We start from the raw sequence: 60,948 nt of genomic DNA on the forward strand, positions 1-60,948 counted from the left end.
TTGCGCAGAAACCGCAGAGACGGGAATCGATTTTCCAGGATTCCCTGTGGGCCAGCTCGCTGACGCTGGTTAGTGTGCTAAAAATAATTTATTTCGCTACAAATGCGAAGCGGTCAGAGAGGAAGCATATCGCAGGTAAAAAAAATATATATATATATATATATATTGTTGCTTTGTTAATGCCGCGGAGCGGAACACAGCAATTTCTAACTTAACGCACTCGCTTTTTTTTTTTTTTTTTTTTAATGCGGTAACAGCGGCACTCAGGCCGACAACCCCCGCCACCGTCTCCGCCGCCGTCCCAGATCCTCTGGTTCTTCGTTCGTCCGTGAGAGGGCGAGCGACGGGCTAAATTTGCGATTGAAGTCCCGTCCCGTCCCCCCCCCCCCCCCCCCCCCCCCCAATAGTTACTTTCACAAGTGACGACAACCAACAGGCGTGACGAAGCACACTCGGCGGGTCAAAACTATCGCCTTTCAGTTTATCCCGCGACTTTCAGCCGCAATTCGCTTCCAAAAATCCGCACCGTCACGCCAGTCGGCGTTTCAAAAAGAATGACGCCACTCGTATAAGACCAGCGAAGTGTGCCTTTTATCTAGTGGGTCATTATAGCCGCCAATGAATTGTCGAGCACTTCGCAGTTTCCCCGGCGTGACTGGAACGGCAATGCGCCAGCCAGCCGGCCTCTGGTATGAATCAGGAGTTCGGCCAACACGTAATCCATCGACCGACAAATCGCGAAGAAACAAAAAACCGGATTCCGTCCCCCGCTCAACAAGGTCGATCCGTATCCTTCCTCCTACGGCGGGCCGTTGACGCCGCCGGCGCCTTTGAGATTCCGCCGCCCGGTTCGCCTGCACCGGTCCAGGGGTCAGGGGCTCTCCTCCTAAACCGGGCCAGTGCACGCTCCGCTCCTGTGCCCCCTCAAATGGGTTCTGTTGGGTGTCGAAATGGCTTGATCGAAACAGAAAAGGCGGTCGAACTGATCTTCGGGCCTTGATAATTCTTATCATCCACCGGCGACGGAGGGACGCTCCGGTGGCTCCTAAACAAAGGCACCTTCCTCCGGACCGCCAGGTGGCGGGTTCGTATTCCGGCCGATGGATTCGAACCTGATTTCTCGATAAGGTCAGCGAAGTAAAACGGTTTGATAAGTAGAGCTCACTAAAAGAAGATTGGAGGAATGGCGGATAAAATCGAGGGATGGATAGAGGTTCACTCTGATTAAATTGACTCGAACAGTATTTGATCTCGTCCTAAAAATACTATTTGACTAGGCGGCTAGGGGCCCCGAAAGGTCAGAGATATAAGTAGAGATTATGAAATTTCTAATTTAATGCCCTACTAACACAATGTTCAATGACAAAGGGTCATCTGTATTCGTTATTATCCAGGTTCAATTTGACCATTTATTTGTACCGGTGAGACAGCAGTGACCTGCCCCAAAACATGTCGGTGGCTGGCTTCACACGATTGTTGACTACAAGGGACAAGTATGTGAATATCATATTTTAATCACCTTTGTCGGCACGCCTCTCCTTGGGCATGTTATAAACTTACTCAAGATCTGCAATGATGGCGCTGACCTTTGATATCTGCATATCCAAGAAACCGCACTCCAAGCGGTCAAAGTGCCTAGACCAGATCAATAAGTCATTCGCAGAGCTCATTGACTTCCGATAAAACGGCGAGAAAGCACATTACAAATAATTTTATTATAGCTTCTCTGTGCTTTTTACGCGGAACGAGAAACAGCCAAGGCTACCAGTCACCTGGTTTACTAAAGGGTGCACTCGAAAACGCCGCTGGCAGCGGTAAACAAAGAAAGATGGCTCGAGTGAGTGCAGCTGCTCATACCGAGTCCGTCTTCATATCAATCGCCTAATCTTCTCACAATCCTATTTTCAGATCTCCATCCATGCTACATGTTTTACTGAGAAATACTCAGCCAAACTCCAAGCCCCGTTGAACCGGGAGTTTCAGATCCTGAGAGGCTATGCCAACAAAAGATAAAAATCCCCTCGTTCCGTTTCACCGAGGTCTTCCAAACTGCAGCGACTACGTTTTACGTTGCCCGAGAAAATTACGAGGGTTGCGCGTTTTCATTGTCATATTATGTAGTGCATCAGTGCACCCGAATGAGTTTCATCCTTTGTTAGCATATTGAATGGCACTATCGGAATAAGCCTCTATAGTCTGGAGCCAAAAAAAAACTCTAGCAATCGGCCCTTTATAAGAATAGAAACCATATAGAGGCAGTCAAACGAGCTCGGAAATTTATGCTTTAATGGTGCCGACAGGAGAACAATACCGTCCATACTGTACTATGGCGATGTTGTAGGACCCTTCCGAGTCCATACCTGGGAATCATTTTTCCGCTTGTGCTCTATGCTCTTCATGTCGCATTATTCTACTAATATAGAGAAACTGTGGGATGCCGTCATTACAGTGCCGGCTTTGGTACTGGACAACTTCAAAATATGCATTGTTTTGTGCGAAACAAACTTCGCAGGTAAACCTTGTATCTTCTGATTATCTGATTGATGTCTCACCCTTCCAAAAGTGACCGCATCGTGTTTGTAATGCATAAACGTCTGCTGGGAACAAGGTCATGAAACGAGTTCTTTACGTATGAAAAAATGGTGATTAGAATGAATTATCGAACAATGTAACCAGGGTTTTGGATTTAGGAGTTTATTTTTCGTCCCATTCAAAGAGTGTTTTTTGTGAGTTTATCTTTGTCGAAAATTCTGAGTTAATTTTCTCAAATTACTAATTTTCCCAAATTTCGTGTTTAATGTTGCAGTGTTTTCTATCTTAAAGAATATAGCGCTCGTAAAAAAAAATAATAATAACTTTTTGGCAGCACTCTAAGAAATGCCTGTGCGTCCACTTACCCGCAAAACACTTAAAAAGCCAATCTCTGCGATCTACAGAATCACCTCACCGAATGATGAGGCGGAACATCCGTTTAGACATCAAAATTAAGTCATGCGCTGTGGCATTAGGCAATGAAAAAATGACGCTTTGCATTGTGTAATGCCACAGCGCAGACTTCATTTTTAGGCCTAAACGGATGCTCCGCCTCATCATTCGCTGAGCTGATTTCCTAGATCGCAGATATTGGCTCTTTGAGTGTTTTGCGGGTAAGTAGACCCGCAGGCATTTGTTAGAGTGTGGATTTCACGTTGGCACCATTGCCCTTGGCTATACTCACCTGTCCACAACACAACTTGCAAACAAGTGCTGCTTTGGTAAACGTCGAAAGCATTAAATCAGCTAACTCCTGGAGGTAATTGATGAGAAGCTCGGTTTCATCCCAGCTTATGTGGAGAGCAAGTCGTCTGCTTCTTGCGGAGGAGTTGCGGTGACGTCAGAACGACGCCGAGCTCTGATTGGCTCTGATCGAAGGATAGTGGGTAGACCTCAAAGCAAGGTGCCTAGTGGCCTACCCACTATATTTTCGAATCAGCCAGTAACAGCTCGGCGTTGTAACATCATCGCCACATTTGGGCAAGAAGCAGACGAACTTGCGATCCGCACTCTATTAACCTATACCCCGTGGATTGGAGGGGGCAGAGGTAAAGGCTGCAGGCGCTCAACTGTCGCCCTTTTTCTCACTTTATGAAACCTTTGTGGTTCATAGCTTTCAGTGTTACGAAAATGCGCAATCCCTCTTCAGTCTAAAAAAAGCCCGTGCGTCTGCTTTCCTGCAAGACACTCGAAGAGCCAATCAGCGCAACTTACGGAGGCAGCTCAGCGAATGGCGATTCCGAAACATATGTTTAGACCAAAAAGCGCAGTCTGAGTTGTGACATTAGGCAAAGCAAGCGTGACGTTTTGCATTGCTTAATGTCACAACTCAGACTGCGTTTCTTGGTCTAAACATATGTTTCGGCATCGCCATTCGCTGAGCTGCCTCCGTAAGTTGCGGTGATTAGCTCGCCAAGTGTTCTGCGTGAAAGTAGACGCAAAAAACCATTTTTAGAGTGCAGGCAAAGATGGTGGGCAAACGAGCAGCATTCAGTCTCTCAACCCGCAGCCCCAATGACGGCCGACGTGACAGCTGGGGCCCTAGTCTAGGCGGCGGGACAAAGCGGGGCCGCGGGACTGGGACATCGCCGACTGCTGCGATTGACCAGTGGTGCGGAGATGGCCGATCGCAGAAGCGGAAATATCCCGGTCCCTTGGCCCCGCCGTGTAGATTAGGGCCACTGGTGCCAATTATAGGCCGTAAATTACTTCCGATTTTTTTACGTAAATTACGTAAAAATACGCCGTAATTACTTCCGATTTGAAAAAGGGCCGTTTGTACCGTTCATTTGTAGATTAGAATCACCGGGTTCCAAACCACTCCCCTTCTCGATTCTTATAAAACACAACCTGCTTATCTTACGAGCCACAAAAAGCTCATGCTCTTTTGTCCCAACTTAACTTTGATATCATCTGGTTTAGGGTAATTTATGGGCAACAGAGTGTACAGGTACTTTGAACCGGATTTAAATTTCTTAAAGACAGATTGTCTGGCTGGACGGTTAATAAAAACACCGATGCTGCATTAGCCGTCAAACTTCCGCACTTTCCTGTCCCAGTTTAAAACGCAATAAACTACCTTGTAAACTTTCCGAAAAAAGAATCTGACCTCCTTTTGTAGAGCTCGGTAACAATTATTTTATTCTTAGATCTTTGTATGATTTGGAAGCTGACACGGAGATAAGCGAGCATTTTCTGCTCGAAATAGGCTGACAAAATACTCCTAAACACACACCGAGGAGGGAAAGTTTGAAAAAAAAAAGTAGTAATTGGTTAAAAGTTATATTGCTCACAAAGGTAATCAAATTAAGCTTACGATTACTACCTAATAATAGTAATCAATTAAATTATTTAAAAATTACTCCAAAAAGCAATCGATTACAAGCACTACTGGTAATGAATACCGCACATGATACTTGCAGGGTGCTCATTTCATGTAATCAAAATTCGTCAATGGCCCATATAGTAGAGATAGCGTGTTAAGGTACTTTCGGTACAGTCTCTCAAGAGCTCTTTAAAAATGTATATTGCAAATGCATAGGATTTACAGGGACAGCACTTCCCGTTTTCGTGTCCGTGGCATGTAGCCCCGATGATGACGTCACACCGATGGCGCAACGGTGCTCATGCGACGTCATCCGCAGGACTGTTGTCATGTTACACTTTTATTTGACACCAGTTCGTAACAGTGGCGTATCTATAACTACTGCGCATTTAGAGCGCCTTAGACTATATCAGACTGTTTTTTTTACCAGTTGACGAGTGAGAAGAATGACCGATTTACCGATTGTTAACAATTCAGCTAGAGCTTAGAATAGATCGAGGAAAATACAATCGTACAAAAACAGGAACGTTCTAGAACAACTGCACCCTATACCGTAAAAAAAATATTAAAAAAAACAAACAACGCGGGTAACAGGAGGGAATGCGCTCCTTGTAAATCGCAATACCCTCTCGAGTGAAACCCTTATCCGCGATTTCCGCAAAACGAATTTAGTACGGCTCCTTTCTTTCGCGCAAGTCTCAGCTTTCTTTACTTTCGTCATTGAAGTATACCCACGTAGAGGTCGGCCTACGTATCGAAATATGTCTTTTTTTCTCTCTTCAATTTGTACAGGTCGGCTTGCAACGCGCCCATGCTTCTCACAGGTGCGCATGACCCCGTTATTTCGTCCCTAGAAACGGTACGGTTAATACGGCCACAGAGCGGACATCCAACGCCGTGCTGGCTAATGTGGAGTAGGCTACAACACACCACGCCGTGACGGCTGATCGATCGCCGAACTTGGTTCACCCTAGAGCTGGCAGTCCGGTGGAAGCTACATGCTCGTTAGGCCAATCATACGTCCACCTTTCTTCACGTGATCACGCTCCCGCCCATTCCCACGGGCAGAGAGCGGCGTCGGGTGGTGAGAGGGTGGCGATTGATTTGTCCGGCAAGTGCGTAGCTCCCGGCGCACTGTCAGCTTAGAGTGGACGGAGTACACGAGTACGGGGCGAGCGTGGCGAGGGCAGTACAGCTGCTTCCATCAACCGAGGGCGTCTTGCCTTCGCTTCTGGGCCGATCCGTCAGGCCTCGGACGGCCGTCAGTGTGCTGTCGGCTCGAGTAAAGAATCGGTGCCGACTGTGTCAAGGAACCTGCTCGCGCGAGGGGGAGGACACCTGCCAAAGTCCGTACTGATTGCAGCCTACACCCGCTTCCTCATTGCCACTGCTCGCGCAGCGTGACGATTTCGTTTTTGATTCGCAAAGTTGCGGGGCAGGCTTTTAATAGAACGCGCCACCACCTGTTGCATTTGTTTGTGTGCCACACCGGCACGTGGGTTCGATTCGCGCGATAGACTGACTGGTTGTGTGATGCAGTTTTTAAGATAGCGCCATAGTGGTAACAACATTCTGCCGCCATAAATGGCGCGACTAATGCAAAGGAACGAAGCACTTTTACTAGATGCACTTTGGGGTCTTTTTTTTAATTGTTTGCCTTGCTACCATTTCTTTTGTGGGGGGGGGGGGGGGGGGGGGGAGGGGGGGACATTACGAAAGATGTGGCACAAATCGAACTATATTTAACAGGCTTAAGGTATTCAAAATGCTCTGACAAACTTGCTCAGCGCAACAATAATACAGAGGCCAGGACTAATTATGATTAAACGAACTATACCAAATTGACTTAGCAAAAATAATACTTTAATTAGACGTCTCGTTTCCCATGCAGGACAAGAAGCGGCGGAGAAAAGATCACCGGCGAGAAACTCACCGCTAATCCGTTGGAAGCGGAGAAAAGCTCAGCCACAAATCTGCGAGAGCTCATTCAACCCAGAACGTTATATAAACTGATGTATAAGGAATATTGGAATGCCACATCAGCTATGATTATCTGATAAGTTTTTTGAGTACATATCTGATGCACACATAGTAATAATGGTACGAAGAAAATAAAACAAATTATACACAATTAAATAAAGCATGGTCGCGAAAATATAACCATTGTAATAGGCTGCGGGTTGAGAGGCTGACTTTTTATGTACAGAATGCCCTTACATGAGTAGCCGGCATTGCGCAAGCTATGCACGACCTCAACGTTTGATCACTTCACCAGAAGGTAGTCTTTTCAATCCAAGTTCTTCCGATCGGCTTATTAGGGAAAGTTGATATTTCTTCTATCCCAGCTGCGTCAAAGTTAAATATTGTTACAGTGGCGCAAAAACGAACGACATGAACGCGGAAGGTGCGATGCAGCAGAGAGCGCTTGTTTGAGATGTGTAGGGCATGCTTGGGAGGCTCGTGTAGGTTTGGTTGCACTTGTGCTCCAGAATTATAACGAACACATTGCATGAACATTGAAATCGATGCGAACTTTTCTCTGTGTTTTTAAAAAGACGCGTGAGCTTTTCTCCGGAAAGCGTTTCTCCAGGATTCCAGGACAGGAGACATCATTAGTGCTGCCAAGGTGGCAGGAAGGGGAGGGGGACCGTGGTTGGCGTTTCAGGCCGATGAGTAACTGCGGATGCACAGCGACTCTATGTACTTATCTTCATGGGCCCCACCTTCGTTCACGTGCCAAGGTCGAAGCATATTCTCCAAGTCCAAACTGTGACTCATCGTTGAACAACCGTCAACAAGTTTATTTTTTGACCTTGTGGCAATGTGGCTTTCGCCACATCTCACTTGTGCTTGTTAAAAGAGGCACCGTGTTTTCGGTCGGTTTGCCCGACGTCATTTACAATGCGTCGCAGCTCAGAGAATTCGATTTGTACACAACCCCGCACAGGAACTTTGAGGACTTTCATCTGTTGGTTCAGAAACCAGGTCTCGTATTTTGAAAAGAACCTTTAAAAATTATTTTAATATCCAAACGTACCGGGATCATGCGAATAAACTTAGAAACATAATCAATGTATGAAATTGTTACGACCCATGATCAAAAGCGTTGTTTTTTATTTTGATGGACTGCTTGTCGCATTTGTTTGCTTGTGTTTTTAATAAATCGCCTTGAATAGTTTTGTTTTATGAGAAATTTAATAAAAACCACATCATCGTGCGCGCGCAACTCCGGATGCAAAGGAATTTAGAGTCGCTTTGTAGCAGCCGTGCAAGAGCGCCGCCATAAACGACCTTCTATTTTTGTTCCCCCTTATTAAGTTTACTTCACTTCATCATGATCACAGCAGGGCAGGTTATCGCCATTTTAGATTCTATTGTGTCCTTCTCTCCAGCCTTCGCCTTCGTGGAAGCTCGTCAATGCCCGCTTCACTGGCTCGGCATATGGGTAAGGCAAGGGAAGGTCAGAAATGGCGCCGTAATCTGGCGTGTGTGAAAAGCAACTGTATCTTAGAACTTAAAACCAAAGCAGCTGTTTTTTTTTTCTTATCCTTTACGACTGCGATTTAATGCTTACATGGAAGGGTAATAATTAAATCATTGGATTGAAAGGGACCATCTAGATCATTTTAAACTTATTTAGAAATAGATGTTTTCCGACTGGGACATGGCAATATGCTCAAACTTTTTAAACACTTCTATGGAGCTTATTATTTTTCACTCTATAAATAAACGAAACTGAAACTCACGTTCGCTTTCCCCGACATAAAATCTCTCTTAAAACGGAGATGACGTCAAAAGGGAATCTTGGGTTTTGGTAGACTTTAGTGGTCATAAGCATAGAGGTCGTGGTGAGCTGAAGCAGCGCTTTGTGGTTTGAGAGCGTTGTACCAAAGTGCGACTGCGAGTAAGCACGTCATTGGTGCTTCGTGTGCCGCTTGCCAAGCTACTCCCTGAATAGTTCGATCTCACCAGCCAGTTTGACTACACCACCTCTGCCGCAATGCATTAAGGGAACATTACAGTCTTTCTGCGCGTGCAACAACCCCACTGGAGCTCTGCGCCTGTAAAGCACGCGACGGCACAAGTCCCCCAATGCACGGCCGCCTGCCTCCTGTTCTTTTGTGAACTAAAGTTATGACGGCGTCATGCATGCGCCGAAGGCTTAGTGAGATCGGTCTATCGCGTGCCAGGCTTCACAAGAAGCACGGATGACTTAGTGACTCACGGCCGTTTGCCAACGCAACGCAGTCAAACGCATTCAAACGCAACTGTGTATGGACATTATTTTTATTCGACATCGTTTATAGGCAATCGTGTGGCGAGTGGCGCTGTGAAATTACGGAAAACGATAATTGTTGTGTGTCACTGTGATGTACCAGGTGAGACAGAACACTATGACGGAATTAACACCATCAACTTTAGTCGATGAGGCTCGGAGTAAGAGCGACAAAGGGCTCACCCAGGGGCGTTTAGCGATGACCTCATTTCCGTATATTCGCGCACAACACTTCAGTACACCACAGTCGAAGAAAGGTCTCGTTGGATGAAAGGCTGGATGGATGAACACGAAAGATCTCGGAGTGCTAGACGAGGTCTGACAGAAGCTTTGACATGGGTCCGGAGGAGTGCCGAAAACCGCAGCGCGTCAGCCTGGAAGAGCTCCTGCAGCTCCCTTCACGCGTGGAACCAAGAACCGCGCTACAAAACGGACAAAACACAATGATGCGCCATTTTTGTTTTTCTCACAAGAAAAAAAAAAGTTATGATGTCACGGTACACGCTTTTCGAGTCAGTCCCCGCCCAATATTCACGACTAAAAAGCGCTCGGCTCTTTGAGTCCACGCATCAGCGAACTGAAAATGTTTTTCTTATGTTTAATTTCTATTGAAATAAACCTTTCCCACAAAACTATATGAACTTCGTAATTGTTGCATTAAAAATACCTAATTTTTTTTAACAACTCACGATTGCAAACAAAAACGAGCGGACTCCACTCACTTCGAACAATCGCCTGACCAGCCTCAATTTATACCACAGTTCACGTGGCTCAAATCTGCATTTTTTTTTCGCATTCTCGGGCGTCGCTGTTAGCGGTATAGAATCGATTCGCCCAACCAGGGGGCGCTTCGAAATTGCGGTGGTAGCGCCACCGCAGTACAACACATGATCGTGTAGCGTCGGTCGTGTTCGTAGCGTTGCATTGTCGTCGCAGGTGTTTCGAGCGTACAGTGAAGATTTAGAGAGGGATAGAAAGCGTGCGAGAATTATTTCTCATGGTGAGTCAAGAAACGATAGAGAAGCTTCAATAACACGAATCTTCCACCGAGAAAGCGGTTGATTTCCCCGTCAACGAGTCGGGTCCGCCTCGCAAGTACGGCCGTGCCGGCCGTGCGGCGTCTACGAGATAACTTTACAGGTGAGCGTCCCTTCTTTAAATTTTGCGCTGTAATAACATTGTGCCTTTAAGATTACTAATCACAATGAACCACTGTTCTCGTGAGTCCTGTTAGACGACGTCGGGATACTATTTTTCGGTCGCTGAACCACCGGCAGACTACGTTCTCGCACTAGAGGCTACGAGTGGGATAGCTTTTCGGGCTCACCCACGTCGAAGAAATATTAACGTGTCGGGGATCGTGCGGGCATAGGGTGATAATTCCGGGAAGAGATAAGTCCCCTGCCTACAGTTGAGACTAGGTCCTCGCTGGGCTGGAGTCGCGGACCGGTGCGAGCATTGTGCCGACGCTCGTAATTTTATTAGTATTGTAGAACATTCTTCCTGCATCAGCCTGCCTCAGCAGTAGGGAACTAAAACGCCAGGGCACGACCTGAACAAAGGCCTCGTAGATTTATTACCAGGTATTTTTGTCCCACTTCACTGAGGCAGTAGGTTGCAGTTACTGGGACCTGCTCCTGCTGATTAATGGTACTTTTTCTGCGAGTTTGAGCTATAATGTGCCGCGAGATTCTGTCAGAAAGAGGGGCAAAACAGTTGAAAACGAAAGGGGCTAGCCTAGACTAAATCTCCAGCATAAATATCTGCTATGCATGTGACTGCACATAATTTTAGTCGAATTTTCATGACAATGTTCAGTTGGATGGATTTATAAAAAAACTTAATTTCTCTTTCAGGTGCAAGTTGTCCAGTCCACATGCAAGATTTTCAAATGTTGGGTGGGGGCTTGATTCATACTTTACTGTGTGGGACATTTTAGGAGGAAAATGTTGTGTAGCAAAGAAAACACCAGTGACACATGATAGGTTGTCATTAGTACAACAATTTTTATTTTTTGGAAAAATAATCCATGCCTGTCAGTGTTTAATTGCTGCTTCACTGAATAAAGTTTCTTTCGTGGCACGTTGGCATGTTTTCGAGCGTTTCCAGGCATGTACCGTATTGTCCGGGCAATACTTTTAAAAGCTAAAATTTTAGGCTGTGCGGAATATGCGAATTTTTTGTTTTTCAATATCGTTGATTATGACGAGACGAGACGGATTTTGTGAGAAAGATGTCTCCCAGTTCGTGAGAAAGCAGTGGTCACCTAAGCTTATCCATCTTTAGCCAAGCTATATTGAATCTTGGGGTACAGACTAAACCAAAACGTGCAACTCGAAGACGAAAGAGACTACAGAGGTTGCCAATCAACTAACGATACTTTTAACAGGCTAAGAACCAGGCACATATAGAGAATGCAAAACAGATGAGCAAAGGTCACCTGTATCTTCGAGCGAGGGAGTGAAAATTAATTTAAATTAACTAAGAATCTTTCACGAGCAATTACAGGGTTGGTAGGTTCCCTGCATTTAGTCTTTATTAAACTCCTCAGCTGGCATCTCGTCTAGTAACTTGTTGCAGGATGAGCCTCAGCATTGTCCTTGCAGGTGTTCACGAAGTGCACGCTGCAGATCCTCGCCGACGTTGGCGGAATCAAAACTGAACCGCCCCCACTGAAAAATAAATCAATAATATAAGATCTCTGGTGTGATCAGCGGAAAATCGACACGAAATAATAGAAACTATAATTGTCTCTAGCAAGTAAAAACGTAATCAGACTTTCTTTTTATTTAAAAAAAAGGGGGGGGGGTGGCTGGCTGTTTGAGGCGGTTTGGAAGTGCATTGCTTGTGTGTCTTGTTTGGGGGGGGGGGGGGGGGGGGATGCATGTCTATATATTATAGCGTCGTACATGATGGCTATAAACAGCTAGAAAAACGGGAACAGCGATTAAGAAACACACGGCAGAAGAAAGCTGCACTCGCAACCCCCAAAAGCCCCTCCCCTAGCTAGAAGTATGCTGACAAAGTCAAAAAGGCATGCAGGGCGTCTCTTGTGAACGGCCGAGCTCCAGCACGTCTTCGTTGCCCTTCGCTGCGATGTGGCTGCACGTGAACGCTCGACGGTCGCGAGATAGAAACCCTGTCGAAGGTTAGAAGCTAGTGCACTGAAGCTTCCCCCTGCCGTTCTCACCCTGCCAGTGATTATAGTTGAAATATTCGTGCCAAAGGGATCCAACATCGCGACCGAAGCCTCGTCAAACCCCTTGAGGGAAGCGACAGACGCGCACAAAAATCAAATATTCCGTCACGCGGGCACTGCCAACTGACTTTCCCGCGTTCGGTAGTCATTCTGTTTCTATTCTGACACCAATTCCATTTAGTTTTTCCCGCGTATTTAGCAAAACTGATCTTCCAACGAACGAGAAACTTACTTTTGTCGGAGCACCGACGTGGTCCAGGCTTGGCGCCGTTCGAGTCTCGCACGGCTTTTCAGGGGAGCGGTAGAATTTTAAGGATTGACTGCAACGATATCGGAGGTTGTTGCTGCGATCAACAACGAAATATTTGTGCTAGCCGGGCTTTTATATCGTCTCTATCGCAATGAATGTTATATCCGACTGCCTACGACGGAGAAGCGAGGCGAAAAACAACGAGCCACTCGGATTCGGGCGTACCGCCAGGGGCAGGAATGGCGCTGTAGTCAGCGGCGAAACTTGAGCGCTTCGGTCCTATTGGCGCGATTATTGATGCATCTGTTAAATCAATGTGTGCGGAGCTCAAGCGCAACATCAGTTTAGAACTTCGCCAATATTACCTGAAAGACACCTGGCATCCATATATTTCAATCGTTAAGCTGAAGTTGCACATTGTGTTCATGGTTCTTTTAAAGACGGGTAGTGTTCATTGCTCCAGATTTTTAAAAATCGGTGGAGTTACTTTCTCGTCGTTTAGTGTAGTCCTGACGCTGCCGCGTCCTATGTTGGTACCAGTAGTGTTTTGTAGGTGACATTTCAATAATAACATTTTTTTGTTTTTTTTTTTGCTTTTTTGTGGGAAATGCGTAAGGTCAGTGAACTCCAGCACTTTTGACCGAAGATTTACATGATTATTGGACGGCAGTTTTGACGACAGGTTGTAGACCGCGGTTGCCGGTGTGGCTGGAAAAATTTGGAATTAGTTGTGACAGTTCCTTGTCCACGAATCTCCGTGCACTTTGTCGTTTCCGTATCTTCCGCTTGTTTCTGTCCGCTGAAAACGCAGTGGATGTCGTCTGGTTGCAAGGACCGCTGTAGAAATATTTTAGCTAGAATAAGACGGTTCTCACAGTCCTACATGTTCTACAGTATATACGTGCATTCAGGTTGCTTCGCTTGAAACTCCCAAACCAGTTTTCTGCCGTAAAGAGTTTCTACGCGGGGATGACATTGAAGTTTACGTGGAGTCAGTTTGTGGCTCAGGCACTCACGGTTGAAGTGTTGATGGCATTCGAGGCAGACGATTCTCTTTACCTGATCCTCGTGGAATCTCATGTTGCCCAAGGGACCGGTGCCATACAGGCCATAAATGAATGCAAAAATGTTCGAGAGCCGGGTTACTCCCATGATGAAACAAGCTACACCGACTTGACTCGACAAAAATAACGTTAAATAGCACCCTAAATAAAACCACGGTTTGTCCTGTCATCTCTTTCCGTACACATTCACATCACTGATGATGACACGTATGGGTGACGAAACGTCCCATTAAATTGTTATTCGTCTAACTCAAGTATGTGTACACTGTTTTGAAAAGCTTCCCTGTAAAAACCTTTCGTTTTGTTTACATAAAAATAAAACCTTGCCATGCGTTCTTGTCGTCGCTTGAGAAAAGTTTTTGTAGGCAGAGTACGTTACAGGGACGTCACGTGACCCCGTTGATGACGTCACTTCCATGTTGCGTTTTTGTGACGCTCTCTTGCGCCGTTTTTCTCGACATAGCGTACACTATATTAAGTGTCCCGTTTTTTTTTAATAAATTAAAAAAAAAACAGGAGAAAACACTGGCGGGTAAATTTTTCGTGAATTCGTATTGATGTAAAAAACTCCGAAGTTCGAGGTCAAAATAACAAAATAAAAAGCAAGAAAGACGTTGTTTTACAAATAATATTTATGAGAGCCCAGGGTCAGCGGTCCTAAAAAGATGCCACTTCAGTTTTTTTTTTTTTTTTTTTTGGTATTTCGGAATATTGACGAAACAGGTTTGCCTTTTAGCTCGTCGAGGTTCCTTCAGGACAACGGGTCATGGTAGAGTAACTTCATTTTTTTAATTGGGAACACAGTAAAGTAAGTTCAGATTTTAAAACAATTGGGGATCAAAAAAAAAAAAAAAAATCCGATAAACCCGGAGTTTTCAGCGAAAAATAAACTCCAAAAACAATCCGATTTTCGCGAAAAATAAACTCCGAAAACACGGAATCCTAACTATAATTTATTCTACTTAAGATGCTCTTTCAGCGACAATGACTCTGAAATTCCGATAAACGGAGGTCTCCCCTATAACTAGCGTTTCTATTCAATTTGTTAAATTTGTCATCTGCGGCGCTATTGCAGAGCGAGCGTCGCGGTCAAGGTCAGCCACTTAGCAGATTATTAGCCGCTTCCCGAGGGCTGGAGGTTGGAGCGGTCGAACTCATTCGGGTCTGTCGTGAAGCCCTTAGGCTACCAAGACGTTCTACCCGGGGCTTGACGAGGAAAAGAAACTACGCGGTCATAAGTAGGTCGCATCATCATTTATAAACCGAAAGACAGTCTTTTAGAGCAATTTAAAATCATCGACCAGTCCACTTATTTATCTGCCTGCTGGCGTTTTTGTTAACGATCGCAGTATATAGCAGTGTTACTTATTTTTTTTATACACCTGTCTGATGATGCTACCTCTTTGTCGCGATGCCCGCTCCCATTATAATAAGTTTCAGCAAACTCCATTGCCCGCAGGGATTCTGGGTTTAATTCCCACCCCTGCCCGTTTCGATCTGGATGAACATCGTATATGCCTGCGGTCGTGTGATACACGTTAAAGACCCCAGGGTAATAGTCATTGCACTAAATAGATTGCTTACATACAGAGGGTAACAATGTCGCTACGTTCTAGCAGACTAAACTCGTGATGTATAAACAACATACAACTAACTTCGTTTTCCCTCCCTGCAAAATAATTTTTAAAAAATAGAAAGGAAGAGAAAGTTAATTTGCCGTTGTCAAAGGTGATTGAAAAATAAACTTTTAATTTCCCTGGGCATGGTTGACGTCGATGTTTTCCGGAGGCTGGCATCGCTATCCTGGTGATTATCTTTCCTTGTCATTTATGTCGTTCTGTATTACGTCATGTCTACAATTTCTGTGGAATGCAGTGGCAACCCTTTGTTTTGCGTGGTCTGGCCGGGAAGTATCCACCCGTTATTCCAGTGCAGCCTCAAGTGAAATGGATAGCCTAGCATAGCAGAACCACGGATTGAAGACAAGGCAGAAAATATGCGACACGCTCGTTTCCTAGTTTCTTTTGTAGCTCTCGTTCGTCGACGATAACAGCTTGTCACGCGTATCTTTTCATGCATCCCGAGTCTTTGTCTTGCGCCCCATTTCTTGATTGTTCGAACTTGTTTAAGAGGTTGCTTCTTCCGTTGAATAGCTTGCCTGAAATTATGTTCTTTTCTGTGACAAATTTCCTCGATCGATTTACTCTTCCTTTTTTTTTTTCTGCTTCTGAACTGCTTGTTCCGTCCTGTCGATCCACAGCCTTCGTATTTTGTTCGAGGATCTCCATACAAACTTGATTCACATCCTCTTCATGGACCTGCTATGACTTGCTTCTCGGTCATCATGTAGACTCTAGTGTTTAAGGAATTCTCTTGCACCGGGCAGTGGTTCAGTGCCACACTAGTGACGTTTGGCGGTTCAATCGCTTCGTCTCCGTCCATCGTCTTCGGGCCTGATCGATGTTCTGTGACGAGACGATCGTCGGCGTAGTTGGTAGACGCTCCGGCGACAGTTGCGGATTCATCATCTTTGCCACGGGCAGTTACGCTAACTTCACTTGTCTTGCGAGGTGTGGTCTCTTGGAGTTCGGATCAGAAGCATTACGTTGTTTCGATAAGCATATATATTTTGAGTTTTGATTTTTCTGGCTTTCTCGTCCGCTGATTCGCTAGCCACGCTTCGAAGTTCAACATTGCTATACACTCCACAATCCGGTCGTTAAGTTCAATGAATTGAATAAATGCTTCGACTTCTTCAGTCAGTATGAGCTGTTCGATTGCATTGTTTAGGTATTTTAGTTGATAATCTTTGTCTTTCAATCTCTCTATGATTGTGTTTCGTCTTCGGCCTGCCGTTGCTTCTGGCAAGCCATTTTTAAGATGATCAAAAAGAAAGGTTACCTGCGTGCGCAATGCAGCTCTTTGTTGAGGAGTTCGATGCATTGTTCAGGGTGTCTTGGCTGTCCGTTGCATTGGTTGAAGTTTTGTTCATTTTGTCGGTCGATCGTTGGTACGTTGGTTGTTGTGACCTTTCGTTGATGTACACAGTCAGGTTCTCACCTCTCTGGTAAGTCCAATAGCAGGTTTCAGGGACATTTGAGGGCGGCGGCGGGTAATCAGTTTCTGGGTACTCAAAGTGTACATGGCATACCGAGTGGAGACTTTTCTAGGCCTGGCGAGCAGTTTCGCCAACTTAGCGGTTTTTGCGCTAGATTTAGCCATTTTCTACTCTCGTACCGGGTGAAAATTCAACCTAACAGCCAGCGGAAAATGTTGACTTCTTTAGTATATCTAGAAGGTTTTCAAGCTTTATTCGGAAAGGTCCTTGCGAAGACATTACATGTATTCAATATAAATAAAGGAGTACTCCGGTGATTTTGTGAGATACCCCAACTAACTATATTTTCTGAATCCAAGGCTTTTACCCTTTTTGGTTTGCTACTTAGCATCGCGAAATTCATAACAATTATTGAGACATCGGCAAATGAAATTCTAGAAAAATCCATCATTCAAATGTACCCGCCCATTTGAGTGGCATCACGTCAGTGAAGGGAAGGCTGGCCAAGCGAGCAAGCAGTCTAAAAAATAGACTATGCCGAGAATTTGTTCCGTGCTGGTGCGCAGGTGCTGGAGCGAGCTTCCAAAGCGTTCATTTGACACCGTGAAACTGCTTCTAATCAGTTGCGAACAAGATCCAAAGTCTAAAGAGTGAACCTCTCCCTTCCACTGACGGCCTTTTTTCGGTGCTGCCAGTAGAGCCTTTCAGTATGATAAACACGGTGAGGACCTAAATTGTGAGTAAATTAACTTCGCAAAAAAGAAACATTTTGTTTTAGTGTTTGGAATACTAATTGAGCGATGTTCGTTGGTGTGTTTCGCAAAATTTTCAGACAAAATCGGGGCCCATAAAGAAATCGCCGGAGTACTCTTTGAAGTGTGTTTTCTTTGACTAAATTATCAAGTTCGGAGAACAGAATTGTTCCTTAGAATGGGAGCTCGTGTAGATTGTGGGAGCCACTGGTTTCCCTCCCCCGAGAAGACGTAAGCCGCGGACGTGCCGGCCGGAGTTGCCTGGCTTCGAGCTGGCTCGTCCCGTATCGTGTTGGAGAGGGTGCGCCTCCTTGCTGGCCTACTCTCTCGCACTCCTCCGCGCGTCTCCCCGATTTCGGGGGAACAGCGACATCGCGCGGGGGAGAGTCGGAGCTGCCCTCCGAGTGGACGGCCGTGTGGTCGAGGAGTCCTCGATTGGACTCCGGGCAACAGGTCGAGTCGCGGCGCGAGCATCGTCCGACCGGCGATGGCTCCACGCTAGTGATTCCCCGGGCTCTGACAGTCGGCGTCCGCACAACCTGTGGACGTCCGTCTGCCGAGAGCCCCGACCCCGAACTCCTGCGACGACGGGTAGCGGCGTGAGCTCGCCCGACCGGCGATGACTCCGCTCGCAATTACCCCTTTGGCTCTCAGGTCGGCGGGCGATGCGGGCACACTGTGTCCGCGGCGGCTCGCTTGACCGCAGTGTCTTGTTGGGGACCCCTGGTACTCAATAAACGCTGTTGGATACCGGGATCATCTTTGTTGGCATGGCGTTGGCCGAACCCGGCGCGGCGACCGCCCTCGCTGGTAGCCGTCGGCCGCGCGGTGGGACGAGCATCGGATTTCCCCTTTGATCGGACAGGTCCCCGGACGTAAAGGTGCGTAATCCTCCCTCCTTTTTATTCCCCACAATACCTATTCTTTTATCAATTTTAAATACGGTGACATATTTTCAGAACGTTCGTATTATTGTAACTACATGAAGACAACAAGCATGAGAAGTGTTGTGACGAGACTTATACAATAACCATTTAATAGAAAACAACAGAAGCACACAAGAGTGAAATCCAAACATCTTGCAGACCTTATTTTTATATTCATTATGCATAAGAAGGTTGCTTCCGTTTGCACTAAATTACACGTTTATAAAGAATAAAATTGCCGTTAATTTTGTTTCGCTTGGAAACGAACGAATTAATGTAACAAATTGAAAATGAGGAGGTTGATTGTTATCTTAATTCTGTTGCTCGGTTTACAAAGGATGTGAAGAAATTTACTATATCTTTTTTCTGGTATGTCAATTGTACAAACCATACTTTCCAATCAACAAAACAAAGATGTATTTTTTTTTTATAAACCCGATATACCAAACATATGGGGAATTTGTATTTTAAGATTATTGGGAAATGTCGAAAGTAAATCCAAACGGAGCCGTGCATAACATAACCAAACACAGAGTTACACAGAGCAAGCTTTCGAATTTTGGGTGAGCAAAAAGAATTTTTTAGGATAGCTTCGTTTATTGCAAACGTGAATGTTGATAATCACATGTTTATAAAAAAATAAAACTGCAGTTGAATTTCTTTCGCTTTGAAGCGAACGACTTAAGGTACCAGACTGAAAATTAGGAGGTTGATTGTTTATTAAAATTCTGTTGCAGGATTTACAAAGTACATAACAGAAATTTACAATATTTTTTTCCGGTATGTCAATTATGTAAACCGTACTTTTCAATCCACAAAAGAAGTTTGTAATTTTTTTTTTATATAGACGGGATACCAAATTTGTGGAGAATTTGCATATTAAGAATCCTGGGAAATGTCGAAAGTACGTGCATACAGAGCCGTGTATAACAGAACAGAGCACAGAATTACACAAACCAAGCTTCCAGATTTCGGGTGAAAAAAAAAAAGAATTCCCTAGGGTATCATGATGAGCAGAACAGCGCACACAAAGTCAAGGACAGAGGAAAAGAACATGCACGACACACAAGCGCTTTTTTCTCTGTCCTTGTCTTTGTGTGCGTTTTTATGGTCATCATGTCATCATACCCAACTCGCCCAACTTACAACACTTTCCTAGGGTAGCTTTGTTTCTCACGAACATAAAGTTATCGTCTACATTTTTTTTTTGTAGGAAATAAAAATGTAGACCCGAAACAAGTTTTTGCGCCAAAAAAACCCAAAAATTTCTATAAAATTTTTGCCAAAATAGAAATTTGGATGCTTTCATCTAAAATCTAGCCTTTTCTTAGGCGCTTGACTATATAGTCCGTTGTAACTCAAGAATGTAGGGCGAGGGAAAGGAAGGCCGGGGAGGAGGAAGCGGGCGGAACGCTAGAGAAAGTAGGAGGTTTCCCTCTCTCCTCCCCAGCGTTCCGTCTGCTTCCTCCTCCTCGGCCTTCCTTTCCCTCGACCTACCTTCCTGAGTTGCAACGGACAATAGCGGGAAATTTATTTTAGAGTTGGCAGCACTGCTCGGTAGTCCCAGCACAGTGGTATGGAGGAATAGAAGGGGAGCTGTGGCAATCGCTCGCCTTGTCCAGCGGGAGAAAATGGCAATGCAGTTCAGCACCCACCGTTAGCATCAATATGCACGCAGCAGTGCCACAACGGCGCTCCGCCGCAATCTAATCACTAGAAAAAAAAAAAAAAAAAAACTTTCTTCACTGCTGGTCACAATCGTGAAGCGCCGAATAAGGAATCCTTCCTTGCTAGCCTTAACGAAATTGGCACAATATACAGTAAGTTCGACGCAATGAAGACGGACTGCAGTGAAGTTATATGTTAAGCCTGTGAAGCCCCCTCGATGTATGTTTTCTTTCATCTTCCATTTCCTATAGTGCACCGTGGCGCTGCTAGTCACTAATCGATGGCTCTCCGCCTCGCTATGACTCCCCACATGCAGCTCCGCATGCCGAATCACTGAGTGACTTTAGCAAGCGCGATCGTCACACCTCCCCCTTCAAAACCCACGATTCCAGCGGCGTGATGCTGGACCGCGGAAGCGGGTTCGTCATCGCGACGCTTCCTAATCTCTGGGAGTGAGTGTCAAAGGCCAGTCACACTGAAATCGGAAACAACGTTTAGTCTGACAGCGACACCAGGCGGCCGCCGCCAAAGTCGGAGACGTGTGACGTTCGAATTGTCAGCCACAAGGGAGTCTCAAGACGGGATGCCCACTACCAGCGCATAGCATTCTTGTTGTTAGAATAAACATTGCTATGGGCTTTAAAGTGACGTGCTTTTGACATGCGGTTCCAGGGCATAGTAAGTGTCGCGACGACAAGCTCGCTTCTGCGGTCGGGAGTCACGCGGCGGTCATGGGACTTCCGAAAAGGGGTGAAAAATGAAAGCCGTTTACGACTCCCGGTAACGCCGAATTAGAGCGCAGCTCTTGAGGAGGAGGAGGGAAGGGTACTGACGGGAGGGTATACCCCTCCTCCTCCTCCTTCTCACCTCCTTATCCTGACTGCTACTCCTTCCTCCGAGCGGCGTCGGCGTAACCGTGAGGTCACGTGACCCTCGTGACGTCGCGTGAGCTACCCTCGTGGCGTCATGGGGGTCACGTGAGTTCACGGGGGTCACTGACTTCACGGGGGTCGCGTGACGTCACCGGGAGCACGTGACGTCACGAGGGGAACGTGACGTCATGAGGGTCACGTGACTTCCCTGTTATTCTGACGGCGAGGCCGCTCATGCCGGAAACGGGCGCCTAAGAGCTGCGCTCTAAAACTATCGATACTACTATCGATACCATAAATAGTAGAAACTAAAACTAACTAAGGATAGTAAAAAAAGAAAACTATCTATAGCAATATGAATCGTATTTATCGGTAATCGACTATAGCAGGGGTCTCCAAACTTTTTGGCTAAGGGGCCGGATGGAGGCTCTGCCTCTGTCTCGAGGGCCGGAAATATAAATGGGCAGATGTAAATGAGGAAAATTTAAAGAAATAATCCTAGATATCTAAGCATGTAAATATACAATATTTAAAGTTAGAGTACACATGACACAAAAAGATTCTAAGGTGGATGAATGCATTCACTTTGTTATGAAATTTAATCATTTAGCTGCTTATCACATCACACAATAATTGGAGCCCAGAAAACATAACAGCATAAACCAGAGCGCATAGGAACTTTGGCACGTTCACACAGGGCAGAAGACTAGTGAGAACGATATACGTTATGCTGACAGTATTTAATAGCTACGACACAGTACACCAAGCACAATATACATTGGGACGTAAGTTAACTTTAACGTACTTAGTTACCCAGATATGGAACAGGGGATAGGAGTGTGGATTCTGCTAATGACAATGTCCAATTACTAATATGACCAGAGCTAGGACACGCCTTACGGTAGGCAGTTTTCTCTCGTTTTTCTTCTGGTAAATTCGCTTACGCGGTTGGTGCGCGCCGCGGCGCCATTTTACATGCGCCTAATTTTTCGCTAGTAGCCGCGGGCGTGCTGGAAGCGGGCCGTGGGCCATGCTTCATTGGGAGGACTGCAGCCAGCCACGGGCCGGTCGGAAGACCTCCGCGGGCCGGATTTGGCCCGCGAGCCGGGGTTCGGAGACCCCTGTATAGTAAAGCTATAGATAGCCGACTATCTTAAAACTATTATTAGCCGACTATTGTAAAACTGCCATTACAAAACTATTAATAGTCGATTGAATTACTCTATAATAGTGTTTTGATATGTGACAAAGAACGTCAAGAGTCCACTCAGAAAATCTTCAAGCGCGGAGAAAAACGCAATTGAAATTAGGGACTTTCACATAATTGTCTTGGAAGAATGTGAAAATCTTCGGAAATCTATCGGAAAACGAAAGAAACCCTGCTGAGAACGTATTGACGTCGAGCTGTAAAAAGGCTATCGGTAGCATACTATAGTTACATTAATAATGTACTATAGATAGGTTTCTTGATAGGTTGTCGACGTTCGTTCGTTCGATTTCCTACAGTTTGCGCATGTTCTTTCATAAACACTGTAAGGAAGATGAAAATATTTTTGTCGCCTCATAAATAAACTACGCATCACAGAAATTTGAAACTCAATAATGAATATCTTTTTGTCGCCTCTCATAAGTAAACTACGCTTCCAAGATATTCGAAACTGACTAGTGGAAATGTATTTGTCTCGTCTTATAAACAAAGTACGCATCAAATAAATTTGAAACTTACATGTATGAGGCTAGCGATGTTGATTGTATGCGAAAGTTCGCGGACACCACTTAACCCGAATGATAAGATAACTGTGGTGTTTCTGTCGACCGAAGAGGAAAGTAACCTTTATGGTGCACAAGGTGTTTCTCACGGAAATAATGCCACATGATCGTTATTTTGAACATAAAAAACTTAGTATTTTTCTTTTCTTTTTGATCCCGTTAACTTCATTTCCTCAAGTCTATTGTATGTGAAGAATGGCAAAAGTAGTCGTCAGTGAGTAACCATGTTGATTTTGTATAAGCTTTTAATCTGGTAATGTACAAAATGGAGGCGGACGCAACAAAATGCTTGTTACTAACATTTATTGAATTCTGCAACATATGAGGGGTTCTATATATTGCAATTGTATTTCATACTAACATAAATAATATTCCAGGTACCGTTTTCAAAAGCTGCCAAAACTCAAGCGATGAAAAAGTGGCAACATATCACGGCAGCGAAGTTTGACGATTTTTGCCGTCAGCTAATTCCCGATTTTTGGCACCCGCGTCTAAGAATGGGCATCAACATGAAACGAATATATATATGGCCCCCAGTGCCCATTTTTACCTTTCAGTGTCCAAAACTATGGAAAGGAATATGTGACATCTGAACAATGAGCGACAGGCGTCAAACAAACTTGCAAAAAAAAAAAAATGATGCAAAATTTCTTCACCAAGCGTTGTCCCTAGCTCACAAACAAAGAAAACTGAATGTACTTTTTATTTTAACGAATATTATTTATCTGCATGCTTATTCATTTATCGACACATAGTGTGTCCTATTTTGAGGCAATGCAGGAGTGAAGCTACTCATCCGCCCACAGAAATGGCGAACAAGGTAACAGAACAATAACACTCTACAGAATAACACTTCAAATTACGATAACAGCTAAGCACTCCTTATAAGCTGTGAACGCGAAAGCATTAATGCCAAACTGAACGCCGCTGAGTGCTAGCTTGGCCGGCCACGTTTCGCTACTGCCGAGGTTGTGGCCGCCGACGATATAGATGCCTCCGGTGCCGCGATGTTCCTCGGCGCCAAGACGAGCAGAAAAGGCCGTAAGGCCAGCAGGGAGTGCGGCGTTGCGCCTAGCAGACGGAGCGGGGATTTCCCGCCCGCCCTCCCGGTCCGGCCACGCCTGATGCGCCGGCCGCGCGCGCGCCACTCGTTTACCGTTGCACGGGCCGCAGCGCCAGAGGAGAGGGCTTCTCTGTGGTGTGACGTTCCTTGGAACTACGCCGCGTCGCAGCCATTTGAACTGCCCTTATTTTGTTTCCCGTTTTTTGGGGTCCCAAACAACGCCGGCTCCACTCCTTGGGACAGTTAATGCTTTCGCATTAATGATAACCACACATTTAGAGAAAGAAATGCATAATTGCAGAAATAAAATCATTGTACGCAAGCATATGCGTAGGACCCTGAAGATAAAGACTGATATATCTCAACTCCAGAAATATGCAAAATATGTGTGCAATGGAAAGTAACACAACACAATTTCTGCTTTATCTCTAAGTTCTTCGCATAAAAATGCAACTTCATTCATTTTTTTTTTATATTTAGCCCAGTGCTTTCGGCTGTCCAACCACAACCCTTTCCGCACACCGTTGTTGTCTCCTTTTTGGGTTGGGCTTTCAATTTCTTAATACTAATGAACACTTTCCTCAAAGTAGACTATTCATAGTATCGATCGTCGAACGAGAGCGAACGAAACAGCAGGAACAAAAAGGACAGAGGTGCTTTTTGACTTATATTCTCCTCACTGTGGGTAGTGCACCTTACCGGCCATGTATTCGCGAGAAGATCGAACACATAAAGAAGCTTTGTTCAGCTTGTTTTATTTTCTGTACATGGCTTAATGTTAACTTACAGAGACCTGTGCACTTCATTTTTAAAACATAATATCGATTGAGCGCGGGGCAGATACTGGCACGACAGCTGTGTTAGCGTTCAGCAAGGACTTGTTTTCAATCAATCCTTCACCGACTGAACATACGCCGCAGCCAGAATATTATAGGTAATGCGTTTCTCTTCTATGTCCTGCCACGTGTACTGAGGAGACTCAGGTTCAAAACCCGGTTGAGCTAATTATTGCATTTCGGCGGCTTTCAATCTTTAATTCCCATTCACTTAAAAGTGCTAAATTTATCTACATACTTTGATTGGTCATTTAGTACAAGAGCTCACGGCGCGGTCGCGGTTGTTAACGTTAAAATAGTGTCCTGCGACTGTCCAGTGATTAAATGATTAGAGTTTGGCAGCAGCGCAGATATTACGGTGGCGATCCCACGGGTCATCTTTGGAGCCTAGTTTGTTTTAGGCCATTTACCGGCACACTAAACATTCGTGGAATACACGGTAGGCTAGCCGGATGATTACACAACCTAAAGTAAATGTGTTATTTTGGGTAAAGGGTTGAATTCTGTCTGAATTTCCATAGTAACAAGCCCATTAAGAAATGCCGTTCGTGGAGGGTACTGAGAATCTTTTGATCGCCTCGCAGCCACTGATCTTGCGGCATTATCCGCTAAGAACTTGGAAAAATAAACAGAGCAAGAAACTGTGACATGACATGCCACGATCTTCGTTTCCCAATCTATCAGGGACTATAATATTGTGTTTCGAAGGTATGCGTGATCCATTTCTCACGATGCACATGTGCGTAAGAGTACGTTCTCAGTATTTGCACATAATTACCGTAGGGCGTGTTTACTTTTCGGCACCGAAAATTCAGCCTTTTATGGAATCGGGCAACAGTTAAGAAAAACAAGATTTTGTAGCCAATGTAATTGCGGCATTAGCGTTTTTTATATTGTGGATGACTGAATTGGCACCGAGGAGTTTCGGTGGCGTCCTCTGATGGATTCCGTCCGTGGCGTCACGACCCGAGTCTTTCCTCGCCGTAACTTCATGAGTTGTAACCTAATCTCTGACTACCGATCATCAGTTGCGAAGCACTAGTTTGATGGTATGAGTAAAAATAACGATGGAGCTTAGAGTGATCGTATTCTTAAACCAACAGCGTCACGGTTGAAGCTCTGACATTGTGCTCGTTCCCGTCGACCGAAGGAAAAAATTATGCGGAGAAGGACGTCACAGTGCCTGTTCGGCCTATTGCGAATTGCGACCACACCGACGAATTCGGTCGCGCACGCCGCTGTTAGTTTCCTCACCGATGAGGGCAAATAAACACAACCGAGGTGCAATGTGATGAGCAGAAAGAATGGTAACTCTGTGCCGGAACGTGACTAAGGCGTGTAAAAGGAATGCGAGGGTTTGAAGACTCACTGTGTCCGCATCCGTGGAGGATTCACTGGCGGCATTCTGGGGCCTGCTCTCGGCGTTAGTCTCCGGCTCGGAGGCTGACTCACCGATGCTGTCGTGACGCCGAACAGATGGAGAGATGTTGCCTTCGCTTCCATCCCGAGAACCGTCTGTGTGAAAGCTTGGGCCGGGCAGAGCCTCCACTTGCCCATCCGACATGTGCTTCGGGAGGGCATTTACTGACTCCGCCGACGAGTGTGGTTCATGCGTAGGACTTGAATTGTCCGACTGCGAACAGGTAAAAAAAAAAAGCGCCAGAGTTGTAATCATTTTCGGAGGTACAAAGTGGTTAAATGGTAACGTACAATGACATCAAAGTATTGGCAATGATGATACTTTGTGCAGACGATTCTTGCGTAAGAACATTTACGCAAAATTACTTTCTTTATTGTCATAGGACAGTGCTTGATAAATAAGTAGTCCATGACGAAAGCTAAACAGGCACACACGACTTGTAATGTGGGCAATGTGTCACACTATATTCACGGGTAAATGTTTTTTTATTTTTATTTACATGCACTAATTATATAGCCCCGTTCAGGACAGCGGAAGAAAAGTTCCAATGAAACGATAAACAATTATCACAACAAAAAATATGGTAACAAGCCTTAAACACTGTCCTGTCGTCCGCGTTTCTTTATTGTGAAGCGCCTGTCCTGTCGTCCGTGTTTCTTTATTGTCCCCGTTTGTTCACGCTTTTTAACCTTTTATTCAGTAATAGACGAACTAGCCCAAACCCAATTTTTAATGCTTAAACACTAGAGTAACAGTACATGTAAAATGGGGGCATGCGGCGAAAACCTGCTAACCCCAAAAAGTTAAATTCAACGTCGAAGATTGTTCTTACGTTCTTATAACATCAATTTCAATAGCTTTGGTCGTCGTTTTAGCGGGTAAACTACCGCGAACCTTAGCTTAAAGATACAATGGAAAAACAGAAAATGGAACGCGCTTTTTTTTTGTGGCAGTGGCCTAAGGATATACGTAATAAGCACGTTGAGATTAGTCATTGCAAAAATCAACACGGCAGAGAGGTCCTTCAGTTGTGCCATCTTCAGCTCGAGTTGCCTACCTTCGATTACGCTTCAGAGTCTGGTGAGACTGGAGTGCGTACACGTAGCCAAAGCACCACGGAAGGCAACGACCGCGTGCTGGAGTCCAGGCATTAAAACGAGACGCCTTGTCGTTCTCATATCGCCCGGGAAATATAGATTGAAAAAATTTAAAAATGACCCCCCGACGGAGCTCTCGCATACATAGAGCTTAATTGCGCCAGTTGCCGAAAACAGAAAAAAACGGGCCGCGTTTTTTCGTCAAATGTTTTGCAAAATCACTTAAAACAGTTTTATAGAGCTAGCGGTTATTTCTAAAACTTTGCAATCTGGTTGGGATTGCCAGCGCTTTATTTGGGCGGAAAATGAGCGTTCGGCAGTAAGTATTTTGTTTTTACGGTGAAAAAAATGTGTACTTTTTTCGAGGGACGCTGTGCATTTCTTCAGCTGTCAGTGGTTACAGTAATGGTTGAGTGTCCAGTTCTAACCCCGTTTTTTTCAGCTCCTTGACGTATGCAATTATTTGTTTAGAAACGATTTGTTCGAATCAATAACAGTCATTGGCATCTTAAGAAAGAACGCGTGTGTGGGCTATACCTTTAAGCGCCGTTCACACTCTTGCGGCCGAGTAAGTCCGAGAGAGACCAGACCGGTTTTTAAGCCTTTTGCGACTTCTTGGAACCAGATGCGATACAGCGGAGCTGGTCCTAAGAGATCGCAAGAGGCTTAAAAACCGGTCGGTCTCTCTCGGTCGTACTCGGTTGCAAGAGTGTGAACGGGCCTTTACGCCTCTTACTGCGTGAATCGTCCTTCTGTGTTCTTATCGCCTGATGCCGAATATTCATTGGCTGTGGAGCGCTAATAAGGTGCGTATGTTTCGTCACACCTCACGTTTCTTAGGTCGTCAACGAATATAACACAAATAAATAAAATGCAACGACGGTTAACTGATCTTTAAGAGACACGTGAATCGTGTAGGGGTTGAAAAAATGGAAAACATCTAATCTCCGGAGTATTTAGAAGCTGCCAGTTGAGTTCCAAAAATAATGAAGGGATGTTTCGTAATCCATGCCACGCAGCGTTTGACGAACGTATTGAAGATTCTACCTGGGCCACCACTCTTTCTTAGGTTATAGTTGTGCGGTAATGACAAGCTACATTCGTGTTTCTTGTAACGGACCACTCTCGAACACGAGTGCATTGCTTCACCCTTTGGGAAATCTTGGGATGTAAAGGTTTTAACCAGGTGACCCGCATGCCATATCGTCCATAGTCATCTGCACCACGGGGGGGGGGGGGGGGGGGGGGCAAGTGCTATTGACCACCCTAGAGGCGCTCCACTGCTGATAAAAGGCCGTCGCAGCATATGCGAGGGGGTTCTTGGAATCGCGGCATTGGTGATAATGGTCAATAAATGACTACGTGTCGTTGGACTAGTGCATGGTGTCATTCTCCGAGGCGAGTAGCTGCTACCCCCTGCATAAAATGCGGGATCATTTAAAAGCCACGGGCTTCTATTGCCTCTGAATTAACCGTTTAACAGTAATGATTACGATACGAATACATGAAATGATAAAAAACATAAAGGAGGAAACAAAAATATAATTTTTTTTTCATTTAGCATCAACATAAAAAAGACAAGAAATATCAAGTCGCCCCCTAAAGGTTTCAACTTTCTCGAAGGGGAAAGTAGAAAATTGGTGAACGAAGGGAAATTTACTAAACATTTTAAAGTTTAAAAGCACCGGCGACACGACGATGAATCACTAGTTTAGTCATCACTGGTTTTACGAATTCGACCTCTGTCTTTGTCAGTGATAAAAAAGGTGCAGAAATATTGTTGTTTACAGTGCCCATGACTCATGATTCAATGATTAATCTCCCAAATCTGTTATTGTACACCCCCCTCCCCTCCCCTAGCATTATAGTATAAGAGAACTAAGGAGTACAGTCATCGCCCGTACGGCTGAGAACGACGATTGGGTGAAAAGAGACATTTGAAGCCTTCGATGCTTCCAAGTTGTGTTCTCTGAGTCGGTGGTTAAAACATCCTCCAGTTTGTCCGATGTACTGAATGCATACATTCGAAAAGCGGCAAAAAACAAGGACAACAGAAAGAATTTGACGAAACAATGCGCTACTGCCAATTGAACTTTATTCTGGAAAGACGCACCTATATACACTCCCAAGGAAACGATTCGCTCACAATCAAACTTCTCGCGAGATGAATTCAAATTTTGTATCTGATAAAAGGATTGATGATGTGCTGAGGCATACTTCATCGCTTTTCGCCCTGATTTTAAAAGTTTCAAAGATTTATTTTTCTGTTTTGTTTTATACCTTCCCAAAATCTGCGTTTCATCGACATGAACACTTGTCACAATGAATGGCCCAGTTTCTCGAATTTCTTACAAAAATTTTATGTTCCCTGGCCCTCTTATTTACGTATTTCCTCGTCTGCCCTATATACGCTCTCCAGCACGTTGTCAGTATTTCGTAAACCACCGATGTTTCTCAATCTACATATTTGTTTACATGCTTTTTTTGAGCATGCTTCCCCATTTTGTCCTTTATTATTCACCATTGGGCATAATCTAGATAACTTTAATGGTACTGTGAACACAACAGGTACTCCGAAAAGACCGGCAATATTTTTTTTAAAGATTGTGGGACAATATATGAATCTGCGGCAAAATCGCCTTCAGGATGCCTTCGGATTCACTTTCTCTCTTTACTTAAAAATTTTACAACTTTTTTTCAACTTTTTTAAAATAAACATTCAGTTGACAGTAGCGCATCGTTTCGCACAATAGTTTCTGTTGTCCTCGTTCTTTTGGTGCTTTTCGAATCTAAGATGAACAAACTTGGCCAACCACAAATTCTTGTACTGACTGCCGCAGCTTGGTGGAATTGAATAAATCTCTCTTTATTCGAACTCTACAAATATTTTAGCATGTTTACCGTAGCATCCTCTGGGCATGTCGCTCTCATTAACCTTTTTACACATCTGCTTATGGAGCTTATGACAGGAAAAAACCACACTCACGTCAAATTTAGAGGCGAAATATCTTAAACGGTGCGCGTAATTGTGCATGTAGGGAATCACAGCGAAACTACCTTTCATTTTGGCAACAGCTTGCGGAAGTTGTCGCCTGAGAATGAATCTCTGAAGAGTGGAACTATGTAGGTCCGCACAAAAACCTGCTTTTATCAACCTCTGCTGCTGCGACTTGAGGCTACTTTCTAAGAAATGCGGACACGACTTAGAGAACTAGGACTTAAACGCGACCTCACCATGCCATGCTTAACTGACTTGGAATGAGCACTGGTGAAAGTGAGAACTGGTTTCTCCGATCTCTGCTGGAAGGCCCAACAAAGACCTAGCGAATGAGGATGTAAGCGTAAATCTAGGAATTGTAATTCTTTTTTGGGAGGATTTTTCTGCGTAAAATTAAGTTAGTCCTGCTGCACAGTCTTTGAAAACTTCTAGGATGCTTGCGGTGGGCACAGCTTCTGGATAAATGACCAAGTAATCGCCGACATACCTAAACACTAGGCAATCCTAAAAAGGCTTGTTCAACCGATGTTTGATAGCCCGGTCAACAAAAAGAACGAAGATTTAACTAACGGCAGGTGCAAGGCAAGAGCATATACACTCTCACCTCTTTTGTCTGTAAATTTTTTCCTCCTATTCTACTAAAATGGACTGCAAACAAATACTTATCAGGACGATGAAGCCCTCAGCCGAAGAACCGAAGAAATTTGAAAGTCGCAAATTCTGTGTTTATGCATCGCACTAGTACAAAATTCAAGATGACTTTTGGTTCTATTTTGTAAAAGATATATTAAATGTCGAAAGACATAATTGGGTGCTGAGTGCAAAGAAAATAAAGTGATTCGAAGCGGGAGATCAATTCAAAAAACTTCTGAACTCTGAAAGACTTGGGGAGGATGAGCTTAGACAAACGTGTTTGCAGATAACGACCCAGAGGTTTTTGCCAAGACACAAATTATAAAATCATGCGTCTGGAGTGAACTGTATCCTTATGAGTCTATGCAGTAAAGAACAAGGATAAATACTGTTTGGCAAGATCACTACTGACGCTCTTAAGGGACGTCAGGTTCAGGGAGGAACACAGCACCTTTGCCCTCGAGCACAGCCTGCCCGAAGGCCTCGTTCTTAAAAAGTCAAAATTATTTTATATTCTTTGACTATTCTTTGGACAGAACGTGATCAAAGATACAAGGTGTTTCAGCTAACGTGTGAGAACACTTAAAGAAAGCTGGTTAACGCTACGCGACTTGCACTAACACAGCTTTGTTCACTGTCCTACTGGCAAGTCTATATATTGTTTCGGTGGTCAAAATTAGCAGTAGCCATCGCATGCGCAATATTTTCAAGGTTAAAAAAAAAATTCGCGAGATTAAAAAAAATCACGTGACAAAAAACTCTAGCATCGCAGTTCGGTAGCTCGTAGTCACGTAAAATTTGTTTTAAATCTCGCGCAAAATTTTAGTGTTTTCTTTAATGCCAAAAAATCAGACACAGAAAGGCTACCTTTGTAAAAACAACACATTTGGATGTTCTTCAAAGTGCTCTACAACTTTTGCGTTGAAAGAATTGCGCACCAATTAATACGAAAATCCTTTGCTAATTAATTTCTGTGAATTGGTCAGTTCGGCTCATAGGAAGAAATACCTTGACTTGCCCAATGGGACTGTACAATACATAATTTAGTTCGAAACGCATAGCGTAGAGCTTTGTATAGGTATTCGCACGAGTTAGCTGAAACGCCCTTTATATAGCTCGCCCTTTTGCCATTTAGGGGAAATTCTCACAAGACCACAGAAGCCCTCAATTCATAGGATTACATAATCCGCCTTTGTTTTATTTAAAAAACCTCGACCGGCACAACTTCACAGCATAGTTCATTTAAAATGTACTTCATACGGCTTTTGTCGGAAGAGAAACGAATGTATTCATCCGTCGCGTGAAGGAACCCATACAAATCAATATGAAGGAGAACTTAGTGTTTTTAAAGTGTGTCCAAACCTTCACCCTGCTCGTGCTTCGCGTGACGAAGTATCAAGCAAGGACATCTCGACCAAGAAAAGCTAGATACCGCAACGAGCCCGATGGTGACTGTGGCCTGTATAAAACAACGGGGACGGAGAAACACATTGCCGCGAAAGCAGGCCATTATCCTCCAGAGCAAACTTAAGATGGTTGGAGCCATTGCTGACGCAATCTATGTTCTTTCTGATATTCGTAGCGGAGAATTTCTTTCTGGATTAGGATGATCTAGAACTGAGATGTAGCGCCAAGGACGGAGCGTACATTCAATCCTTTGTGCCTTCGTGATCGCGTTCGACCAACGTTGCATGATCAACTAAATCAAAAACGTAAACTGAATCTCAAACTTTGCTACATTAACACAATTTTCAAGAATTGAAAAAAAAAAAACACTCCCCGCAATTTGAAGTTTAGAGGAATTCTAATTTATCAGCAGACCCTTATCTCAAGGGTAACAATAAAGATGACCCTTCACGTTACTCTCTGCGGAATCTAGTTAGGGCACCAGGTCAGTGTATGCTACAGGATCCTTAGCCGTAGGCACTTCTGTCACCTCTGATGATTGACCAATAAGAAATTTGTCGTGAACGTTCATTGAAGAGAACGTGTCAATGCTCGGCACTAGTTGGCGGCCACAGAAGCCTGTCTAAGTAATTGTGTGATGCTAGCCACTGGTTTCGCAGAAATAAGAGAACAATGTTTTCTGACAATAGAGGTCATTCTGATAAATACTTGTATTTCCGTTGATAATTAAAATAATTTTTGTATGACTGGTGTCTTTGTATATGAATGTTTTTTTTTTCATAAAACAAATTACCCATTGAACAATAAAAATCATCCAATTTTCCAGATATATAAAATTAAACAAAATTAAATTTATCCGATCATGCCGAATTTTCGATGGGAACAAACTGCTAGAAAAGCCTTCCAGGTTTTGGCCGAAATTCCAACTCTGCGAACTCAGAACCACGGTGGAAGAGGAAGGTGCCTGCACGGCGCCGCCTCGCCACGGAGCAAGTGTGTCGAAGGTTCGCTCCCATCTCGGCGAAACGCCGTGAGAGTGCGCAGTTCGGCATGACGTCCGCGTACTGTAAGTCTGAGTGCGGGTTCAAAAGATAAGGGCGGCGCTAAATAATCGTTGTTTATTATCTAGTCAGCGGTGACAGCCGCATAGAACCAAGATCCGTGAAAAGCAGCGAAAAAGTAAAGGAATTGGCGGACGTTGTGGTGCCCGGCCTTTTTCGGTACCAAGTTTGAATGTCTGTCATCTTCGATGCAATAATAAATCAACTTCTCGAATAAAATTACAATTTTTTTGCGGCAACAGTTTGGGGCGATACCTTGCAAGTAACGCAGAAGAACACTACGCTGGTCAAATGACGCACAAAATGCTCGTGTCCAGTACTTTTTTTGCAGTCCCGATGAACTGAAGCAGCGTTGTGCGCACATAAACCTGTCTACAAACCCAAGATGTGCCACGGCGAATACCCGTGGTTCAATCATTTACACGGGAACCGTGCAATAAATTCAGGGAGGAAAGCTCTCAAAATCATTCGTCCCGTGTACCACTCTTACCAATAAAAAAAGAGATTCCTAGCTTCAAAACGAGACTTTGAGAGATAAGAAAGGTAGAGGGATGTTTTGTCGAAAAGGGAAAGATTATTTTTTTGATACCCAACTCGTGAACTGAATATCCAACTCAAATATCCAACTCGTGAACTGAAATTAGCTCCAAACACCACTTCCCGAACGCAGTTCCGCGATATCTCACTAGCACACTCGCGCATTTGAAGCCGTGACGGTATTGATACCACGGAAAATCCCACACGAGGAAGCTCCGTTAAAATACAAACGCAAATATGAGCACAAGATTGCCTATAGCTGACCCAAAGATCGGTTCAATGCTTCGCTACCGAGAATTGTTTACGTGACGGCTATGTGACGGATGGCGCTGCATCGGTGTTGCCAGGCATACCGAAATGGCAAAATAACTGGTTTTGGCTTTTAAAGATACGTCCCCTATAGAAACATAAAGAAGAGTATTGAAATATACTATTTTATTAATTTCATAAAGTATTCGAGTGTATTCAAGTCCTTCTAAACTAGAAGAAAAGGGAAACACGCTATATACCCCCATATAAAACCAGACAAAATCTGCCACAACATGGCGTCTATGAACCAGGTGACATTGGAAGCGGGCGATCCTTGAGTTACACGTACCATGATTAAGTGAAGCTAGCGGAGCCCCTAAGGACACGGACACCCCCCAAATGTTTTTTTTTTTTTTTTCATTTGTTGCCAGGCGATTTTTTATGGTGTCGGATTACTACTCAATTAATATTTTGCTACAGAGTCACGTATTTTTCAAATAAAGCCAAAAAAACGCAACTGTTCGAAACTGAAACCGAAACCCCAGTACCGCACGGAGAAGTGGAGAGGAGAGAGTGAGTGGTGAGTGAGTGAGTGAGTGGTGCGACTCGAACCGGCCAGGGGGTTTTCGATCGCCGGTTTTCGGGCGGAAAGAAACCGAATATTGAGCCGCAAATTCTGTTCTGGGTAGTTGGGCTCTCATATGTCACGTACAACTAAAAACCTCGGCGAGCTTAAATACCCTGTCAGTGTCCCTTTAAGTCAAAAACGCCCCTGTTGGTAGTGTGCGAAGCCCGAGTAGAATTTGGCCCCCCTTTCTTGCCTTGCCAACCATGTTCCGACAATTCTCTTCTTCCAACGTGCTCAGAAACCTTGGTATCGTAAATGTATTCGGTTTTTTAAATGTTACTGTCACCACTCTGCACCAGGCCCTTGCTTCACTCCGTTTCATTCACAAACAAATCGCAGCGGACGGTTAACTGAGCCATCTTTCCAATCCTGAGGTAAGACAGGTCACGCATGACCTCGTGTACCACGCGTCGCCGCGCCCACGCCAAAGGCCACGTAACTTTGCCTCGATACTGTATTGGCCGGAAGGTTAGACGGAGTCTATCAGACAGAATAGACCCGCCATTCCAACAGTCACCTTCTCCGCGTTGCCATCTTTGTCTCCTGGGCTGTAGAACCGTTCTGGAAAAGCTCAGTAGCTCTCTTCTGAGAAATAGCACACGACGCGCACGTGTCCACAGTCCGGTGACTCGGCATTTTCCGCCTGCGTAATACGCGCTAGAATGGTGAATATAAATCCAACAAAAATTCGCAGTGCGTCCTCACCGGGATTCCAGGGTCAGAGCCGTCGGGGTCGTTGCTATAGTCCCGCGGCGGAGACTCGCTCGCGTCGCAGGGCAACTTGCCCAGACGACGCACTTCCAGCACCATGTGTGGAGACTGCCTCAGAATCTCGGCGGCGTCGTCGTGAGTTGCGACACTCAGCTCTTGCTCGTTCACCGAGAGAATCTGGTCGCCCACCTGATGGAGACACGAGAAGAATGGTTCCTCAGAATTTCAAGGAATCATCGCTGAAGGAATGGTAAAACAACAGAAAGCAAGGATGTCTTAAAATGACATCTAGCACACCCTCGCAGTTCAGCCGCCGGACAAGGAATACGCTTAAAAATAACGACACTTCAATTATCTCATTGCTTGAAATCATTGTTGCCAGTTATCTGAAGCGTTGTCTGAAATTGCTGGAAACGCGTTTCCGCTTTTTAGAATAGGTTTACTCGACCACGACCAGAAAACACTATCGGTTGCGCTTCCTGACACCATATGTGTAGTTCAGCATGTCTATGTTGGACATCGTGCATGTTCCTTTTAAAAAGTCACGGAAGGGACTTTTAAAGGTTGGTTGGGTGCAAAAGTTACGTAATTCACCCACAAAATGCGGGTGGAGTCGGCTAAACCAGAAACTTCACCCTTACAGGACGTGACATAATCGTGACGTTTCGTTTAGTACTTACAACGTTTCAAAAGGTACCAGCTTCAAGGTAGGCTTTCGTTAGTCATGTTTTCCTAACCGCGTCGTCGATAAGCTATTATGCCGCTTTTCAACTAAGTGAGTTATTAGGTCGAAAGCCTTATATGTCCCACTACGCAAAAAGGCGGCGTCAGCGTTTTGCCCAAAAGATGGCCATAAAAATACGGCATCAAGCACGCGCCGCTCAAGGTCAAAGCAGATGCGCCTCAGAAATAAAACATAAAGAAAAGCCCAACAACGCAGATGCTTCGTCACGGAAGCTGTGACGCCAGCGGGGGCGCCGCGCCTGCAAAGTGGGGAGCGTGATTACACAGCCGGAGCGCCGTGCTCGAAAGGAAGATGTGTCTCGCTGCTTGTTGGGATGCGCCGCGTGTAGGAATGATTTTGAATTCCTGCACGTCAGCAGTCTTAAGTCTATTCGGCGTATTTTTGTTTTCGCCGGGCAGATTTTACCGGCCGCACCGCGATGCACTCGAGTTGCCGGGGGAGATCTTTTGCAAACATTGCCTTCCAAAGAGTGTGTTGCGGCGGTTGTGCGACGCTGGGCGAGACAACGTTGGCGCGAGTTACCGGAAGAGGAGGAGGAGGAATAAACATTATTGTGCCCATATATCATTCTCTGGGTGGTTCCCGTAGTTCAGGGCCACAACGCTGTCAGCCGTCAGCTTCGCAGGTTACATCAACTTTAGTTGGTCGGCAGCCGACGAGCTGAGCAGTTCGGCTTCCCATTTCTCGGGAGTGGGAGCAGGGTGGGATTAGGGGATGTTGAGGAGTGCTGCGCATAGCCACGCTGTGTGTGATAAGGATGCACATTGCCCGCAGTGTGAACATTCGACTTTGTAGTTTAAGTGGAAGAATTTGTGCAAGAGCGCTAAGTTGCGGAACGCGCCTGTCTGGAGATGGCGGCAGGCGACCGCTTCCTCTCTGTTGAACTTTTTGTGTGTCGGGTGGTATTCGCGCCTTTGGCCACGGGGTTGGCCCTGATTTCTAAGTATGCATCTGTCAGCGGAATGAAGTATGAATCTAGCCGTAGTCGCGACGCGGCAGCGGGAGCGTCCCGGAGGGTACATGCTCGGTCTTCGGTGTCAGCACACCAATTACCTTTCACCTCGTCGTGTCCTGGGATCCATATGAGATCCACTGTAGTGAAGCTCTTACGGCCTTTCTGGGTGAGGGCCTTTAGTGTCTTCGGCGAAACACGACCTGCTTGAAAGCGACGCAGTGCTGTTTTCGAGTCGCTCGCGATGGTTATCTCATCTTCGCCAAGCCCAATGGCCATGGCGATGGCGAGTTTCTCTGCTGTAGTAATATTCGAGGTACGCAGCGACGAAGTGACTCGGGCGCTCCCAGTTTCGTCCACGACGCATATTGCCGCTGCGTTTCGTTGGTAGGCCTATGTGGCCACGTTTGTGTACAAGACGTCAGACCGTTTGTTGTACTCCTTCATGGTAGAATCTGGCCCGAGCCTTGCAGCGCTCTGCGGGGGGGGGGGGGGGGGGGGGGGGGTGTCGCGTCCATGTAGCGGGGAATCATGTAGAGCTCAATTTCGCTCCAGATGTTTGTAGGGGTGGGTACCGTGGTGTCCTTTCTCTCTCATTGAAAGAAAATATTCAGCGACTCGACGACCTCTCTGCCCGCAATGGCTTGGCCGAGTCGGTCTCGATAGTAGCGAGGTGGCTGTCCACCAGCTCCCTAAAAGTGTTGCGGACGCCGAGCTTGAGTCGCTGGCCCATGGAGGCCGAAGGCCGTCTTGTACGCTTTGCGTATGAGAACATTCAGCTTGTTCTCGTCTCCCTTGGTAAGATTCAAATAGGGTGTGGCTTAGATGATGCGCGACAGCACCAGGGCGTTAACCAGTATGATCGTGTCGCCTTCAATGAGGCTGTGCCACCGGCTGGCGACTCGGGGCATGATGCATAGGATCTGAATGACTTGGTTCTGGATGAGTCTGAGAGTGTGGGTTGACTTTCCGTCCTCCTGGAGGTAAAGGCCCAAGATTCTGGCACGCGGTACCAAGGGAATTTGCGAGCCGAGCCCAGAGACTTGCATCGCGTCCCTGAGCTCGGGCTTGTGGGGCGGGACTTTGGGGTCCTGCAGACCAGGATCAATTTCGATTTGGCTGCCGAGATCCATAGGTGGCCTGGGCGTAGGTACCGTTGAACATCGTGGTCCACCGCCTGAAGCGCGTCATGCTTCTCTCCGTCAGACCGGGACACGGTCTAGCCTGTGAGATGGGCTACGTGCAGAGAGTGTATAGCGTGCGGGATGCGCTCCAGGGTTGAAGGGAAGGGGGGAGGGGGGCAGCCAGCTCATTGCCAGATTGAACAGGGTTGGCGAGAGTACCTACCTCTGCGGCGTGCCCTTATTGGGAATGTTGATGGGGTCCGTGCCGAGGTCCCCTGTCCTGTTCGGTAGGAAGCCCGCAAGTAGTTCCACATTCTGGAGCAGCAACTTGTGACTGTAATGTGTCGGAGGATTAGCTGGTGGCCCACGTTATCAAAAGCGCCTTTGACGTCTAGGGCGAGAACCGCTTGAGTCGTCGTCTTGGAGATGGGGCCGATGATGTCTTCCTTTAGCTGCAGCATCACGTCCTGTGTTGACAGATGATCTCAAAAATCAAACATAGTGTGCGAAAACGAGCCCGTCTCCTCGAGGTGCGACTGCATCCATTTGAGGACGACCCGATCCATCAGCTTTCCTACGCAGGACGTGAGCGAGATAGGAGGCAGGCTTGCAACTTGCAAGGCAGGGTTCCTTCCAATGTTTGAGGATGAGGATAATTTCCCTGTGTTTTCATTCCTTGGGGAGCTCGCCCTCTTTCCATGCCTGGTTGATCTGTTTCAGGAGGTTATGAACCGAACCCGCGTCTAGTTTTCGGAGCACCATTCTTTGGACGCAGCCCTGGCCGGGTGCCGTGTTGCGGCCCAGGTCTTGGAGTGCGTTCTAGACTTCTTCGAAGCTGAAGGGGACGTCCAGGTAGCGGTCTGGCTTGCCCTCGTGGTCGTGGTTCTCCTCGTCCGGGGACGAGTCAATGTACTGCTGTTTGAGCTGTTCGAGGAGGATCTGGTTGGTGACGGAGAAGTGGCGAACGATTTTCTGTAGAGTCTGGCTGGTGATACGTTTCCTTTCGCTGGCGTCCAGGACGTGTCGCAAGAACTGCCACGCTTCTTTGGTCCTCAGTTTCCGTTGGAGATTGGTGCACTCCTTGTTGCAGTTCCATTTCTTGTTACCGTCACTCCATTTGTTACCGTCGCCCCACTAAACGCAGAAACTGCTCCCCGCTTTCTGGTAAACCCTACCCCGGTTTCCAGGTGTATGGTCGCCTCGGGGACTCCGCTCGCCGGGACTTGGCACTGGACGTCGCTCAAACGGGTGACAGGCGTCAATTTCACGATGACGCAGAGGTGTCAAAAAGGGCAGAGCCACGGTGCGTGTGCTGCTAGGATACGTTCCTTCCTTCCTTTACGTCAATTCCTTGACATTTTTGTTTAATGTCCATCTTAGCAATGCAGGAAGTCGCAATTTTTAGTCGTAACTATCGCCACATGCGCCCTCTCTGCTCTAGGCAAAAAAAAAAAAAAAATGGCGTCGCTCACAAGCCAGTCGGGAAGTGAAGTGTCCATACTCTAAGCGTGGCTTATTTAGTAGCTCTAGTTTAATGTAGACCACGGCGTTTTGTAAACATAAACGGGAAAGGAAGCTACGACCGCTAACCTGGTGTCTTAAACGTGTGTGCTTAGCGATGCGCTTTGTACTCGCGTGGTTTTCGAGCGCAGCTCTTACCGCTCATTCACACTGGAAGCGGATCCGCGTTCGCAAAGCGGTTGCGAACGCGCACTCGGTGGAATTGTACTGGATCTTTATACAACCGCGTTCGCAACCACTTTGCGTACGCGGATCCGCTTCCAGTGTGAATGAGCGGTTAGGCCCCCGTTTCCGTCTTGAGTCGCGTCGACGCGTCGCCGTCGCCATCGGTGTAACCGCGCGTTGCATTATGAGTAACGTCCCATAATGCACCGCGCTGAAACGTCACGAGTGACGTTTCGGCACGTTTCGACACGTTTCGGTACGTTTCGAAACTGTTCGGGACGTTTCGGCACGGTGACGTTTCAGTGGAAGTCACGTGCCGAAACTTCGCCGTGACGTCTACCGGAACGTCGCATGACATTTCGGCACCGCGTCGAAACGCCGCGTGACGACGCGCGTTTCGCGCGTGAAGGAAGAAGGAGGGAAAGAAGAGAAGGTACAGATCAGGAGGAGGGGCATACTGTCCCCTCAGCACCCTTCCTTCCTTCTGCTCAAGAGCTGCGCTCTAAATCGGCGTTACAGGAAGTTGTAAATGTCTTTCATTTTTTGTAATAGTTTAGCAGAAATTAGTTTCTAAAATATAAACACAAAAAAATAACATAAACAAGAAATTTTTAAAAGCTCAAGATTACAGTCCTTATTCGAGATTATAGGCTTTTGTTAACTCAAGATTATAGGCATCATTCAATGGGTTTATTCCATGGGTTAGAGTACCTTGTTCACAAAATTTAATAAATGTTATTACGCATGCCAAGGGAACGTGTCTCATTGGTCGCCTTGGACGTCTATTTGCAGGATCTACAGTGGCAGAAATGTACTGCTCTAGATTTTTTTTAACAATCTAGCAGAATAAAAAACTGTTAACTTTTTTTTCATTACCGCTTCTGGAATATTTTTGCCTATAGCCATTATTGCTTTTTGCTAAGAATTCCTCAAAAGGTATTGCAGCGTTCAGTGACCGAGAGGACTAGGGGTAATGAATGACCTTATAAAGGCACGAGAAAAATCCAGATGGTTGTGGGGCTGTGAAGTAACGGTATAACGACTTCGGTACCATATTATGCAAATAAATGTATTCCAGGATGGACACTTTTTAAGAACATAAATATAAATATTCAAATGGGGGTTGAGGATGAACGATGCCAATCTTTAAGCACCTTTGCAAGTTTTCGAACTCCCTGCGCATTGAAACGTACACATTTTCTGGTTTGTTGCACATGACAAGAGTAGCGCTCAACTGCTGTGGTATGTGTTGTGACGTGCCCCTTCGCAACACGTAATCAGACATTCATTCACGACACTCAAAAAGGAACCGTGCCTGCACTGGCGAATAAACGTCAGCGCGCACTGGAGGATGTGAAAAAGCGAATGATGTCCACCTGCGAACAACCATGATTTAGTAGTTTGAACACAACCTTCTGATAGTAAATTCCAATCTTCGGTGTTTCAAACAAAGTAGGAATTTTTAATCTGACATTTTTACAGTTTTACCACCTGATGATATTATTGTGATAAAAATAGAAAGACAGGGGAAACGAACCACGGTCCCAAAATAACGACGCCCACGCATTTGTTTGTATTTGTAATAAATAATGTTACAACAACGAAAAAAATATATCTATCTGCACGTACTACCAGCACTAAATCTTAGGAGGCTTGTTTACGTGATGTGATTGGGCATTTTCCAAATAGAAGATGCTGAACACGAAACTATCAATATATCTTGTTCCGTAGCGTGCCGGGAAGTTAGCTATGCCGTTCTGCAAACTTTGGATTACGCTATATTGGTGCCTTCATGTCAAAAAAGTAATGTTTCGTGCTTCTATCGGAGAAGCAGAGTCACAAAAAGGTACGAGACAATTTCGACAACAGCTAGGGTACATACCTCCAACATATTGATATTTTCTAGTAAGTTGTAGCAAAGACACTCATAACGTTTGTTTGTTTCTTTTCAGAGCGCAGCTCTTAGGGGACCGTTTCCGGCTTGAGAGGCGTCGCCGTTGGCGTCGGCGTAACCGCGAGGTCACGTGACCCCCCCCCCCCCCCCCCCCCCCGAGGTCACATGATTCCCTGAGGTCACGTGACCCCTTGAGGTCACGTGACCCCCCTGAGGCCACGTGACCCCCCTCCCCGGGGGAGGGGCGTCACATGACATCGAAGGAAGTCCCTCCGAGGTCACGTACCCCCCTGACGCCACACGACCCCCCCCCCCCTGAGGTCACGTGACCTCAAGGAGTCACCTATCCTTCAGTACGCTTCCATCCTCCTCCTTAAGAGCTGCGCTCTAATCCGGCGTTACACGGCTTTCATTTCTTAACCTATTTATTTGTTAATTTTCTGGTGTATGGGGGCATTTAAACTAAAACACGTAGCCTAACAAGCTGCCACAAATGTACCCTTCCACAAAGCAGGACTGTAATTATAGGCCAGAAAATGAGGCATCTTCATTAGATCACATTTCTTACCTGGAGGCCCGCCAAATCGGCAGCCGATTCGGGGTCCACAGCCGTGACGAAAACTCCGAGCCCGTATTCGAGGCCTCCGCGGATGGTCAACCCCAACTGGCCTCCTTTCTCAACATTCAGGCTTAGCTGTGAGTGGATAAAGAAAGATAATAAGGGTGGTTATAATAATAATACTAATTCCCTCATTTTTCCAACAAAAAGTAGAAAGGTGACGAGGAAAAAAAGCTGTAAAAACAGCTTGATGGCCCCTAGCCACCCCAAACGTGAGTTGACAAAAAACGCCGAGGTAGAAGAGCTTATTTTTTCCACTGCAGGAAAACAAAAACGAGACAGACTCTTAGCGATGCAATAATCTGCCCCAAGAATTTACTCCTCTGACTCTAAGAATTTCCGACTTTTAGCACTTTTTTTTATAGATAGTTTTCGAAAGCGTTTGCGCTATTGCCTACATTATTTCTAAGGATTTATTTGATTTCACTGCATTTTGATAGTGAGCCCAGTGGTGTCACTAGGGTCAGCGGCACTCCGGGCTTTGGCCCGCCGCGACCCTCCCAACCCTCCCCACCCTCCTGCTTTCGTGGCCCAACGCGACACCCCCCCCCCCCTCCCAACCCACCCCTTTTTCGGTGCCCAGCTGCACCCCTATAAGAGCTGCAACCGGGGCGGTCCACCCCCCTCACCCCCCCCCCCCCCCCCCCCTCTGGTGACGCCACTGGGTTTGTTTGATGTTTGTGGCTACGCTGAACATATCCGGGTACTTTTTGTATGTTCACGCATTCTATGAGACATGCATGCATACATTCAATGGCACATTCACGCAATGCATGACATATTGCTTGTTAGAATTTAAATAAGTCAACGCTTTTAACGACCCTGTGTAAATTTTAATTACTCGAAAAGAAGTCAATAGACCAATCTCACCAGCCAGTTTGACTACGCCACCGCTACCGGAATGCCTCGAGGGAACAGTCTTTCTACACGAGGAACAACCTCGCTAAAGCTCTGCGCGTGTAGGGCCCGAGATTGCTCGAGCCCTATCGGACACTGCCGTTTGCCTCTTGTGAACTAAAGCTATGGCGGCGTTACGCATGCGCCGATCACTTAATGAGACCGGTGTATGTCAAAAAGTAAGAAAACTATTAAAAATAGTAGCGTGGCTTGCAAAATGTGCGTGTTGTTTTTTGTTACGCAGTCATTAACTTAGGTAACGAGACAAAAAAAAAAAGATGACTAGGATAAAGTTAGAACAATACATAAAATGTGCACAGCTGGACTCGAGATGCGCGGGTGCACATTCAGAACCCTTAAGACTTGAAACCTTTTCAACAGGCACCTTTTTTATTGAAAGAGCGAGCATTTAGACCGAACTCGAGGGATGCCGAAACTAAACGGGAGACGAAATTTCGGTGTCAAATTAAAATCATAGCATGCCACTGTGCATTTTCAAGGCTTTCGCAACATGGACAGGGATGTCTTACGATATTATTTATTCCAGAATTATGTTTGTTTAGGAGTTTTATCGTAGTCCCTGTTAAATTCTCGTAATACCTCACAATTTAGTAAGGCATCCCATTTTACCTTTGTACCTAAAATGGGACTCGAAATTCCTTGAAAAAAAAAAAGGAAAATTCCCCGCATGCAACACTACTGCTCATTACAATATTTCGGTGTGTTTGCGCAACATAACTCCTCCTCTCATCTTGACAAAAATATTTTGGAAAACAGTTGATAGAGGTCGTTACAAGTGGTGCTATGCTTTTGCGCTCTTCCTACCCTATTCAAATTAGAACAGTTTGGCTGAAGGGTTTTGTCACTTCAGCAAGTATCTATACACACCCACGCGCGCAACGTTCCCGCACCGAGCAAAAGCGAGCAACTGTCTTTTGATATTTTGAATGAGACATTCGTTTCATAGCACCTTCATAAATAAAACTTCAAAACAATTTTCCGGAGCCTAGTTGGAAAGGTTTGTGAACCTCAAAATGCACTAGCCAATCTAAATGTGATATATTTACTCGCTATAAAGTTTGAAAGTGCAAAAAAGCATGAAATCGGAAGGGATCTAAAAGTTTAAACCATTACGAAGCAACGTAGCGTCCGGAGTGTGAAGATAGGTGGCCGGCCTACCGTAAACAAGTGGTTTTAGTTTTAGTTGACTTTGGTACATGGTCACTGTGACCAGAATTTCATATTGTACGATGTGTTTATAAAATGTTTTGTGTAAAAAATAAGGCTTCTGTAGAATATGTTTATTGATCCCAAGTCTTTTTCAAAAAACGCTTATTGATCATCGTAACCAGTGGGGAAATGTTTTGGTTGAAGGAAATGCAATGATGTCCTTTTGAGCGTTCCTTGTTCTGTAGTCCCAAATTCAAAATGCGTAATCGCGATCCATGCCAAGGCTTTTTAGATAACCATACAGTGTTGGAAACTTCAGAAGAAAGAATACGTTTTTGTATTACGTAAGAAAAGTATGCATGGCTGTGTTCAAATAAGATCCTTGAAGCAAGTTAGGACGTAATTATTTGTTTTTGCCTAACTTTTTATATATTACTCTGCAACATGCTTAAAAAATGCAACCAAAAAATTATTTTGCACAATACTTTATATTTGAAGAAATATATATTTTTTTTTAAGTGCCGAAGAACGGTATATTTGATTTTTGAAGTGTTTGCTTATGTCATGTTCGGTGACGCCTACTACGGAAACTACAAAAATAAGAAATTTAAAATAGTTTGACCTTATTATAGATCATGAAAACTATTCATTCGAATATGTACGCCAGGATAACAGAAAGCTGGTTTAGTATAGGCATTTTAACTTTCGAACTTGCGAGGAAGGTAGGAAACAAACTCGAGTCTCCATGCTTGTCATTCTCCAGTTTTTTTTCGCTCTTTACGGTGAAATAAAGATTGTTCTACTTTGAACAATCCTTGGTCGCTGATTGAAAATAGTGTTTTTGGATATGCTTCATGCAGAAGTCCGCTTTGGAGTTTAAAAAGATGCGTTTTTTTTGTTTTTTGTTTTTGTCGTTGAGATAGCTACAGGAGTTCCTTTTTGTGCGCCGGTGGTCGGTTGCGCGCTGAGTAAGACTAAGAGATAGAGCCAGAACACCTTTTATTTAAAGCGCACATCTCCCCAAATCCGGGGCTCCGAAATTACGAAGCCCCCTTGGCCAGCAGTCACGGCGCCAGCATACAGAACCTGTGCCAATACAGTGCAGTTACATGTGGCGGCCACACCCTCCGTTCAATATTCGGAACCAAATAGCGGTGGCTTCCATCCTTTTGACCAAATTGAACCCGCGAGTTTTTTCCGCCCAAGACAAGGCCTGCAGGGCTTTACCTTCGGCTTATCAGTACCAAGCTCTCTCATTTCTGTACCGTAATAGCCTTCCTCTCGCCAGCTATAGCTGATGAGCTTGCCGATATTTGGTCGAAGCCTTCCCCTGAGGACGCCCACGGCTATTTAGAGGGCGTTCTCCTTGAAGGGACAACGGCATCTAAACGCGCACAAATTCAACAGCTGCTCGCAGCCCATGAACTTGGAGATAGCCACCCGTCTCGATTCTTTACCAGATGCTACAGTTGCTGGGTCCTCAAACCTGCAGCTCATAACGTAACCGTAAGGAAGCTGTTTTTGTTTACTTATTTTCATTAAACGCATGTGTATGGTTCTGGCAGCTGCAGACAACACGACGCTATACCGCCGTACCAGCGCACCGCACCGCCGTGAACGCTTCGCCGTGCATCCCGGCTGCACGGGACACACCCCTGGGGAGGAGCCAAATCGAGGCTCGTGTAGAGTAGCTTTTTCTCATTTTTGCCGCCGTTAGCTTGTTGTTGAATAAGAAAAAAAAAAAAAAAGCCTTCCCGACAAGGCAGAGTTTGGCTCGGGCCCACTCGACCATCCTTCGCAACGCGCCTCACCAACAGTCTACACATCGCTGTGCACACACCGCACATACCTTCTTGACACTCAAATGTCCCGAAGAAGGATCCAAACGACTGGGCGTCATGCGGAATTTATCATGTGTCGGACGCGTGAACGCTCACTGCCTTATGGGAACCCCTCGCTGCACATTAGCGAATTTCCTGCAGTGCCTTGTCTGGCTTCCACCAACATTTACAGAAAGGTAGGCCTAATCAAAATATATTACCAGACTCCCGTAATATAGGCGGATGAACCGAAGACTGCCGTGATATCACAATTCCGTTCGCACTTTTCGAGGACGTGGACATACCGCGAAGTATAGGCATTAGCTGACAATGTTTCTCAACAATTACCGGGTTATGCCATCCCTCAAATCACACGTATGTTTGACGCAACTTTGGAAGAACACAAGACACAGCGAATTTCGCATGTGATTTGCAAGTACAGCACCATATTTGATCTCGCAAATCATTGGCCAGGCAACTGCGGTCACCCACAGAATGGACGCCTGTACAGAGACACCAGTCCACCACCGTCCCTACCGGGGTGCCACCAAGCGAACGCCCCTAAATTCAACAAAAAGTTGACAAGAAGCTGTCGAGAAATATTTCTCAACCATCATCGAGTTCCGGGTCCGCTCCCGTTATTTTTGTAAATGAAGGGCGGGTCTTGGCGCTTTTGTGTGGAGTGTCGCTGTTTAAACAAGATCACAAAGAACCACGTGTATCCTCTGCCACGGATACACGACACGTTCGGTTGCCTCCACGGACCTGATTATATGTTTTTTGCATTGACCTTCGCGTTAGCTGCTTTGCACATCGATATGAACGAAGCCAATCGTGGTAAAACTACCGTCGTCATACTTGACGGCTTCTTTGAATTCAAAATTATGCCGTTTGGGCTTTGCAATGCGGCCGCCACGCGCGAAAGGACGATGGACCGCCTCGTGAAGGATCTAAAGTAGGTTACTGGCTTGGGTTATCTGGACAATTAAATCATTTTCTCGAACCCATTTTTTAAACAACTCGAACGTGTGACTCAAGTCTTCGAAGATTTCTGACAACCGAGGTTACAACTAAATTGCTCAAAATAGCGGTTCGGCTGTTGAGAAAGTAAAGTTATCGGACGCATTGTCAACAAACGTGGTGTTCTATAAGACTCATACAAAATTAAGGCGGTCGAATATTTTTTTATCAATCCTCAAAATATGGTAAAAGATTTTGGCACTTTGCTGTTACTTCCGTCACTTAATTATGGACTTAACACACATTGAGCTTTAATTGATTTACTCCCTGAAGGAAAATCAAGTTTTGAAATAACCCCGTCACCATCAAGCTTCCTTTTCATGTCTGAAGACTACCTTGACTTTGAGTTCTATTCTCGTCAATTTGACCACTCTTCACCTACTGAAATCTGAGCCAACGCCACTTGTCACGGTATTAGATCACTTGGACAACATCAGCATGAAGGAGAAAGAATGACTGCTTACGCTTGCCGAATTCTCTCTCCAGCTGAGCAAATTACACCATTTCCGAAAGGTAATGCATTGTTTTATAATGTTCAGTGTTTTAGGCGTTAGCGAAAAAAGTAACCAATGGCGTAACTCGTGTCTTGCAAATAAAGGAAACACATTACCGACCTACGTTACCTCCAAAATAAAAGAAACGCGTCACCATTAACGATAAAAAGCAACGCGCGTTACTTTTCCGTTACTTTTGTAATGGACCATGATCATTGTTCCGTCGGGAGATTAAGCGTTGACCTCGGATGACTTCTACCTACCCTGCCTGCCATTGACTGCGACAGCGTTTTCCGAAGGTGAGACGAAGGGTGTAAGGGTTGTTTTTTTAAGTGGGAGAGGTTAAGTGTTGAAAAAAGAAACAAAAAATTGAATGTATGTGGGATGAGCAGAAGACTTTATATGGCACCAAAAACACACAAAAAATATTGAAGCGCATTTTTCTAAGCCTTGGGACTAAGTAATGAGTAGCGTAACTACGTTACCCGTTACTCGAAATAAGTGACGTAAGTTGTTTGTTATTGTTTCGAAAACGGAACGAGTGCTGTTACCACGTTACTAAAAAGTGTTACCGGTGACGCTGTTATTTGTAACGCGTTACCGCCTAAACTGGAAATGATCCATTTCGAAATTGAGGCCCTACCTTTTCCGACATCCTTTCACCATCATCAATGATTATCATGCCCTCTGTCGGCTATTGTCATTAAAATATCCTATCGGTCGCCGTGGACGCTGGTCGTTACGCCCTTCAAGAATAAGACTTCACCATCATAAGCAAATCAGGAAGAAATACCCCAAGACGCTGAGTGTTTATCTCGCTACCCGATGAGCCCTGACGATCATTACTGTTACTACACTGCACTACCCGTTCTTTTAATATCAGATCTCAATCTCACCCTGGGACAACGCCGTGACCCGCCCTTCAGGGTATTATCGAACGCCCGGCGACTGGCGTTGGACAACCGTCCTCTGAACTAGTTTTGGCATACGCGACGACGTGATATACCGGTAAAATTTAAAACCAGATGGATTACCGGGGTTTGTGGTAAGTTCTAAACTTTTGTAAGCACCTGCTCTTCGCGAACTACACGACACCCAATAATCAGGTCGCCGGGGTCTGGTTCGTACTTAGCAGAATTTTAAAGAACGTTACTATTCGCCAGACATTACCGAACTGTCAAGAGGTACTTTTTTATGTGATAGTTGTCAACGTCGAAGATAAATATAACACAAATACGTCCACTGGGACTCTTCTAGCCACTGCATCCTACGACCAGCCCGTTTCAGCGACTCAGGGTTAACTTTCTAGTAGCATTCCCTTTGTCCAGCCCTGACAACCGTTGGACCGCCTTGCGAGTTTCTTTTGGAAACTGTGATATTAAAGCATGGAGCCTCTCAAAAACTTTTAAGGTTTCGGACTTTGGTGCTTGCCCCCCGTGGTGTTTGATGTAGCGAACTGCTGTTCAGTTTGCCATTACGTTACCACCGCCTACCACCCAAAAACGGATTGCCTCACTGAACGGCTGAACAGGAATCTAACTGACATGCTGCCCATGCACGTGTCGTCAGATCACGAAAATTGGGATGCTACACTTCCATACATTACTTTCACATACAACTCATCCCACCTCACTACTTGCTCCACGTCTTTATATCTCCTCTTCGAGCGTGAACCTTCGTTAATGCTCGATTTCCTCCTACTTCAACCAGAGGCTTTCCTCACTGCATTTTCAGCCGACGCCATAAGTCGAGCTGAAGAAACCCGTGGATAGATCGATCTCACCATCTACTAGTTTCGTTGCGCCACCGCTGCCAGCATGCATCGTGGGAACTGCAGTTTTTCTTTAAGTGGGACAACCCCATTGCCTGTCTGCACGAGCAGTGCCTGATATGACGCGAGCCTACTTGTGCACTGGCATTTGCCTTCTGTGAACTACAGTTATGGCAGCGTCACGTATGCATGAAGCACTTTGTAAAATGGCTCTTTGGACCTTTTACTAAATAAGCCAAGATCCAAGTAGCACGCTGCGAATGTTGTTACATGCGCTGCAAGTGCTGGCGTCTCCAGCAGTCAGTTCTGAAGCAAAAGCCTAAAACAAATAGTAACTTACGCGCTTTTTTGTCAACGCTTTATTGTGGTTATTTTCTTTAAAGGGCAACTCCACTCAATTTTGAAAATTTGGAGTTAGTGGATGATGTTATCTTGCAAAGCACTCATAAACGACCCTGCATACTCTTTTCCCCGAAAAGTAAATTAATTTCCGAGTAATCTTGAAAGAAGCAAAATCGCAAAACGAAACCGAAACTTCGGCAAGGATGGGCAACACTATCGTCAGCGTCTACGGTCGACGTCGAGAGCATGCACACACCACGTGGGATAGAAAGGGTCACGTGGCCTTCCGCACGGACAGGCGCTGCACACACGTCGTCTGCATCGCATCGGCTGCACAGGACGGCTCCCGCTTCATTTCCGTTGTGAACCGTAACACACAACGAGGTAAGTTCTTGCCAAGGTATAGTTTGTACGCAATTGTAGTAGATGCAAGCTGGGCCTGTAGCCGCCGTCATACTTTATGCGGGGAAGCCAGTGCAATCACAAGCTTGTCAACGCTACGTTCTCGTGCACGCTGCACGCGCTTGCACGCTGGGAGAGCTGTATTTCTAACCTGAACGGGTCTGAGTAAGGACTGTTGCAACGTAGTCAGCATGTGTGGCTTTTGTTCGTTGTTCTAATAACTTGTGTGGTGCGACCGTTCGTTGTTCTAAATTCCGATTACGTAGTTCTAATAGCCCCCGTGTATATGAACCCATGCAACTCTCCGATAGAAACGACTGCGTTGTTGCGTATGAGCGACTGCCAGTCTGTCAGGAGACAGTGAACGTACGCATCGTGCATCGTGTTAACATTGCCCCGCGAAAAAGATACATCTCAAAAGCCCGCGATCGCGTAGTGAAAACGTGTTTTGGTTGCATGAGCAATCGCTCAACACTTGTCTATGCCAAAGCGATGTGCTAGAGTAATATTTGATTGCATATGTTGCCGACGTAAAATCGCGTTAGCCACTCAATTTCCTGGCTGTCGAGATCTGAACATGATGGCGCCACCGCTGAGCAGTCTGCTGTCGGGGAAGCTGTGCCGCGTGCGAAGATCGACGGCACGGCGTCCGGCTTCAGCTTCGCGTATTTCGTCGAGAAGCCACAGTCAGCTAACACGCGCATATTTCGCTCGTAACATTCGGGCAAGAACTGATCGGAACAGATCAATATCCTGGCAGTTGGCGACAAGGACGTCCGTCCAAAGTTTCCGCCGTTCAATGTCGCCAGGAAACCTGTGGAAGAGAGGGCTCCTGGGCTGTTTAGCTGGTAGTTCGGGCAGCCAGCGACACAACGACGTGAGCCTCTGCCTTTGCGCTTTCTGCCAGCCATTACGAAGGCACACCAGGAACAAATCTACGCGCCTCTTGCCCAAATAAAACACGAAACAACGAAAGATGAAGACGGCACAACCAGCACAACGGCAAAGACGCAACCGGAGCCTCCGCGTTCGCTCGCAGATCACGTGGACACCGCCTCCGAGGTAGAGTAGGTGGAGTCACAATAGTTGGTTGAGTCAGAGGGCAGAGTAACCGCCGGAGGCGGCGAGCGTGGCGCCGCCTGTGGGATCTGTACCTCGAAACGAAAAACCGAAGAAAACACCTGCGCATGCTATAGACGTCACTGACGGTGGAAGCGGCGGAAGCAGATCGGCGGAAGTGCAGTGTTGGCTGCGCCGCACGTTCCCGCTATAGTTAACCGATATTGTTACTTTCGCGCTTGTACAACTTTTTTAGACGGAATTCAATTCCAATATTTGACTCGTAGCCTTTCTAGATTATACTGAATAGAATTACATTGTTTTCTCAGTAGCAAAAATTGAGCGGAGTTGCCCTTTAAACTATTTTTCCGGAAAAGGCGAGCGCGTGCGGTGCGTATTAATTCATTCCAAGCATTCTCTTTGTTGCTTGGGTAATTAAGCAATAGGTTGATTAGCTCACCTGCGCACGCTTGACTCTAAAGAACGCCAGTGGGCCCACTACAATCGCTCACATCAGCATGTTGCTTTCTCTCCTGGTGACCTATGTGTGATCCGGGCAACGCAACGCAGCGTCGGGCTTGCCGACAAGCCTCTGCATAGCTATATACACCGCAGTCATCACAAATCTAGGGGCATGGCATATGTGATATATTCCTTGAACGAAAAGACTAAGAGGCGCTGGAAACCACTAGACACACTGAAGGTGTTTCGTCTGAAACGATACATTTCCTATCTACCTGATAACCTACGACGAGACGCCGCTTTCTTCCCGCCTGCGTGGTGATACTCCTTATATAAAAAGGATGAAAGATATGGGTGTCGATCTCTAAGCTCGGTGCTACAACTTCGAAAAATTTTCAGCCCCCCCATAGCTATTCGTCTACAAATAAACCATCTTTTCATCGTAACAAAAATATTTATCGCCCGTTTCACCCAATCTGTTATATGTTTTAGTATATTATAAACAAATTTTCATAGCATAACTTAAATTTTTACTTGGCATGGATATCCTAAATAATTCTCTTTATGGTTTATAAAAAAAAGGGCTAGTACGAAACATACCGTATTCTTTTAATTCATTTTCTGTTGCTACTGAATATTTATGGACAGCAACGCCGATTGAAACGACTCTCAGACATTCTTGAGGGTGTCTGAGGCTCTGCCAAACATTCCTGGTGATCTGTGATAAAATATAAAAAAAAAACTATCCGATGGTGGCTGGTGAACAATCAAAGGTCCGTTGTGGAGACTGACGAACCGCGGTACATTTCTCATGGAGCCCACAGGGAGTGCAAAAAGTTCGATGGTGTCGGGAGGACATCCTGCGGAGCTTGATGGAAACTGACGACCTTCGTTACGTTCGAGCGGCAGCCGAGAGATGGCGCCATAGCTCTCGCATCGTCGCGAATGCAAGGATGGCATTTGTTTTGAAGGTTAGTAGCGGTTTTTGGCAAGACTAAGAATTTGATCTCCACTAACAGAATACTCGATCTGTGATGAGTCGCTTTCATTCATTCATTCATTCATTCATTCATTCATTTGTTTATTTTGTATGCTCATGAACAGCTTGACGCCTTGGTAATGATGCACAACAAAATGTGCACAGGTTAGTTACAAAAGTCTTAAAAGCTACGAAATTTGGGTTGAAAACATCAATATCTGCTCCCCTGAGGGTATTGTAGAAGTATTGAATACGGGTCATGGGACTAGTTGGGATGATGTGATTAACATGGAAAGTTGGAGAAACCCGCAAAACTCGACTCGGAACGTGAATATTAATAGCAGATGGGCAATCAATTAATCCATGAATACAATCCACGAATTTATACAAGAAAACAAGATCGCGCTCACGCCGTCTGGAACTCAAAGTAGGGAATTTGCATCGTTCCAAGAGTCTCGCATAAGAGTAATAAACAGTACGACCAATGAAACGATCGTAAACAATTCGAAAAAAACGCTTTTGAACATTTTCAATAATCTCTTGGCTCGTAGAACTAATATAATTCCAGACTACAGAGGAAAACTCCAACTTGGTCCGGATTAACGAGAAATATAACCGAAAAATACAGGTTGATGTGGAGAACTCACGCGTGATTCTAGAAATTACTCCCAGCTTACGCAAAGAGCCATTTATAAGGTTGTTAACATGTACAGTAAAGTATAACGAAGAGTCTATGTATACACCAAGATCACGCGTGCACTCGACTCTTCGCAGAGGATCATTGCCTTTGAAAATCCTTGCAGCGTGCTTCGAAAGTGAAGGAGGAATCGAATTAAAATTTTTGATTTGTTTTTCTAGTTATATAGTTCTGTTCTAAATTGTTTCTCATTTTGTCGATGAGAGGCTCATTTGAACACCAGTTATGACATGTGCTTGCGGTTCAAAGTATGCTAAATGTGCCTGAAATTTGTTCTAGCTTTTCAGAAACTTATTTCATAAGAAACACGGAGTGTTTACTAAATAACAGATAACAGCAAGAAGTCAAAAGCTGCAGCTTTCGTCAAAAAAAAACAAAAAAACACAAGAACACGGTTTCGCAAGTTCTATGGGTAGTGAGGCTTTAGCGCACCTTTTCCTAAAACATTCTACTATCGTATACAGAAGCAGATGCAGCTATGCCAAGTAACAGGCGACGTAATATTTTAGAGTTGCTTTGCCCCGAGAGTAGCATGTATAACATATACAGATTTTAGTCGGGGTTGGCGGATCACCCAGTCCTAAACAAAATATAAAATGTTATTTTTTTTAGATTTTCACAGACATTTTGAGCCTTGCAAATGCTTTGGAAATTTTATGGAAAAAACAATAAATCCTAATTAAAGTATCGAGCTGTGTTTGTACTGAAATTTGTGTCTTGCCAAACCTTATATGCAACTGACCATTTGACCATCAAGCCGTGAGACCACCAGACCATCATACTATCAAAGGTAACCATCAAACCATCAAATTATAAGGTAACCAGATGTTCTAAAACGATAAACCATTAGCCTGATATACATTTAGGTGTTTTGTTTCTCTCCTGGTAGGCTTTTTAATGAGGTGACATCTAGAACTGGTCTTTGTTTTACCAGGAGAAACTGCTAAAGTAAAATATTGAAAAGAAATCAGTGGGGTACATGAAAGGACGCATGATGCCGAACAAAGAAAGCGAACCAAAATTACTAGAAAGAATGGGAAGGCCGCTTTCTTGATTTTTCGGCCTGCGACTCCCATCACGACACCCACGACAGCTTCCTTCACCTTGTGTACTGGGGCCTCGCAGTTGGCAGGTGGCGAAGTGGGCCTTCCGTCGCAGGTAGTCCAGGTATAACCTGTTGTCCAGCAGGGGGACACTACGCTCAGCCGAAGGGTGCGGTGGGATTCCAACATCTGTGCATGGCAAAAGAAAGTTATATATATACACGGTGTTTCACGAAAGCTGAACAAATTCAATTTTGCGACAACTACGCGTCGCAACAAAAAATAGCTTCTGTCGTTTTGGTCCTGTGCGACGGGCCTATTGAGGAAAATTATTAAAGTTTGGGATAAATAGATTGTTAATTATTTTTCCGTAATAAACTTTTTTAATATTGTGTTGAAGGGAAACACTAAATCAACAAATATCAGAACGATAGAAGGCACGCGCAGCAATTTGCGGCTTTCTGAAAGACTGCACATATTCGACGGGTTTTTAAGTGTCCGTTGGCAATCGGAGCGCATCTCGGCGCCGACGGCCCCGCGCCCCGTGGAGAAATAGTGCAACCAGCCTCTACTGCGTTGTGCGAGGAGAGCGCAGCAGAGGTTTGTTGCACTATTCCTCCTTTAATTCACCAACGTTTCAAGCGGGTACCACTTTTCTTCAGGATTGGATGGTGTGTAAAATGTCCTCTTCTTTTTGTCGACATTGAAATGAAAGAGGAGGAGTTGCTACAAACAGTATTAAAAATATCCAGAAAACGAGCAACGAAATGATCAGTAAATAATTGAAAACAGTTATTATAAACAATAATAATTAGAATCATTAAAAATAAATAATTTGATTTGCAGTATGTGTCACTCTCTTTGTCACAGTTAATAAGCAAAATCACGCCCGAGCAAACGGAGTGCACGCAGAAGTTTCAATGAGGATGTCTGCGGGATCAACGCTGCTTCGAGAGCGGAGATCTAGACAGCGCAAGAGGGCTGTGGCGGTTCGTTGTGAAGTATTTATATTATATTTTAATTATGCTTTTGCGCCAAGAAATTCAACGCAGCGAAAGGATTTCCGCGGGACGCACGCTCACGAGGACGTTAACGAGAAGGGTGGAATGAGTTCCACGATGGGAAATACCTTTTGGCGCAACAATGTAATAGACGCTTCCGTCTAGTACAGTCCGTGCAGAACCAAAACAATTTTGTGGCTTCGGTCCTACATAGACCGTGGCAGCCAAGTGAGCACGCTTGGACTTGAGTTGATACTACAAGCAACCGAAGTGAATTTGTGAATGAAGATAGCCTCCTTCAATTCCCTATCGTAACCAGAGATAAACCCAGATTCAAGAACGATGATATATATTTTGTTAATGCTATGATCTTAAAGATTCGTATGTTTTGAGAACGGGAGCGCGGGTATGAACTTGACATTAAGCTTGTTATTATTAAAAAGCAACCGAAATAAAGTACGTTGAACCTCGATTTAACGAAACCCGCTTTTACGAATTTCCCCATTTAACGAAAAATTTGGGATTCAACGCGCAGCCTATGCGCGAGGTCTCCCTCGCCCCTAGGCTACGTTAGGCGTATCAAAGTAGAGGTTTCCAGTGATTTTGAAAACAAAGTCAGAGTTCGCGCTAGTGAGAAGATTTTAATTTCTACATACTTGCAAATCTCACATCTGGACGTCTGGGAATATCCACAACCAGAAATGTCTGAACCCTTGTTTTTGAGTGCCCCTACATGTCCTTCAGGTTTCTATCTCGTCAATACACCACGCGTGGTGATTATGCAATATGTACCTGGTGGTTACATTCAGTCCTTTTTCCAAATCTAAATAAAATCTTCAGGAAATATCACAGTATTTTGCAGTAAAGCGATAAACTGCCACCCTTTTCCTGTATCACCACGCGCCTCGACTCGAGGTGATATGCCCCAACACACGGTGCATCCACCGGACACCATAGGCCGCCGGTAACGGCCAGGCAGCACCAGCAGGGTGAGAACGCACGGTTATACCCTGTCTCGTGGTAACTTGGCAAACGGCGAACGATAAGCCCCACATTGCGTGCCGAAGGCTTCGAAATGCGCGGCGTATACGAGCGCAACGCACACATATTGGAGCATGACGCAGCGAAAAGCCTGATATTTCTTCGGAGTTGAGGCGCGCTCCGGCGACACGCAGTCACGTTCCGATTGGCCCGCCAGGGCATTAGCTTCCGCTCTACTGGCACGTTACGCGATCACGGCTTCCTTATATTCCCAGTATTTCTTGCTTCAGTCGCTAGATGGCGCCAAACCAAACAGCAATGCAGGTTGCCTATTCTGGAAGGCTTACCTCTCGAACACTTCACCGGGTTCAGCCGGCGGCACAAAGCACCCTCAGACCGACCCAGCAAGCTACTCACTCAGCAACACTGGGCCATTATCAACCGCAACGTCGTCCTCTCACCCTCGCCCGCAAGTCTCATTTCAACCGTCGTCAGCGTTGCTCTGTCATCTGTACACTACACCACACTCCAAGAAATGCCTGCACGTCTACTTACCCGCAAAACACCCAAAGAGCCAATCTCTGCGATCTGCGAAATCAGCTCAGCGATTGTTGAGGCGGAACATCCGTTTAGACCGAAAAATTACGTTTGCGCTGTGGCATTACGCGTGCTTCACGCAGTCGCAAAATCATATAGCAAGGCAAAATTATCACGTAATTAAGCTCATTCACTCAGAAGGCGAGCGCGAAGGGTGATCAGGTGCAACATACTCTGGGAGCCACTCATTCCACGGTGTCAATGGACAAAGACTGCCAATTCTGTCGGCGTATCTCCCGAGCGAGTCTCGCAGCACCAACCTGAAAAGCCGAAGCCAGGTCGACGCCACGGAAGGACACGTGGTTGGCCGCCAGTATTCGGTCTCCGGGGCGCAGTCCCGCCAGGAAAGCCGAGGAGGCAGTGTCCACGTGGGACACGAAGAACCCTTGCCCTTCGTCCACGTGCAGGTCGAAGCCCAGCCGAGATGGGCTCCTGTGCTGGCCCGACGGCGACCGTTTGAACGTGATCGTCCGCACAGCAGAAGCTTCGTAGTTCCATGCCATTGGAGACCAGAGGGGATCCTGAAGGTGTGCCGCACAGAACATCTGTGTCTTCACTCTACTTCGACTCGCAAGACCTACCGAATATAACACCAAAGCGTGTGGCCAAATCTTGTGAATACTATAGAGTTCCGTATTTTTGGTAACGAAGCCTAAACGTTGCCTACAATGCCGCGGAGATATGCTATAGCGCTACTAAACTTCACGTCTCCGGATTTGAGGCCTCCACCGCGGTTGAAATAATTGCTTGTTTAAATGCCGGTAGCTCTGTTAGTAGCTGAACCCAGCACACTATAGCCGGGGGGGCAAGGGGGGCGCTTGCCCCCCCCCCCCCCTCAGTTCTCAGAGTGGGGGGCAAGGCATGTATTTTGACCTCCCTGAATAAGGCGCCACTGGGCACGGCAAGCACTACCCGTCGGCGCCACAGGGATACAAAGGGCACCACCCCGGCCCTGGGGGGGGGGGGGGGGGTTCTGGTTTGCCCCCCCCCCCCCAACTCAAAAACAAGTTGGTACGCCACTGACTATAGCTACCAAATAAGCTACGCTTATAATAACGGCTGTCCATACAACAACCTGCCTTCCTGGCGCAGCCATCTTTTTGCTTAGTGCAAAAAAAAAAAAACGACTTCCTCAGTTTTTTATTCGGTGTCAGAAAGCTCTGGCGATATTGTTTTTCTTCTCTCGAGCCGTTTTAAGATTTACAAATGGCGGAAACGCGTTTCTCGCGATTTCAAATAAAGCTTTGTGTCTCTAGAAACAATGACGTTAGGCACCAAAGTTGACCCATCCTGGTGATATCCCACACCGCCTGTTGATGGCTACAACATTTCAGAGGGGAACGAGATTGGCTTAAAAGGCCGAGGGGAGCAACCATACTTTGGGTTTTTAGCCTTTAGGCTAGATGGCGCAAGGGTGCAGCTTTGGCATCTGCCCATCCAGTGGCTGAAGTGTCGTTACTTTGGGGCGTCGTTTGCTTGGCGACTCATAGGCTGCACTAGTCGGCGACAAATCGCCTGGCAGCTTGGTTTGGTCACGAGTCAGAAGGGCGGTTAACGAACGAGTTCCCATGAAGCAATTTGTCTAGTGTGATTACTCGTTTTGCTGGTAGGCGAAAATCCGAAGGCGCCTTTTTGTTTGCTAATGTTTTGTTGTTGTTTTTGCTGCAAAGGTGAACACACTGAAACAAAAACGATTTACTTTTGTAGGTTTTATGATGATTCTGAGTTTAACAAGGCCACAATACTGCCGCGAGGTAACGCGAAGAGACGATAAAAATTTACTGAAAAAAAATGTTTAATCGGCGAGCTTGTGCCGTGAAAAAAAAAAGAACGAGCGCCGATACAGCAGAAAATCGGGCGCCGATTCGGCGACGTTACAGGAAGCGAGAGCGAGACTGACTCGACAAGGTCATGGGTAACTCCTTGTCTAGTGTGCGTCGGCATAACGAAAATTCGGCCCAGAAAGTTCGAGCATCAAGCGTTCAGAGTGAGAATGAGCAGTCACTTTTGAGAACAAGGAAGCAGGAGAGTAAGAATAAAAGCGAATCTTCTAGAAGTTCGGCCCTGCCATAGTATATTGCGTGCGGCAATATACTATGGCAATAAATGAAATATCGCAATGCAATACCTTAAAAGTTGTTAGTCTAGTAAAAAGCCTTACATTTTCGCGCCCCTTCGTAGGAACGTCGCACGAACAACCACAAGCATTCACCGTCGTAGCAGCATGTTGGGAATGGTTCCTCAAGAAGTTAATAAAGATAGTTGGAAAACCCTAACATGCAGCTTAAAATTATATAAATATTGCTCAACCACGTTCAGCTGGTAATCAGTAAGCATTAATATCTAAACTACAAATACATGGTTGCATGTCTCTGCAAAACACGCCAGCAGCTATTTGCTGTAAAAAGGTAAAACAGCAAATTGCAAAAGTGAAAAAGTGCAAACAATATGGGTTGTGAGTAGAGCGTTTCAATTGCTTAGTTTTTCCTGCGCATATTGTATTTTTTTACTCGGCCACTAATTAAGCTTGGTGTACGAGCCCTTTTATAAACGAACGTTATCACTCTATAAAAAAATGAATAAGGTCGCGAGTTTACAATTGGCGATGGAGTCTTTTCACTTGCAAATGAATGATTGTTGAAACTCGCTTACCGCGGCCTGAGGTACTTGTCCCGGTATGCTTTCTTTTTTTTGTTTCACACGTGGATACCAGTATGTGTACGGAAGCTAAACTAACGACCCTTGAAAAGGAAGCTTGGGTTGTTGATTGCTTCCTTCGTGATATAGCAGACGCTCACAATTTAACCTTCTGTACGATCACTTCGCCAGCGGGACTGAAATCATAACAAAATAAGGGAAGGCGGACCGCCTTTCCTTATTTTGTTAGCTGATGACGTGTGCACGCTTTTTCTATACACGTTGGCCTTCTTCGCCTGCTCTTTGGCTGACAAATCGTCAGCTAACGAGTTTTTATCTCGCTTTGTGAGAGCCAGCTTAGATTTCGCTCTTGCTCTCACGGATACCCATATTAGACCTTCAGAAAAATTCACCAACACCTTCTACCTAGGTCGTAGAGCTGGTATGGTGCCTGGAACGCGTTATCAGGGAGGTGTGTTTAGCGTCCTATCCCTCTCGTACATCGAAAGTAATCGCGAAGTGCGAACAAGTGACGCCACAGAAGCCGATGTCGCGATCCTGGTGGTTGGTCGCAGAATTTCTGACAAAATGAACGAGTCCACGCGAAAGTCGCTGTCGTCGCAGCGTCCCAACTTCTGACTGCCAAGCTTCCGTAAACTGTCCAACTAGAGATTCACCTGCAGCGGAACGGGCGTCTTCCACATCCACCTCCGTTGCTGTCACACCGCCAGGATCGCGACCTGCGACCGCATGACACTTGCATGACGTCATCGGGCGGAAATCGAAGGACAAGTTTTTTTGGAGACGCCGTAAATACGCCACTCGGAGAGGCGTTCCAGGCGCCATAGTGGAGGACTTTTCACGTGACTTACTGTAAGCCAGCGCGAGGCAGAAATCGGACACGATTGCTGCGTCGGCATTTGGATCACTCGTGTTCTCACTCGTTGAGCACGAGCCGCAGCAGAACACGGCACTCGTGTTCAATTCCTTCCCGGCCTTCGGCAGGTGACGTGGAGGGCCCAGCACCATGGCCTTGGTATGTATAAGGTGTCGATAAATCGTGACTGAGTATTATCCATCCGGACTCGCTCTTCGCGAAAATGCCAGAACGTTTTGGTATCGCATGCCAGAACAACCCGAACTCCAGAAAAAAAGTGGAGCCGAGTAGGTATTTTTAATATAATCTAGCTATTACCTGTTTTAACAATAGCTACAAAACTATA

At 45.6% G+C, this 60,948-nt stretch overlaps 1 protein-coding gene across 1 annotated transcript; it reads right to left on the bottom strand.

The window, feature by feature from the left end:
* Nucleotides 1-25,048: 25,048 nt before the first annotated feature.
* Nucleotides 25,049-57,633, bottom strand: LOC8041072 (whirlin). The gene is made up of 6 exons (XM_042292866.1): nucleotides 57,349-57,633; nucleotides 54,570-54,698; nucleotides 42,303-42,428; nucleotides 35,328-35,522; nucleotides 25,962-26,225; nucleotides 25,049-25,057 (listed from the first exon to the last, which is right to left on the bottom strand). The coding sequence occupies exons 1-6, from the start codon at nucleotides 57,631-57,633 to the stop codon at nucleotides 25,049-25,051; spliced, it is 1,008 nt and encodes a 335-aa protein (XP_042148800.1).
* Between the last annotated feature and the right edge of the window lie 3,315 nt (nucleotides 57,634-60,948).

Source organism: Ixodes scapularis, unplaced genomic scaffold (assembly GCF_016920785.2).
Source record: "Ixodes scapularis isolate PalLabHiFi unplaced genomic scaffold, ASM1692078v2 PGA_scaffold3__209_contigs__length_174095766, whole genome shotgun sequence".
NCBI classification, from domain to species: Eukaryota; Metazoa; Arthropoda; class Arachnida; order Ixodida; family Ixodidae; genus Ixodes; species Ixodes scapularis.

Bases quoted from the DNA above. Each gene is read 5' to 3' on its own strand.
- LOC8041072 (XM_042292866.1), bottom strand. From the start codon at position 57,633: ATGTTCTGTGCGGCACACCTTCAGGATCCCCTCTGGTCTCCAATGGCA. The intron at 42,429-54,569 runs GTGAAGGAAGCT...ATCCACTCACAG, and splicing joins GCGAGGCCCCAGTACACAAG to CTAAGCCTGAATGTTGAGAA. The intron at 35,523-42,302 runs GTAAGAAATGTG...TGTCTCCATCAG, and splicing joins CCGATTTGGCGGGCCTCCAG to GTGGGCGACCAGATTCTCTC.